The sequence below is a fragment of the Coenobita brevimanus genome, chromosome 23 (genome assembly GCF_032717465.1).
Source record: "Coenobita brevimanus isolate Jiangsu-jjx chromosome 23, ASM3271746v2, whole genome shotgun sequence".
Taxonomy (NCBI): domain Eukaryota; kingdom Metazoa; phylum Arthropoda; class Malacostraca; order Decapoda; family Coenobitidae; genus Coenobita; species Coenobita brevimanus.
Genome location: NC_136976.1, coordinates 64170891 through 64236011, shown reverse-complemented (window position 1 = coordinate 64236011; position 65121 = coordinate 64170891). Strand labels below are relative to the sequence as shown.

At 45.5% G+C, this 65121-nt stretch overlaps 3 protein-coding genes across 3 annotated transcripts; 2 read left to right on the top strand and 1 right to left on the bottom strand.

Annotated features, from left to right (window-relative positions):
- Nucleotides 1-13361: 13361 nt before the first annotated feature.
- Nucleotides 13362-17435, top strand: LOC145392726 (uncharacterized). Its single transcript, XM_080267025.1, has 3 exons — nt 13362-13552; nt 14985-16378; nt 16579-17435. The coding sequence occupies exons 1-3, from the start codon at nt 13362-13364 to the stop codon at nt 17433-17435; spliced, it is 2442 nt and encodes an 813-aa protein (XP_080123151.1).
- On the top strand, nt 17355-38027 carry LOC145392871 (uncharacterized). Its single transcript, XM_080267155.1, has 2 exons — nt 17355-17792; nt 37300-38027. The coding sequence occupies exons 1-2, from the start codon at nt 17528-17530 to the stop codon at nt 37548-37550; spliced, it is 516 nt and encodes a 171-aa protein (XP_080123281.1). The 5' UTR covers nt 17355-17527; the 3' UTR covers nt 37551-38027.
- Nucleotides 38028-57183: 19156 nt separating this feature from the next.
- On the bottom strand, nt 57184-62409 carry Coq4 (Coenzyme Q4). The gene is made up of 2 exons (XM_080267154.1): nt 62330-62409; nt 57184-58786 (listed from the first exon to the last, which is right to left on the bottom strand). The coding sequence occupies exons 1-2, from the start codon at nt 62403-62405 to the stop codon at nt 57804-57806; spliced, it is 1059 nt and encodes a 352-aa protein (XP_080123280.1). The 5' UTR covers nt 62406-62409; the 3' UTR covers nt 57184-57803.
- Between the last annotated feature and the right edge of the window lie 2712 nt (nt 62410-65121).

Here is a 65121-nt window from a genome sequence, read left to right as displayed (position 1 = left end):
GGGACTTTGGCAATGGCCTGTAGCTGTGCCCATTGGCAAGCGCCAGCCTGTAGCCGCGCTTCGTCTGTGGTCCCGTCAGGAAGTCGGGCCCCAGTGACAGCCGGTAGCCGCACCAACAGGGAAGGGACGGCCTATAGCCACCCTATGTCTGTTGCCCAAGGGACCTCGGCGACAGCCTGTAGCCACACCAAGGAGGGACACCACCAAAGTCCCTCACCCCCTGTGACTTCACAACATGAGGGTGACCTGCACTTAGCCCTGCCTACCGGCGGGGGTGCAGGTCACATCTCTGTCCACCAGGACCAAGGCAACCTCCAGGAGGAGGACTTCCAACCCGAGGACTGGTGGAGAGGCCTGGTGTTATCCCCAGGGTTGTCCTCCATCCAGTTGGCCCCCAAGGAGGACCCTCACCTGATGGACTCCTGCCGGGAGTGACGCCGCAGCCCCACCCTGACAGTGGCACAGCAGGAAGGAGACTGCAGCCAACGGACCCTCGAGGACGCCCCCAGGACCCCGGGACGAGACCTCTCCCCTCCCTGATGAAGATGACGCCCTTGCCCCACCAGGCACCTGCAGGAGCACCAACAGAACCTGTTTGGTCCCAGCCCTGAGGGCCAGACCCCAGTCCCCAGCCCCGACAATGAGGGGCCCTTCACCATGCCCAACTATAGCCCCCGACGAGAGACGATGCCCCTGAGAGTTGTCTCGTGGCCGCAGGATGAAGGGACTCCTGAAAGGACTCCACCTATGCCAGGCTGACAACTGTGAGTCCCCAGGCCCTCCTCCTCCTTGCCCCCTGCTGACTAATGATTGTGATACAGAGTCCCCACAGACAGAAAGTGAGAGGTAAGGACAGAGACTGTGCAGTGCAGATAAGCAGTGAAATCCAGTGCCATTGATAAGGACTCTTGTGACAGTGCATATCCACCTTGTGCAAAGCGAGAGGTAAAACTCAGTGCCATAATAATAACTCTTGTGACAGTGCATATCCACCTTGTGCAGACCAACAGGTAAAATCCAGTGACAATATATCAATCAATCAATCATTTCCTGTGGCACCCTCGGGGATGCATAGGGCCTCGATGAACTCACACCACCACATCCTATCTTGTGCTAACTCCTCAAGATCTCCCCAACACTCATCTCCAGCTTCCCGTCTCATTGTCCTCACCCACGTCTCTTTTGGCCTTCCTCTACCTCTCCTACCAAGTGCCACCCACCCTGGTGTACCTCGTACTATTCCCTGTCTCCTATACACATGTCCTAGCCACTTCCATCGTGAGAATCTAACATATTCATCGATCGGCTGCACTCCCGTTATTTCTCTAATTCTACTATTTGGTATCCTTTCCCACCATTTAACTCCTAATATTCTTCTAAGTGCCTTATTTTCAAACACCAAGAATTTATTTTCCATAGTCACTGTGCTGTACCAAGACTCGTGTCCATAAATTAAGATACTCCTAACCATTACCTTATAAAGTTTGATTTTTGTATGCACAGAGAAATTGTTATTATTCCAAATATTTTTAAGCATTCCCATTGCCTGATTAGCCTTCTTTAACCTTTCCTCGAATTCAAAGTTCAAAGAACCATCCTTGGCTAAATAAGTACCTAAATATTTAAACCTATCAACTTGCTTTACAACCATACCTCCAATTACACATTCCTGCGCATTTTCCATATTCATATTGATTATTTCAGTTTTTCCACAATTAATAACCAAACCCACCTTGCGACCTTCACTCACCAAACAGTCCAACACTCTCTGCATCTCTTCTGGGCCATCACAAATCAAAACTATATCATTTGCATAATCTAAATCCAAAAGTTTCCTGTTCTCTCCCCAAAGTATACCTGCACCGGTTTCTGTTCCAACACGTTTCATAATGTAATCAATGACCAATATAAATAGTAAAGGCGATAGAACACCACCTTGAATTACTCCGGACTTGACTTCAAACGAATCACTCAGACAACCATCAACCATCACTTTACAAAATGTGTCCTCATGCATGTTCATAATGACCCTCACAAACTCCTCTGGTATTCCATAATGTCTCATGATCTTCCCCATAGTCTCTCTCGAAACACTATCAAAAGCCTTTTCAAAATCAACAAAACAAAGACTTAACGGTACTCTCATTTCATTAACTTGCTGCATCAAATGCCTAACTATAAAGATCTGATCATTGCAACCACGTCCCTTTCTAAAACCAGCCTGTTCATCCCTCAGAATACCCTCAACCACCGGCTCCAACCTATTTAACAACACTCTACTGAAAACTTTCAAAGCTATCGGTGACAAAGAGATTCCCCTCCAATTACCACATTCACTCAGGTCTCCCTTCTTCGGAACTTTAACAATTACACCATTCTTCCAAACTGACGGTAGTAACCCCGTCACCCATATCTTATTGAATAGCTTGGTCAAGATCATTATTAATCTATCCCCCTCCACTTTAAACATTTCCGGAAATAAACCATCCTCCCCTGGTGCCTTATTATTCTTTAACTGTTTTACTGCTTTCTCCACTTCTGCAAGCCTCAACTCTCCTGTTTCTATATTTAAATCTTCCTGAGCAGACGGTATATCCTCTTCTGGTGGTATTGGTCTATTAAGAACTGTCTCAAAATGCTCTTTCCATCTGTTTTTAATATCTCCATCTTTGGTCAATAAATTTCCTTCCCTGTCTCTAACTGGTATTTCCTTGCGTTTACCTGCATTACCACTCAGTTCTCTAATCGATTCATATGCTATTCTTTGACTCTGTCCATCATTTTTGTTTATTAAGATTTCAGTCTCTGCAACCTTTTCATCCACACATCTTCTTTTATCTCTCTAGCTAACCTTCTTACTTCTGAATTCAAACTCCAGTACGCAGCTCTTGCTAATTCAATCTCTCGTTCATCAACGTACATTGCATCTCACTCCTCAATTTAGCCTCACTCTCTTTTTTATCATATCCCACGTTTCCTCCGATATCCATTTCTTTCTCCTGAATCTATGTCTCCTTCCAATCGTACATTCAGCAGTCTCATGCAAAACTTTGTTCACATCCTCCCACATCTCATCTACACTTCTCTCCCCCTCTTCCAACGTTTCCAACACCAAAAACCTATTTCTGCATTCTAATCTGAATTCCTCCTTTTCTTCTCCTTCCCTTCTAAGCTTAACAATATCGTATCTACCAACACCAGATTTTTCCTTCTTCTGATTTTTTAGTTTAAACCTTATTTTTGCAATGCTGAGTTGATGGTCACTACCAATATCCGCTCCCCGTTTAACATGAACATCTAGCAGAGAACTTCTATGCCTCCTACTGATAGCGATGTGATCAATCTGATTTTTATATTTTCCACACGGCGACACCCAAGTTGTCTTGTGTATATTGCAATGCTGAAAGAGTGTGCCCCCGATGACTAAGTCATTTGCTAGACAGAAGCTTCCAAACCTCACTCCGTTTTCACTCATCCTACTACCAACTCCCATCTTACCCATACATGCCTCAAATCCCTCATTTGAACAGCCCATTACTGCATTAAAGTCTCCAACGCAGATCAAAACATCATGTCTAGGTACCCATTCTATATTCATAGAAACGGAGTAAGTGCCAGAATAAGGACTCTTGAACTATCCCATGCACAGTGAAACCCATATCTCACCCTCTCACTGTGAAGCGAGCCACATATATAAGGACTGTGAAACTGTGTACTACCTATTTTCCCAAACTGAACCTATTGTCTATCTTGTATCCTGCGTGATATACGTAACCCACCTCCCAGCTTGTGTATTAACTTTGTATAGCATATCATGTGAATTGTCTTCCCGTTCTGTTGCAGAGAATTTGCTAATACTGTATACGTGAAAGGTTGTTGCCCTGTATTTTTATGCCCTGTTCCTCTCATACTGTGTCTAAGCTCCGGTCTAGAAAGGGAACCCAGCTTTACCCTAGGCATTATTAGGGCGGGAAGCTGACCTAAAAACGCCTAGCATAACACCAGTGGACAGCGGTGGTTCTTCACCCGGGCATACGCAGAGAGGAGCAAACAGAAAAATCGGCAAAATGGCAACGAAACCTCACGTACAATTACCCAAATTCGACCCAGAACAGAATGACATCCACACATATCTATCAATAGTTAAGCCGCTGCTGGATATTGGGTTCGAGGACGATAGGCAAAGAATAGCTGCCACCCTACCACTCCTCGGCAAAGCAGCGGTCAACATTGCACCCAAAGTTGTCCCCGAGTTAACATGGGCGAAATTCACAAAGCTAGTAATTCAAGCCATCACACCCTCGCTAGGAAGGGTAGTGCCGTAGTGGCATTGTCACAACTGGATGGTTTAATGTACGATGGCAACCTGGACGATACTCTGATCCAGGCCAGGCCACTCGTCACCATCGCTTACTCGGAGACAGATGATGAGACCCGGGAACAACACACATTCAACATCCCCCTCAGAGTCCTCCCCAGTATGGTCCATGAGCACTTCATTATACACGACTTGACGGGGGACCTGGACAGGGACATCCAGCTTATCCGGCGACTCTTAACCTCCCGCTCCACCCCTCAGCAAATCAACGTGGTTAGCAAATTCCCCACGATTAAGCCCACACCATGCAACAAGCCACGACCTCCTTCAGCCCACACCAGCCCTACACCAGCACCCAGCTTACCTAAGGCACACCCCACAAACAAACACCTCAGCCACAAGGAGAACCAAAACCTTATTTCAAGCAACCACTGGGAGTTCTCTGCGTGCAGCCACTGATGTCCACTTCTTGACATCCGTGAACAACTCAAAGCTGCCCGACGCTAGCTAACCACCCCAGGCTGACGCAAAGTTTCTTTCCTGGAGAACGAGGGCTTCGAGGATGACACGACACCTGCCGAAGATACTGACCCCGGGGAAACGGAACTGGAGAAAGAGGAGATCCAACAACAGCTGGATTTTTAGGACTGCCCCCACACCTCCCCACAGTGGCGGGGGCTACCTCCCACAAATATCGCCCCTAGTCTACAACAAGATGAGGCTGAACGGGGTAAAAGCGAGGCTTCTGGTCGATACGGGAGTGGCCAGGTCGTGCCTTTACAGCCATTCCTACTCCCGTCATAAGTCGGCTTTTGGCCCACTTTTCCCTACATCAACTCATCTCGTAGATGCAGGAGACAGCCGCCTACCCATCCGTGGGGAATCCCAGGCCCTACACACCAACACCCACCAGCAAATTTCCACACAACACAAGTTCATTGTTTTTGACTCCACATGTCGTTATTACAATGAATACCTGGGACTGGACCTGCTGCAGAAACTACAAACGACCATCAGCTGCCACAAGCAGTAGCTCCAATTCCGGAAGCCCTCAACCCCTCCCCCCGAACCCCCTATGTCAGTGTGCACTTGCACGCCCCATCTCACACCCTCCCCAGCATCACCCCTCTCCGCAACCCCCCCGCCTCCCACCTCGCCCAGCCCCTTCCCCCCACCTTCCCCGCCACCACCACCTCCACCATAACAATTCCCCCTCAGCACGAAGCATGGCTGCCATTGAACAGGCCCACGGGAACATTCGTCCTATTCTCCCCTGACTTGCTGCTCGGAACCCTCTCGGCCTGTCTCCTGTCCCCCATCTTCCTCCCCTCGCACATTGCGGCAGTCAGAATCTCAAACATCACCACGTCCCCTCTCACGCTACCCAAGGGGCTCGTGGTGGGAGAAATGGAAGAGGCAGAGCCATGCACCATCATCCCCCCTTCCTCCCCTGCCCCACTGCCCCCCATCCCTGACCATCTTTCCCCCCATCAATCGGACACCCTTCGCCATCTTCTCCTGGACTTTCAGGACCTCTTTGCATCAGGCCCCTCGTATATTGGCCATACCACCTACCTGACGCATGAAATACACACCACAGGACCACCGATCCGCCAACCATCCCGGCAGCAAAACCCGAAACAATGAGCAGAGGAAGACCGGCAGGTCCAGGAAATGCTTGATGCTGGCATTGTTTCCCTTGGTCCTCCCCAGTCACCCTCGTCAAGAAAAAGGACAGTACCATGAGATACTGCGTGGATTGCCGCCGCCTCAACGACGTAACAACCAAGGATGTCACCCCCCTCCCAAGGATCGATGACTCCCTCAACTCCCTGTCTGGTGCCTCTTGGTTCTCTACCCTAGATCTCTAATCGGGATATTAACCCAGAGGACAGAGGAAGAACCACGTTTTCCACCAGTAACGCGAAACATTACGTCCTGCCATTCAGTCTCTGCAATGCCCCCGCCACCTTCTCTCGACTAATGGAGTCTGTCCTTAATGGCCTCACCTGGGAAATCTGTCTGGCATACCTGGATGACATCATCGTTTTCAGCAAACATGGGTCAATCACCTCCAATGCCTCAGGAAAGTTTTCCAATGTATCCGCCAGGCAGGCCTCAAGCTCCTGCCTTCCAAGTGTGTTCTGGCCGCATGAACTGTCTCTTTCCTGGGGCATGTCATCTCCAAGGATGGAATAGCCCCCGACCCAGACAAACTGCGTGCCATCGCAGATATTCCCCTAGCTACCACGAGACGTCCATGAGGTCCGGCCTTCCTGGGCCTTACCTTGTACTATTGACGCTTTGTAAAGGGGTTCACTAACATCGCCAAGCCCCTCCACTACCTGACCCGGAAGGGAGAACCCTTTACCTGGACCAATGAGCCACGGGCTGCTTTCCAAAAGCTCAAGAACAAGTTCATCACCGCCCTGGTCATCACCTTCCCCGACTACACCGACGTTATATACCGACGTTTCCTTCATAACAATTGGTGCTGTCCTTGCCCAAGTCCAGGAGGGACAAGAACACATCATCGTCTGCACCAGCCGCACTCTTAACCAGGCCGAGTGGAACTATGCCACCACCAAGCAGGAGTGCCTGGGCATCGTCTGGGTCCTCGAGCACTTCCAGGCTTACTTATCCGGGATGAACATAACGATCATCACTGACCACCAGTCGCTCCAACGGCTCTGGCTATCAGACACCCACAATGGTCAGCTGATCAGATGACGAGAGACCTTAGAAGAGTTTAACTACGAAATATCTTACTGCCCCAGCAAGTTCCACACTAACACTTATGTACTCTCCCAGCTCCCCATCCACGCAGTTCAACACGAACCAGAGCTCCTCCAACGGTTGCGCAACAAGGACCGGCCCCCCTGGATCCCGCCCCACTTATTCACTAAACTCCACCCTCAGGGCTACCACCTGTTCACCCCATCGGGATACATCGTCCCCGACCCCGACACTGCCCTGGACATCATGAGGCACCTCCACTCTGATAACGGGATCCACCTGGGTATGAAGAAACTCCTCTAGGTGTTCAATGATACATATTGGACCCCCAGTCCCTCCAACCTGGCCACACAAATCACCCAGTCCTGCCGAGCCTGTGCATTAGGCAAAGTCACCACCCACACTGCCGGCCCTTCAGGACGCATAACTGCCCACAAACCTTGGCAGTTACTTTCCGTAGATGTTGTGGGGCCCCTGTCACCCAAGTCAGGCTACCGATGCATCATCACCTTTGTGGATAAATATTCCAAATTTATCATCGCGTGCCCGGCCAAAGAACACCACGCCGTCACCGTAGCCAATGCCCTAGTCCATCACGTTTTTCCCTACATTGGGATCCCCCAAGCCTTACACTCAGACAATGCCCCAGAATTCACCAGCACTATATGGCGAGAGCTAGCCAACCTATTTGGCTATCGCATCTCCCACTCCTCCCCATACTGGCCATAGGGAAACAGAGTCTGTGAAAGGAGCCACTGAACCTTCATGAACCAAATACGCATCCGGATCAAAGAAACTAAAAATGAGGACTGGCCGTCACATGTTAAAATTGTTCAGTGGGGAATGAACTCCTGCCCCCGGGAGAATGGCATATTACCCCACGAGCGTGTATTCAGCGAAGCACCTCTCCTCCTGACCCTACAGCAGCACCTACAGCCACCCTCCACACCCCCCACGTCTGACCCTCTCCACCATCTCAAGAGGTGATTCCACCACCTGCAAAACGGCCTCGACTTGCAACCAGATGCCATCCCCCCCAGCCCCTACAAACCAGGCGATTCTGTGATGATCGCAAAGCTGCCAATTCCCCACAAATTCTCCCCCTGCATTATGGGCCCGTGTACCATCACCCACGTCCCTAACCCTTATCCCGCCGCGTGCCGGTTATTTTTAGCCCTATGGGTCACCTCATTGCCGGCCATTTTTTGACCTTTTTTGGGGGGACTAAAATGATAGATTTTGAGGTGGAAACAACGAATTTCGCCATTAAAATGCTCAACGAGGCTCGGAAATGAGTTTTATTGAGTCCTGTATACTCGTGGACAGGAATAGCCACTCTCTCACGCTCACCACGTACGTGAGAGAAAGCCGTTTTCTATGTAAGGTATACTCAGGTATTTATGCTGAGAAGGTATAGCAATGTTCAGTACACTTTTCTGATTGCTTCTTACTTCAGCATCTATCACAATTTGCGTGTCTTTCTCACTGTGAATGTATTATCTTACACTTACTTGAAGATAGGTACAACTTGACTTCATTAAGTACAGTCCTGGCACTTACAAGAAGGTATTTACAACTTGACTTCAGTATATAGTCCTTACACTTACAAGAAAATATTTACAACTTACACTTACATGAAAATTGAAATACCAGCACGGCGGGATGAGCCCGACACCACCACCCCAGGAGGAGAGAGTGAAGGGGTGACACCCACCCCACAAGGAGACAACGGAGGGGCTGACTTACCTGGGTGGATGTCCAAGCAGCAACGACACATCTCCCTCGCGACCCGGCGCCCAGCTTTTGTGCAGCCAGACCACCCAGTAGTGTACGGAAAAAGTACACTACTCTCCAGCAGAGGAAGTGCTTGACAGAATCGGAGTGGGACTTGCAGTGGCAAGTTCCCAGGCACACCCTCGGACACTGAGTCTTCTGGATCAGCTCCTTATTTAAGTGAGGACTCAGGAGGAGCCTCTAGGGTTGCTGTTCCCTTGCTTAGACTGAAGGAGGGCACGCTCCATCAGAGCTGCGGCGAAAGCCGAGAGAGTACGTCCGGCCTCTTCCTCCCGACATTACAGGCATAGGACCAGATGGAAGGAGGGCATGCTCCATTGGGGCTGTGGCGTTAACTGAGGAGTGTATGTCCGGCCTCTTCCTCCTGACGTCCCCAGGACAGGTAACCCCAACCCAACGAAGGGAGGGCACGCTCCATCAGAGCTGCGGCACTAGCCGAGAGTGTATGTCCCACCTCTTCCTCCTGATGTCTCCAATGCAGGAGGCCCTAGCACTATGACAGGAGTGCCTGGAGTGCCCTCGTACCCCTGTTCCATGTAGGAGCACAGGCAGTGCTACCTGACGGAAGGAGTCACCTCCGGCTCGCCCTACCACCCTGGTGTTAGAGCGAGGTGCCACTCTTTCCAGCTATCTCCTTGGAGGGCTGGAGCTTCTTCCCCTACAGGTTCCCCTCCTGAGTCCAGACCAGACGAGACGCCCCTGAGGCCTGGAGTCCAGTCCCTGCAGCCGGGTCACCCCAGACGCTGACAGGCTCTGCCAGGACCAGAAGCTGCAGCTCTCCCCTGCCGGCCTCCTCCTGTAGCAGAGGCCGCAGTTCTCGGAATCAGCGGGTCTCCCCAGGTGCTCGCTGAGACCGAAGGGCCTCCCCCGATGCAGGCGACTGCAGTTCTCTCCTGACAGCCACCCCAGACTGGGGTATAGGCCGCCCTGCCTTGGCAGCAGCAGCATCCTGGCCGACACTTGGGCCGGGACTCCACCAGGCCTTCCCCAGACCCCGAGGACAACCAAGGGCCGACGGCACACTGTCCGACTTCTGGCCCTCTTCGGGCCCAGTCCTGAGAGCCCAGCCTCCTGCAGGGCCGACGCGGCGAGGAAGCTACCCCAGACACTTCCCCATTATTCCCAGACAAGTGGCAACTCCAAGGGCCCCACTGTCCTGTACAACTTCCCGGACGGCCCGCCTCCCACGCCCGGCCACCACTTAGAGCTCCCTGCATAGGCCCTCTCCCCTAGGGGCCGTGGCCTCCTCTCCGTCAGAACTGTGAGTGACAGATCTCGTGATCATATACCTCCCCAGTGTCGTGGACTCCCCCCCTTGCAGTGAACTATCAACAAATCGTTATCCTGTGTTCCCATCCCCATACATAGCACGTTCTTCCCCCTCCCGACTATAGTATCTCCCCTCCCCGTTGATGAATCGAGCCCCTGTGAATCACGCGTGGAGTGTATAGCCCCAGCCCCAGGTCGAGACTCCCCCCCTCTCGGACAGTGACAGACAAGCCCGCACCATTAACATAACACAGCAAGATCTCAGGCTATTTCCCCCCCCTTCTCCTCCCTACCCCCGGTCCGACTCCCCAGAGAGTAACCCTCTCTATCCTCATTAAGCCCCTCTCCCCTCCACGCCCCCAGTGTGACCTATGGTATATTCTCGGCCTGTGTGACACGTGTATAGAAGCTAAGTTAGCTAGGGACTTCTGTATATATCATGTGAAGATGATGTATTAGCTAGGACCCGTCTATGTCCCGCGAGCACCTAGGCTTAAGAACTGTCCCTGTGGGTATACTGGGTTGTGTTATATGTCCATCTGTCTGTGTTAATGTACTACCTATATTGGTGACCTATTGCTTGTGATACGGTGAGAGAAATAGCCCAGATGTTAGACAAAGGTGCTGAACTAGATGGACAAGTGATTGAGATCAATATCAGTGTAAAGTATTGTGTAACTTCGACTCTGATCATAGAATGCTGTGTGTGTAATTGTTCTGTATTAATATACTAGTGTATTTGTCTACCCATGGTGTTTGTGTTTTCCCTTCCTTGCTAGAGCTGACCCAGTCAGGAATTAAGGACCCAGAGTTGCACTGTAACTGGACCCGAGAAGTCGGGACACAGAATACGCTGCATAACAAAAATATTTACAAAATGCCTTCTCTATGTACAGTACAGAGTGAGGCACACAGGCAGAGAGGCAGAGCGAGTGTGAGGGGGAGAGCGAGTGAGTGTATGGCCTTGACAGCCTGAGGGATGGTAGAAGAACAGTTACCTTACATGCCTGCCAGTTTTTACCCGTGAATCTTGAAAAATGTAGTCACAGTGAAGTTTTTTATTTTAGACCGTTTTAAAGTGGCACTGGCACTGGCCGCGGAATTATGTCAGACCATTTTAAAATGGCACTGGCACGAAGCAGCTTAAAAATAGATTACAATAACACTCCCCGCACCAATAGAAATCACCACGTACGCCCGTTCCATGCCACCACCTCCCCTAGCCCTACCCCGCATTCCCCCCGCACCTCACCACCTCCAGCCACTGCCCCCAACCATCCTCCCGACTCTCCTTCTCCCTCCCTTCCTCCCCCTCTCCTTCACCCTCAACTCCTCCACCCATCGTGCTGCATATCACCTCACCTACAGCCTCACCATTGCCACAAATTCACGACCCACCCCTCACCCCCCCACTGCCACCCCCTTCACCTCCCACACCCCACACCACATCACCTGCTGTCCAGCTACTACCACCCACTCCAAGCACACCAAGACCACTTGAAACCAAGACGCCCTCACACGCCCGTACACTGACCTCTGCTACTCCTGCCTCCACTTCATCCCCCCCCATCACCACATCACACACACCCTCCAGGCCCCCACCGCAAACACCTTCATCCCATACCACCCCTCCCAACACCACACGACATGCAACTAGAGCACCACGAGGCTGCACGCCCACCTCACAACCCACGCCCACCCTGATAAACCACCATCACCCACTCTGGCTGCCTTTCACACTTTCCCGCAAGATACACCGTCACGCCCTCCCCCACCCCACCCACCTCACCACCACAGGAACCTGCAATCACCCCCACCCTTTGCACCCCTAACACGATTGCTGTCACCTTTATGCTACATCAGGCCCAAATTCCACCCACCCCTATCCCAAGGGAATATACCAGCACTTTGCCCAAGCATAAAAACCACTGCCACCTCCTCAGTCACTAGCATTCAACCTGATCCCCTGGCAGGAGAACCACCTCTTTGACCATGAGAATATGACACGCCACCTGGGCACCAACCCTGAGAAGGAAACACCGCATCCGTGGAGACCTTGCCATCTCCTCCAGCTCCTCCGCATGGCCTCCGAGCCCTCCACCCTCTTCCTCACCTGCACCCCTCGCTTCGACAAAAACCTGGCAACAACTCAATGGAATACCCTCCTGCACCACCTAATGCTGGCCCTCAACACCAGCACCACCAAGACCTGCTACCTCCAGCCATGGGGACGTGACTTTTTCCCCGAAGACAGCGGTGAAATACCGGCCATGGCAACAGAAGACACCACTACACCCCCAGGAAGAGATATGGAGGGGCATTTGGCACGTGCACAATGTCCATACAATACGGACATAAGTCCCACTGGGCCGTGCACCCCTATTCCTCAGAGTGCACCTGGCGTGACCACCCCAGTCCGAGTGCACTACCTTTCGGCCAAGCTAGCCCTCACCAGGATCGGGGTGGAGCTGAAAACACAGCTCCAAGCAGCACCCCAGTGACGGCCTGTAGCTGCGCAAAACCAGAGACAGCCTGTAGCCGCTCTAATAAGGCGACGGCCTGTAGCCGTACCCAAAAGGAGATGGCCTGTAGCCGCTCTAATAAGGCGATGGCCTGTAGCCGTGCCCAAAAGGAGATGGCCTGTAGCCGCTCCAGGTGCTGTTGAACCCCCCTGCAGAACCCGTGATGGCCTGAAGCCGCACGTGGGGAGAGAACGGTACGCCCCCTCTCCTTCTGCAGTTGCCTTGGAGGGCACGACACTGGCTATGGCCTGTAGCCATGCCAGTAGGCAAGAGACAGCCTGTAGCTGCTCCTCGCCCACACGTTGCCCTCCATACGGGACTTCAGTGACGGCCCATAGCCATGCCCATAGGCAAGCGCTGGCCTGTAGCTGCGCTTCATCTGCAGTCCCGTCCGGAAGTTGGGCCCCAGTGATGGCCGGTAGCCTCACCGACAGGGAAGGGATGGCCTGTTGCCGCCCTCTGTCTGTTGCCCAAGGGACCTTGGTGACAGCCTGTAGCCGCGCCAGGGAGGGATGCCACCAAAGTCCCTCACCCCCTATAACTTCACAATTTGAGGGCAATCTGCATTCAGCCCTGCCTACCGGCAGGGGTGCAGGTTGCATCTCTGTCCGCCAGGACTGAGGCACTCTCCAGGGGGAGGACTTCCAACCCGAGGACTGGTGGAGAGGCCCGGTGTTATCCCTGGGGTTGTTCTCCATCCAGTCGGCCCCTGAGGAGGATCCATGCCTGACGGACTCCTGCCAGGAACAACGCTGCAGCCCCACCCTGATGGCGGTGCAGCAGGAAGGAGACTGCAGTCAATGGACCCTCGAGGATGCCCCCAGGACCCCATGGCGAAACCTCTCCCCTCCCCAATGAAGGCGATGCCCTTCCCCCACCATGCACCTGCGGGAGCACCCACAGAACCTGTTTGGTCCCAGCCCTGAGGGCCAGACCCCAGTCCCCAGCCCCGACAGTGAGGGGCCCTTCACCACGCCCAACTATAGCCCTTGATGAGAGACAACGCCCCTGCGAGTTGTCCTGTGGCCGCAGGATGAAGGGACTCCTGATCAAAAGGACTCCACCTTCTCCAGGCCGACTGATGAAGGCAGGAACGGCCACAGGCCATCTCCTTCTGCCGGACAGGGGAGCAGCTACAGGCCGACTCGGGGGCAGCACCTTCGGAGCAGTTACCGGCTGTGTGACGAAGGTGGGAGCGGCCACAGGCTGTCTCCTTCTGCCGGAGGGAGGAGCGGCTACAGGCTGACTCCTGCAGGATGGGGTGTAGGGCAGCTACAGGCTGTCCCTGGAAGAACACCTGACGAAGGCGGGAGCAGCTACCGGCAATCTCCTGATTACCCTCAGGTCAGTGAGACACCGATTCCCTTACAAGGGGCAGGCGGCTACCGGCCGTCCCAAAGAGGAAGACACCTTTGGAGAGGCTACAGGCACACTCCTGTTGAAGGTGGGAGTGGCTACAGGCCAACTCCTGAGGGGTGCTGTTCGGAGCTGGATAGGCAGCTCCACCCCAATTTGATCCGGTGGTACTTCTCCCCGAAGGTAGTGTTGAATTCCTGCTAGGGCGAGGGTGAGGAGGCTGAGTGTCATAGGGGCGCACGGCCCGGGCTGACTTGTGCCATTGTCACACTGCATCCTGCGGTTCAGCTGCGGCTCCTCCGTGGGGTTCGAGTGGGGGTGTCGGTGAGTTTCCGGGGGCACTATGCTGTAGCTCACGCATGTTACCTGTCAGGGAGTTTCTGGGGGCACTATGCTGTAGCTCACGCATTTTAAATGTGTAGTTTCGGCTGCCCAAAATACACACACACACACAGCTACTGCTATAGTATATTAGATGGCCCTTTCGAGGTTGCATGTTACAGAATAGACTACGATATCTAATTCTATATGCTGAAGGATAAGGATAGTAAAGCAAGAAGGCACCCCCCCCGCCTCCAAACCCTCCAGTTAAAACTAGCAGAAAATAGGGTATTATTTTACAAGTTCGCACTTGTAAAATATTACCAATCGTTTTTGGACCAGACCACACACTCAAGCCTAATGCAGGACCTTTCAGGATGACTCAGTCTTGATCGCGATCAGCGAATTTTTCGGTTTTATGTGTAACCAGACCGTGTTTGCGGTCCCAAATGGGCCGCATCAAAAACTGAATGTTGATGACCTGTCCAAGGCCGACTATCTGGCGTCATTCCTCGACACCCAGTTCGGCCATCCATCTGCTTTGCCCTCTTCCATGGTGTACGAGGAGGCAATACACGAAGCGTCTCTTCCCCTGCAACTGCTGATCTAGACAATCTTTTCACTGCCTCAGAACTTGTCTCCGCCTTGTCTGCCCTTCGGACCGGCAGGGCGGCGGGCCTAGACTCGGTGACCAATGAATTCCTCCAGCGATTGACACCCAACCTGCAGGATTGCCTCCTTCACATTTATAATCGCAGCTGGAGCCAGGGGATATTCCCGGTGGAATGGAAGACCTCAATGCTGCTGCCTTTCCTCAAGCCAGGCAAGGATCTGACCAAGCCATCTTCGTACAGGCCCATCGCCCTTCTCTCGTGTGTAGGGAAACTGCTGGAGAGGAAGGTGGCTCGTCGCCTGTCATGGTGGCTAGAATCTAGATCCCTTCTTAAAGAGGAACAATGTGGTTTTCGCCCATGCCGGGGCACCTTGGACATACTCTGCCAGCTGGAATACCTGATTCACGACACGTACCGCAAGGGGCTATATATGCTGGCCCTTTTCGTGGACATCAAGGGGGCTTTTGACTCATCGCCACATACTGGCATCCTGTATAAGCTCTCCCGCCTTGGGGTCTCTGGTTCAGTGTTGGCGTGGTTTGTCAACTATCTTGATGGCAGGAGTTATGTCGTATCTGTTGGTGGGGCCATTTCCTCTCCTCGTCCCATCCGTAGAGGGGTGCCCCAAGGCTCAGTTCTCAGACCCTTGCTTTTCAATGTTTTGATGTCAGACCTGCCCAACCATCCGGACGTCTCCACATTGGTTTATGCAGATGACGTGACTATCATTAGCAGGGACACCACCATGGAAGGTGCACAGAGGAGACTTCAGGCGGCTGTCTCAACTCTAGAGGACTGGGTTCACCAATGGGATCTGGAGATCGGGGTGTCAAAGTGTGCCGTGATGGCCTTCACCTTGCGTCGCATGCCATCTCAGCCGGTGGTCAGGATAGGCACTGAATCTCCTCCTGTAGTCTGTACTCACACCTTCTTGGGACTTCGTCTGGATGGGCCAGTCCTTACGTGGCGTCACCACATAGAATACCTCCGAACATCCTGCGCCAAGAGGCTAGACGTCATGAAGAGTGTAGCAGGGTCTAAATGGGGTGCCAACCGTGACCTTCTTTTAGGCTACTACTGTGCTGCCATCTTGGGAAAGATCAACTACGGGTGCTCAGTTTATGGTTCAGCATCCTCCACTCAGTTGCGAAAACTTGACCCGATACAAAACGCCACCCTACGCATTGCCCTGGGCGCATTTTGTTCTTCCCCTGTGCTGTCCTTGCAGGCGGAGAGTGGTGTCCCTCCTCTACATGTCACCAGGTCTAAGCTCGTTTGCCGCCGTTACCAGGCCATACAACACTCCTCCCGCCACCACTCTCTACCAGTGCTCTTCGAGGAGGCGGGTGTCATTTTGTCACATCCTGCATGGCCTGTGAGGTCCCGCCAGCCACTCTTGATCAGGGCTCTCTGGGCGTACAGGTCCCTCTCGCTGCCACCACCACTCCGTCAGCCCCTCCCCTCAGTGCCCCCAACACCGCCTTGGAGGGACCTCTCATCTCTAGTATCATTCTGCCTGTCGGAGTCTTTTGACAAATCTCGAGATGGACTCATCTAGCACCAGCATTGTACAGAGAGCTGTCGGACACGGTGTATGCGGGATACTTCGAAGTATTTACTGACGGTTCACACACCACAACACCCGCAGCATCTGCTGCGGCAATATACTTAGTGGACCTTTCTCTCTGCCAAACATGGCGCTTGGCTGCACTTCATGATAGTGTCACGTCGGAACTTTTTGCCCTCTTCAAGGCCTTGGCCTTCATCAAGGCACATCTCCAACCCCAGAAGGTGGTCATTTATACAGACTGTCTGGCAGCATTGCACCTTATTGTGTCCCCCAAGGCACAGTCAGCGAGACATCTCTATGAGATCCAGACCCTGCTGAGTCAACTTCTCCAGGAGAATTGGGTACTTCGCCTACAGTGGATACCATCTCATGTGGGCATCAGGGGCAATGAGATTGTTGACAGGGCTGCAAGGCTGGCTTTGACCTCAGCAGCAGTGGAGACTCTTCCACTTCAAGAGGCAACTTGTAGCAGGCTTCTGACGGTTGCTAGTGGAAAGGCCTGGGACTCAGAATTGGCAGCAGAGCTCCCCTCCTCCACCTTAGGGGCTTACCGCACGGACTCCTCTTGTCACCCTTGGGCCCGTTCCACTGCTCGTGCCTTGGACGTGGCACTCACCAGACTGCGCATTGGACACGTTGGTCTGGCGTCCCATCTCCACCGCCTACGCCTGGTGCCGGACCCTTACTGCCAGTGGTGCAGAGATCAAGAGGAAACAATTGCCCACTTTCTTTTGCACTGTCCAAGATTTCACTCCATGCGCACAGAATTGAGGGATCGTCTGTCTATCTTAGGTGTACGAGACTTCACTCTGCCAGTACTCCTTGGAGGTGTGGGTCTGAACAGTCCCCTAAGGTATACTGTCATTCGCTTGGTGTGTCTTCTTAAGGAAGTCCAGGCAACTGCATCGCATCTAGGCAAGACATCTGCTCCATAAGCCACCGGAAGGGCTCCTCCGACCCCCTCGGAAATGAAAGCCCTAACTCAACACCAAGACCAAGACCAAGACCAAAAATCGAATGGAGAGGTATGTGCGGAAACCGAAAACCTGAAGGTAGAAGTGTGTTCGCGAGACACGATCACACGACTCAACAAGTAAGAAGAATAAGCGTGTACAGCAGTGGAAGTTCAAGAGCAAGCCATCAACAGGAATATTGCTATTTATTGATGTTTAAATCCAAGAAAGCAGATTTCCCTCCGAGGCCAGATCCACCTTCTTGGGAACAAATGGAAGAGGACCTAGCCAGCGCAGCAAACACAGATGTTATTTTCGCATACGGATCACAGACCTCAGGTAATCTTTCATGGTACGGTACCTGTAGTGGGTACATATAACTTTACTCTTTTCAGCTTCTGGAAAACTTTTTCTCTCGGATAATTTTGTTCATCATTAGAGACCTCAGGCAAAAGAAGTTAAAAACAGTAATAAGTAACTGTCAGCCGTTGTATGCTATTGTTTTGGAGGTGAGTATGAGAACTCCCTCTTTTTTTTTTTTTTTTTCAAACGTTCGACTGTTTTTCTATTGCAGTCATGGCATTTTCTCATCAAAATAGGGTAATCTTTAAGTTGTGAAAAGTGTTTAAAAAGTGGTTATGTTTACAGTCCCTAGGGATGCCAAAGACAGACTGTCTTGCAGTGGGCAAAGACTGACGGGTGCTATCTTAAAACGCCATTTTTGGACAAAATTATCGTTATCAATGCCTGTTTAACCGAACTAAACTTGAATTTTTTTGACAACCCAACCTTATAACTTAACATATTTTATACTAAATGGAGAGGTGAGAGTGTGTGAGAATGGGAGTATGGATGGGGTATATGTGCAGGAGTAGGTGAGAATGAGAGGGCAAAAGATGGAGTGTGTACTGTATAGTTGTGAGTAAAAGATGGAAGAAGAACATAAGAGAGTATGGATCAGTTGGGTCAAGGATTGTGTGGGCAAGATTGAAAGTTGGAATACAAATGTGTGTGATTGTGTGCGTGTATGCGCCAATGCAAGATCGTGCAAGCAGAGTGAGAGAAGAGTTCTGGACAAATGTGGAAGTGTGCATAGAAAAGTTTGGAAGGAATGAGAGAGTGTTTTTGATCGGTGATATGAATGGTAAAATAGGGAATGTGAAGATGGATGGAATAGTTGGTGAGTGGGGTGTGCCTACTGAGATAGATGAGAATGGCAGTGCTTTAGTGGACATTTGTGCTAGGAGGGGGTTGGTGATAGCCAATACCCTCTACAGGCATAAAATGATCCACAGGTATACATGGCGAGTGATGAGAAGGGTGGGTGGTGAACTGAATGAAAGGAAGGCAATGAATGATTATGTGTGTATGGGTGAAAGGATGCGAAGATGTGTAATGGATGCAAGAGCTTATAGAGGTTGGGGGAGAGGACTTTCTGACCACTACTTGGTGGTGGCCAGAATCAAGATCCAAATAAGATGGAGTAATAGAAGAAGGGAAGGACGAGAAGAAGGAGTATTTGGAAGGAGAGTGGAAAGGTTACAAGAGGATGAGAAAAAGGCAGAATATAAGAGAGAAGCGCAGGAACGATTGGGCAAATATGAATTGAAGTAGATGTGGGACGTGAAAGGTGTGTGCAGGATATTCACAGAAGAAATATGTGCAGCATGTGATGTGGTGTGTGGGATGAAGAGAAGACGGAGGGGGGTGCAAGGAACAGCGTGGTGGAATGAAGAGGTGAGACTGGTTTTTTGTGGTTTTACGTCTGGTATCCCCGAAGGACTAAGGCGTTGCCCCTGAGTAGAGGACTTTGGATAGGGGCTTGTAGCATTTTATGTCTGGATGCCCTTCCTGATGTCTACCAATGACCCTTGGGTGGATTCAATCCTCCGACCCTTCGGTCAGAGCAGAGCGCTCTAACCCACTGAGCCATGGCTGTAGCACAAAAGAAAAAAGCATACAATGAATGGATGAGAAATAGGGGCGTGGAAGAAGTTGAGAGGCGGAAGAGAGAGTTATATGTAGAAAAAGAGAGAGAGGTAAAAAGATTAGTAAGAGAGAGTAAGAAGAGAGTGGATGAGAAATTTGGAGGGAATTGGAGTGTAAAGTGGAGGGACTGTAAGAAAATGTCCTGGAAAGAGGTGAAGAGAGTAAGACAGGGTGGAACTGAAGTTAGCAAGGGAGTAAAAGATAAAAATGGTAGATTACTAGTGGAGAAGGGAGAAAAAGTGATCAGATGGAGAGAACACTTTAAGGAATTGTTGAACATAGAGGATGGAAGTGATTCGAGTATAAGTGGCTGGGGAAGGGCTGGGAGAAGGAGGGAGGTGAGAAGACAGGAAGAAATCAGTAGGATAGAAGTTGTGGAAGCAATGAAGAAAGTTAAATTGGGGAAAGCCCCAGGAATTGATGGAGTGTGTGGTGAAATGCTGAAGCATGGGAGAGAGATAGTAGTAGAATGGATATGGACGATGTGCAGATTGGCCTGTGAGGAAGGTAGAGTTCCGGAGGATTGGAAGTCAGGTGTAATTATTCCCTTGTATAAAGGAAAAGGGGAAAAAGAAGTGTGTGGTAATCATAGGGGCATTTGTCTTCTTAGTGTAATAGGAAAGGTGTATGGTAGGATACTTATTGACAGAGTTAGGGAAATAATAGAGGAATTAGTTGGAGAAGAACAGGGAGGCTTTAGGAAGGGAAGAGGTTGTGTAGATCAGATATTCATTCTTAGATCTTTAGTGGAAAAGTTTCTAGAGAAGGGAAAAGAAGTTGTATTCAGCTTTCATGGATTTGGAGAAAGCATATGACAGGGTAGGTAGACAAGGATTGTGGAAAGTATTAAGAATATATGGAGTAGATGGGAAGTTGTTGAAAGCTGTGAAGAGTATGTATGATGGTGCTAAGGCTGCAGTGCATGTGGATGGTGAACTGAATGAATTTTTCTCCTTGAAGGTTGGGTTGAAACAGGGATGTGTCATGTCTCCATGGTTGTTCAATCTGTACATGGATGGGGTAATAAAGAGGTACAAAGTAGGGTAGGGGATGTTGGAGTGGCCCTGCTGAGAGAGGGAAGTGTTTGGAAACTCCCTGTACTGTTGTGTGCAGATGATACGGTACTGTGTTGTTCAGTGAAGACGAAGGGGAGCTGCAAGGCTTGGTGGATGAGTTTAGGAGAGTGTGTAAGAAACGGAATCTAAAGGTGAATGTAGGGAAGAGTAAAGTGATGGTCTTTGAAAGAGGTGAAGTCAGTGAATGTACAGCTAGGTTAGATGGTGAGGAATTGGAAAATGTGAGTACGTTTAAGTACTTGGGTAGTGTGATGAGTAAGGATGGAGGTTTGGAGGGTGAAGTGCTTGAAAGGGTACAGCAGGGAAGAAAGGTTGCTGGTTCCTTGAAAGCAGTGATAAGAAACAGGGAAGTGAGCATGGAAGTGAAAAAGTTACTACATGACAGTACTGTATTGTGATACCAACTCTAACGTATGGAAGTGAAGCTTGGACTTTGCTGGAAGGACACAAGTCAAGAGTGAGAGCAGTGGAAATGAGTTAATTAAGAGGAGCCTGTGGAGTCATATGGACAGACAGGCTGACAAATGAGGATAAAAAGGAGCATTGTGGTTTGGATGTGGATTTGATAGGAAGCGTTAGGAGGAATACACTGAGGTGGTTTGGCCATGTGGAGAGGATGGAGAGTGAAAGACTGACAAAGAGAGTGTATGTGAATGAGGTGGAGGGGGGAAGAGGGAGGGGGAGGCCGAGGATGAGATGGAGGCATGGAGTAGAGAGGTATATGAGAGAGAGGGGTGTGAGTTGGAGCAGGGCAGTGAAATAGCGAGGGACAGGGCGACGTGGAGGCAGTTTGTTTGTGGCCACCCCAAACGAGATTGAGGCATCTGGCAATAGATAGATAGATAGATTATTTTACAAGTTGCCAATATGCAGTTCAGGGATGTTACCTACGAATGCTAATGAACCCCCATAAACCCACTCAGAAATCTATGTTTACAGAGGTAATGTTTTTAATTAAAATTCCCCTCAAAACCATACCCTAGATCTTGACTCGGTCAGTCTGTATAAAAAATGCGTGCGTTCATTCGTGTGTTTCTCCTTCCGTCGACTGCGCATACGTCTTCTAGGTCTGTTTCACCCAATCATAGGCATATTTCATGTCAAGTGATGGTATTCTACCAATCAGTTTGAAGTGTGGTCTTTGATTCCTTCTGGGTGGAAAATTCAAATCCTTCTTGCTCTGGCTTCTGACGAAGAAGGATGTAATCTGTGTACTGGGTTTAATATTGATTATTTACGCTCTATTAAATGTTTCCATTCGGAACCAGAGGAAGCCGTTGAGTTATTGAGAAAGCACTGTATTTTTTCTGCTAGTTTTTATTGAGATTTGAGTGATTTTGACCATTTTTTTCAGAAATGCTTCATCTTGTCCCTTTTCCAGTCATAAACTTTGACTGGATGAGGAGGTGAAATGAAGCATTTTTGACTGAAAACGAAGGCAAAAATCATTCAAATCACATAAAAAAACAGCAGAAAAATATACTGCACAACCTGGACCATTGTCTCTCTAAGGTAAGCATTCTACTGCAGCATGTTAGGTTAGGTTTGGTTAGTTTTGGTCTGTTTGGTTTGGTTAACCAGTTGTGCAGTATATTTTCTTGGTGGTTTTTTATGCCATTTGGGTTTTTTTTACTTCGTTTTATGTCGGTTAGGTTAGGTCTGTTTGGTTAGGTTAACCGGTTGTGCAATAAATTTTTCTGGTGGTTTTCCATGTGATTTAAATGATTTTTACCTTCGTTTTCTGTCAGGTTAGGTCTGTTTGGTTAGGTTAACCGGTTGTGTAGTACAGTATATTTTCCTGGTGGTTTTTGATGCAATTTCAGTTATTTTTTACTTCATTTTATGTCGAAAATGCTTCACTTCGCCTCCTCATTCAGTTAAAGCTAATGATTGGAATAGAGGCAAATTGAAGCATTTCTGACAAAAATGAAGGTCAAAATCACTCAAATCTCATCAGAAACTACCAGAATAATATACTGCACAACCTGGGGGGTGTATTGGCGACTTGTAAAAATTTACCTGCTATCCTAACCTGACCTATCATACCTCTTATATAAACATATTTCCTGTTTATTGATGGATTTCCTGTTTATTAATGGATCTCATACATGAAAATTGATGGATCTCCTCATACATGAAAATGCAGTTCTGTACACCTTTACAAAGTGATATAATTAATTCTAAGTATTATTTTTTTATTTTCAGGAGGTGGTTCAGTGTCTCCTTAAAGAATACCTAAAATAAGAAGGGTATGGCATGTCTGTTGCAAATGCATGTGTGTGTATACATCTAGCTATCTGTCTTGCCACATGCCTTAACCCCTTCTTTACCGAATTTCCGAAATGTGTACCCCTGTACTCAAAATGAAATGTCGGCAGCGGAACCGAATACGATCGTTAGTACCCTAGTATTCACAATCATTATAGGGGCCTATTGGGCTTCCACTTCCTCGGTTTGGCTGCTTTGTGATCCCATGTGTGATGACAGATGGCAATTTTGTCACTGATGCCGCACTCCCCTGCCATGGGGCATAGATTTATGAAAATGACTCAGATATGTTGTGTAGGTCATTGTACCCTATATATTTTGAATTTGGTACATATAATGCCCTATAACACGTGATATAATATAGCCAGATAATGCTTCTTGGTAAGGGGACTGTCGCTAGCTTAGCAACAGTGGTGGTACCGCGGGAAAGTGTGTGAGAGCACGCCGTAGTGTTTTTCAAGCAGCCGCACGTGTCATTGCTTTTAGATTTACAGTACTTCTGTGCCATGGCGTCCTATGGCAATGAATCTGACTTGGATAGTGACTTAAAAGTGTCTGACGATAACGAAACACAATCTGACATAACTATGAGTGACTCTGATGAGGAGTACATGCCCGAGAATGACGGTGAAGTGAGCGATAGTAGTGGGGAAAGTGATACTGATTCTGGTAACAGTTTGGCCTTGAAGTGCATCATCCCACCTCCACTTACTTTTGACCTGCCTGCCTCTTACCTCATTCTTCATGGATCTTCTTCATACTTACAAGGTAAATAATACAATCATTATTCTCCTCCCTATTCATTGATATATATCTCTATCTACTATACTGTATTTTTTCTGTATATTGTATGTTTACTAAATCAGTTGGTTAGAAATGTAATATTGTCCTGTACATCATTTTAACATATCATAAACACATCTCGTGGTCTATATCTACTTACCACTACAAAAATAAATAATATAAAGCAAATAGAAACGATTTAATGATAAAATAAATACTACCCCACGAAAGAGCCACGCCTGGGAGAAATTTGGTTTGGCAGGGTGGGTAGCTGAGCGGGGGAGGGGGGGGATGCAGTAACGAAGGGGTTAATCCCATGAGGGGTGGCCATAAACAAATCTCAATGTTGCCCTGTCCCCTGCTATTTCATTGCCCTCCCCCCCAGCACACACACCCTTCTCTCATATACCTCTCCACTCCATCCCTCCATTTCATCCTTGGCCTCCACCTCCCTCTCCCCCCCACCTCGTCACTCACATAAACTTTCCTTGTCAGTCTCTCACTCTCCATCCTCTCCACATGGCCAAACCATCTCAGTGTATTTCTCCTAATGCTTTCTATCACATCCATATCCACACCACAATACAATACTCCTTCACTTCCTCATTTGCCAGTCTGTCTCTCCATCAAACACCACATGCTTCTCTCAGATAACTCATTTCCACTGCACTCACTCGACATGTGTCCTTCCAAGAAGGTCCAACCTCCACATCCATACGTTAAGGTTGGTGTCACAGTAACATCATGCAGCGCCATTTTCACTTCTTTGCTCATTCCCCTATTGCTTATAACTGCTTTCAGTAAACCAGCAACCTTTCTTCTCTGTTTTACCTTTTCAAGCACATCATTCTCTAAACTCCATTCTTACTCATCACACTACCCAAGGAGCTACTTAAATGCACTCACATTTTCCATTTCCTCCTCATCCAGCGTCACTGTACTTTCAGTGACATCATTTCTCTGGAAGACCATAACTTTACACTTCTCTACATTCACCTTTAGATTCCGTTTCTTATACCTCCAAACTAATTCACCAAGTCTTGCGGTTCCCTTTCGTCTTCACTTAGTAGTACAGTATTATCTGCAAACAATAGTACAGGAAGTTCCCAAATGCTGCCCTCAGTCATTAGGGCCACTTCAATATCCACTGCTCTTCCTTGTTTCTCTTTTACAACTCCCATCCATATACAGATTGAACAGCATGGCAACAACACACATCCCTTTTTCAATCCAACATTCAGACAGAAAAATTCACTCAGTTCACCATCCACACACACTGCAGCCTTTGCATCCTTATACATTCTCTTCACGACATTCAGGTACTTCCCAGTTTCACCATATATTCTTAATATTTTCCACATTCCTTGTCTCTCTACCCTGTCATATGCTTTCTTCAAATCCATGAAGGCTGCTTGCAACTTCTGTCCCTTCTCTTGAAACTTTTCCACTAAAGACCTAAGAATGAAAATCTGATCTACACAACTTCTTCCCTTCCTAAAACCTCCTTGTTCTTCTCCAACTAATTCCTCTTATTTCCTTAACTCTGTCAGTAAGTATCGTACCATATACTTTTCCTATTACACTCAGAAGACAAATGTCCCTATGAATACCACATTTGTTTTGCCCTTTTCCTTTGTACAGGGAAATAATTATACAGTACCTGACTTCCAGTCCTCCAGGACTCTACCTTCCTTCCAGGCCAGTCTGCACATCTTCCATATCCATTCTGCTACTATCCATCGTCCCTGTTCCAGCATTTCACCACACACTCCATCAGTTCCTGGGCTTTCCCCTTATTGACTTTCTTCATTACTTCCACAGCTTCCATCCTACTGATCTCTTCCTCCCTTATCACCTCCCTCCTTCTCCCAGCCATTCCCCAGCTACTTATACTCGCATTACTTTCATTCTCTATGTTTAACACTTCCTTAAAGTGTTCTTTCCATGTGCTCACTTTTTCTCCCTTTTCCACCATCAATCTACCATTTTTATCTTTCACTTCCCAACTAACTGCTTTATCACCCTGCCTAACTTTCATTACCTCTTTCCAGAACATTTTGATACATTCCCTCCACTTGACACTCAAATTCCATCCAAAGTCCTTGTCCACTTTCTTCTTAATCTCTCCTATTAATCTTTTCATCTCTCTTTTCCTCTCAACATATAACTCCTTCTGTCTCTCATCTTCCTCCATGCCTCTGCTTCCCATCCACTTGCTACATGTTTTCTTCTTTTGTGCCACAGCCTGTCTCACCTCATCATTCCATCATTCTGTTCCTTGCACCCCCATTCATCTTCTCTCCACCCCACACATCACCTCACATGCTGTATGGATTTCATCTGTGAATATCTCACACACATCTTTCACCTCCCCCGTCTGCTGCAGATCATATTTACCCAATTGCGCCGCCACTTTTCCATCCTTTTCCAACCTTTCTACCCTCCTTTTATGGACTACTTCCTCCTATCCATCTCATCTTCTCCATTGCATTTGAACCTTGACTTTCACCATCACCAAATGGTGTTCAGAAAGTCCACTTCCCCAACTTTTGTATGCCCTTGCAGCCATTACATACCTCATTCCGTCATCCTCAGTCATTGCCTTCTGTTCATTCAGTTCGCCGCCCACCCTTCTCATCGCTCGTCATATATACCCGTGTATCATTTTCTGTCTAAAGAGGATATTGGCTATCACCAACCCTCGCCCCACAAATGTCCACTAGAGCACTACCATTCTCATCCCACTCTGCTGGCACACCCCACTCACCAACTGCTTCATGCACCTTCATATTCCCTACTTTTCCATTCATATCTTCAATCAAAAACACCCTCATTCCTTTCAGACTTTTCCATGCATGCTTCCACTTTTGCCCCAAACCCTTCTTTCATTCACTCTGTCTGCGTGATCTTGCACTGATGCACACACACAGTCGCCCACATTTGTAATCCTACTTTCAATCTTACCCACACAATCCTTGAACCAACTGATTCTTTCTTATATTCTCCTTCCATCTCTTTGTGCAGAGCAGTCCATTCTCCCCTTTTTGCCCTCTCATTCTTACCTATACCTGCACATACTGTATACCCCATCCATACTCCCACTTCCTCACACTCTGATCCCTCCATTTAGTCTCAGTTAAACCACATATGTCCACTTTTGCACCCTCAAGCACCTGGACTGTCTCTCTCCTTCACCTCATCATTCGCACCCTTGCATTCACTGCCACAGTCTGTAGCATGTCCTTTGTTTGGTCCATAGTCGTCACCTGTTGGTCAGTCCTGGTCTGAGGCATCTTGTTTGAACTTTTAGTTGTTTTCTGGGGGAGGGGCACTAACTCTCTGACAACCCACCTACTGACATGTAGGGAACACGTGTTGGTTGGTTATAGGGTCGCCACCCAGTGTATTAAATGATTGCCTGGTTTACAGGAAATATTTTGGCTTACCACTCAATGTAGAGCCACCCTTAAATAAAGTACCGCTACATTACGTGGGTTGATAATGGGCGGTCCCACCGACCACAGATATACTATCTATCTGTCTATCTATTGCCAGACACCATAATCCCGTAAGGGGTGGCCATCTGACTTTGAGTTATATGTTTTACAGGAAGGGACACTAACCCTCCACCAACCCACTTGTTGACACGTAGGGAACACGTATAGTTTGGTTATATGGTTACCACCCAGCGTTGTAAATGGTATCTTGGCTTACAGGAAACCATTTGGTTTGTCACTCAATGTAAAGCCACCTGTAAAGGAAAGAAAAGCAATAAGAAGTGACAGGAAAGATGGGAAAAATAGGAAGAGAGGAGGGCAGACACAGAAAAAGAATGATAAAGGCTAAGGAAGAAGTAGGCAGCACTACATCAAGTGAGTGGATGATGGTCACCACCACCTACCACAAATATACAAAAATCAAAATCAAATACTGTATACATGAAAAACAATGAAAATTCACTAGTACATAAAGCTGTTTCAAGTTATTTCCCACAGTTTAGTATTGTGTAAATGTCAGATATGGACAGACAAATAAAAAATATTGAATTTACTTCAATAAGAAGAAAAATAAAATCACTGCAGTTTGACAGGAAGAGATTAAGTACGGTATATACTACGTTATGAAATATGCAATATGCTGCTACAGAGATAAAATATTATTCTTGGTATGATGGACCTTAATCATGTAAATTAATATATTTTTTATGCAGGGAAGAAGGAACCAAAGGCTAGAAGATTATTCCCTCTTAGGGGAAAAAAAAAGAAACCAAATTCAAGGTCCATTCATTTCGAGATGCTGGGATACATTATGTTTAAAAGACTGGAATTAGGCAGAGGGAAATACAGACAGAGGAAGATAGTTCTACAGGTGGCCTGTTGCATACAAGAAGGACTTGGAGTATCAGGTAACTCTTGCGTGTAATACTGCCAAATATGTCTTTATTTAGGAAAACTTCCCATTCACTTTTTAAAGCTAAAATTTTATAAAATATTAATAATTTCTGATAATCCTGATTATCTTATGAACAAGAAATAATTATGAAATCTGTGGTACTGCATTTTTTTTTTTAATCAGTACATTTCCTGATTATTCAGTTAAAGAAAAACATTTTCATCCAGTGTCAGTAAAATCATAATTCGTAATTGTGTACTGTTTTTTTGCAAAATAAGTTAGGAAGGAAATAAAAATGCATGTGAAATTATGCATTTTTGACTTTATGACACATTTAATGTGTCAAAAACTGCGGATTAAATTTTAAATCACTTGATTTCAATTGTGCCAACCCTGCCTTTGGTATCTTGCTACTGAGTAATAGGAGAATCAAGGCTCAACAGATGAAAATACTAGGGTTTGCTGATTTGTATTCATGGCCTTATGGTTTCTGGGTCCTCCAAACTGTCTGACCAGCTCAAATTAACACTTTGGTGTTTATGGGTGTGGTGCAAATTTCAATTGCTCATTACTATTTGACACAGGTTGCGTCTGCTCACATTTCAACTGCTCGTTATCATTCAGTGCCGGTTGCATCGAACAAAATTGCCCTTGTTATTTTGGTAATAGAATGATTTTGTGTCCATTTGTGGGCGAGAACAAAGCGCTACTTGCATCCCTGTGTATTTCTCTGCCGCACTCAATCCACGCTGCACCGAGCATTGCCCCACCGTCCCATCAGTGTGCTACGAGCCTTGCGCTCAACCACGTCCAGAGGTGTTTTGCTCTGCATTGTTGCGATTGCCGTGTCCATTGTTTTTCTGTAGTACAGTGAGTCCTCGATAAACGAAAGGGATAGGGACCAAAAAAAACTTTTGTAATTCGAAATTTCGTATACCGGAACAATTTTCCCCATTGAAATATACATAGAAATGGGAGGATGCATCCCAGGACCCTCTTGGACCCCCACCTAAACTTTACCCCTCCTATTTTGAAGTAAGTAATACCTGTAAAAGTAAGTAATACCTGTAAAAGTAAGTAATACCTGTAGATGAAGAGAACGAGGTGACCATTTTCTTGTACATCTCCTTTTTCTTAGTCACAATCCCAACGGTGGAAGCTGCAAGGCCTAAAGCACGCCGAATCTCCGAGACTCCCTACCCCTCCTCATGGCGTCTTATAAATTCCAATTTCCTCTCCAGAGTTTGAGTACGGTGCTGCTACTTCTTTACAGTGGGCTCCCCGATGCTGGAGATGATGCATGGCGCATGGGAGGCATGTCTAAACAGTATGAAAAGGTGTAGAACTGTGAAAACATCCTCATGTGCAGCAAAGCTGCGAGGAGGGACGTGGACTCGGTCCCGGGACAATTTGTCATGAAGTCAATTCACCATCAAAACATGGACGATTCCTCGTCAGGACAATTCGTACCCAAGACGGTTCCCCGTCATTCCATAAATATGCTTAATATTAATTGATTAATACTATAATAACCAGCTGATTAGCTGAGAATGTAGATGTAATATGAAGATTATTCGTATAATTTTTGAGTATGTTGATCGTTCACTTGAGGTTATTAGGCATTTATATAAATGCCAATGTCTCATATGTAGCCATATGTTAAACGATTTAGTGAAACATTGTACGTCACCTGATTCACATTTCAATATATTTATATTTTTTTCTGTTAATACCAACTATCTGATGCCATGTTTTACATTTATTATAAAAATAATAAACCATCATCACCTTTATAACTCATATAGCTCAAAAACTAATATACTGTACTTGCTAAATAAACTGATATGTAAATAAATGACTGGGAATCGTCCTGACGGCGAAAAGTCCTGATGACTAATTGTCTAGTTTTTGTTGTGACGGCAAATTGTCCCGAAACCGTGGACTCAACTGAGAAGCACGCGAAGAATTGTTTGCCAGAAAGGGGTTAGTCCGTTTCCTCACTGCAAGCGAGCGCCCATTTTGAATTTTTTGTATTTCCTTTCGTATCGCTTTTCGTATCATCAGGATAGATACTTTCATATTGTTGAATTTGTCCTATATTCATCACTTTCATAACATTGAAAATTCCTACTTTGGGTTTTCGATTATCAAGGACTCACTGTATTTTGGAACTCTGGTTCACTGTAATCGTTAGTCTGGTTCACCGTAATCATTAATCATTGTTCAGCTGACGTGCTGGAAGCATAAATGACATAAAAAATTGACAAGCAAGGTGACAAGGAAAAGAAAAGTTCAGTTATGGAGAAGGTGGCCAGCATGAGTATTAGGTCTAAGATCACAAGTGGCAGAAAGAGAGCTCAGCCTATGTATTTAACACTGTCTAAGTATGAGGCCATGCTGCATAAGGACAGTAACAGTGAAATGACCAGCTCAGAAGAGAGTAATGGTGAGAAAGTGGCGAGAGCTGGTAAAGTGAGGATAGGGGCACAGAAGGGGTATATGATGAAGGGCAAGTCCGTCATGCTTGGCCGCAAGTGTGTGGTAAGTTCTGAGGTTACCCCAACTAAAATGCATTAAATTGTGAAAAGCAGTGATAGTGAATCTGATTCAAATGAAATATTGCTTGGGGTGGATAAGGAAAGTGAGGAAAGTGATGCTTCAAGTGAAACAGGTGAAATTTCATATGTGAGGATTGAGTCACCCAGTGTTCTCCATGGTTTCAGGCAGCATTCCCAGCCTCACTTGCACCAGATCCCATCCCACTCCACCCCATCCCCCAGGGACTCCTCTCTCCCGCCGCAAAGGCAGCACCAGGAACCCTCATTCTCTCCCTCTCACCATCTCCACCTCGTTTACTTACACCCCGCATGCCTTGTCCACGCATAGTGTCTACACCACAATCTCCAGTTTCTCCAACATCATGGACAGAGGACAGCAGGCCACCATGTCTCCATCGTTTCACTGGAAATCCTGGGTTGAAGGTCTCCCTTTCTTAGTCCCCCTTAGAGTTCAAGTAGAGGGAATGTAAGAAAATGTTCTGGAAAGAGGTAAAGTCAGACAGGGTAGTAATGAAGTTAGTAGGGGAGTGAAATATAAAAATGGTAGATTACTTGTTGATAAGGGGAAAAAAGTGAGCAGACGGAGAGAACACTTAAAGGAATTGTTGAGCATAGAGAATGAAAGTAATGCGAGTATAAGTGGCTGGGGAATGACTGGGGGAAGGAGGAAGGTGAGAAGACAGGAAGGAATCAGTAGGATGGAAGTTGTGGAAGCAATGAAGAAAGTCAAAATGGGGAAAGCCCAAGGAATTGATGGAGTGTATGGTGAAAATGCTGAAGCGTGGGGGTGAGATAGTAGCAGAATAGATGTGGAAGATGTGCAGATTGCCTGGGAGGAAGGTAGAGTCCCGGAGGATTGGAAGTCAGGTATAATTATTCCCTTGTATAAAGGGAAAGGGGAAAAAGTAGTGTGTGGTAATCATAGGGGCATTTGTCATCTTAGTGTAATAGGAAAAGTATCCATCCATCATCCAATCCTACATTGCCCCATGAGGAGCATAGGAGCCCGGGGCTAAGCAGTTGGTCCTGACATTTCAGATGAGAGTGACCAGCCTCACTCATCTCTGAGTGGCATTACATGAGCAACCAACCCCAACCACCCCTTGGATATAAACCTTCACCGGCTCAATCCGATTGGAGCGCAATAATAACTCACTAAACCACCAGGCGCCAAAATTTGGTTATATGGTTACCACCCAGCATAGTAAATGGTTTCCCGGTGTACAGGAAACCATTTGGCTTGTCACTCAGTGTAGAGTCACCCACAGGCAGAAGGAAGAGGAAAGAATGAAGGAAATAAAGACAGAAGAGGGAGTGTAAAGTCACACGTAGGCAGAAAGACAAGGAAAGAATGAAGTAAAGGAAGACAGAAGAGGATGGAAGGAAAGAAGGATGGAGGAGAGGAAATGGCAGACACCCGACAGCAGCACTACATCGAGTGAGTGGATGGTGAGCGCCCCCACCTACGGTAGGATATTTATTGACAGAGTTAGGGAAATAACAGAGGAATTAGTTGGAGAAGAACAGGGAGACTTTAGGAAGGGAAGAGGTTGTGTAGATCAGATATTCATTCTTAGATCTTTAGTGGAAAAGTTTCTAGAGAAGGGAAAGAAGTTGATGTGGCCTTCATGGATTTGGAGAAAGCATATGACAGGGTGGATAGACAAGGATTGTGGAAAGATTTAAGAATATATGGAGTAGATGGGAAGTTGTTGAATGCTGTGAAGAGTATGTATGAGGGTGCTAATGCTGCAGTGTGTGTGAATAGTGAACTGAGAGAGTTTTTCTATTTGAAGGTTGGGTTGAAACAGGGATGTGTCATGTCTCCATGGTTGTTCAATCTGTATATAGATGGGGTTATTAAAGAGATACAAGGTAGGGCAGTGGATGTTGGAGTTGCCCTAATGAGGGAGGGAAGTGTTTGGAAACTCCCTGTACTGTTGTTTTGCAGATGACACTGTGTTGTTAAGTGAAGACAAAGGGAAGCTACAAGGCTTGGTGGATGAGTTTAGGAGAGTGTGTAAGAAATGGATCCTAAAGGTGAATGTAGGGAAGAGTTAAGTTATGGTCTTTGAGAGAGGTGAAGTCAGTGAATGTAAAGTGAGGCTGGATGATGAGGAAGTGGAAAATGTGAGTATGTTTAAGTACTTGGGTAGTGTGATGAGTAAGGATGCGAGTTTAGAGGGTGAAGTGCTTGAAAGGGTATAACAAGGAAGAAAGGTTGCTGGTTCTTTGAAGGCAGTGATAAGAAACAGGGAAGTGAGCATGGAAGTGAAAAAGTTATTGCATGACAGTATTGTGATACCAACTCTAATGTATGGAAGTGAAGCTTGGACATGGTTAGAGGGATGCAAGTCAAGAGTGAGAGCAGTGGAAATGAGTTATTTGAGAGGAGCCTGTGCAGTCATATGGAGAGACAGACTGACAAATGAGGATGTGATGGAGCATTGCATTGTGGATGTGTATGTGATAGGAAGTGTTAGGAGAAACACTTTGAGGTGGTATGGCCATGTGGAGAGGATGGAGAGTGAGAGACTGATGAGGAGAGTGTTTGCATAGCGACATTCACTGTTTTTTATCTAGTTGAACAGAATTACTCATGTACTACCTTTGAAAGATTTTTATTGCTCTTGCTATTGCCTTTTGAATTGCCACTGATGGAAAATCTCATGTGATCATAGTTTTACTGCCTTTGGTATGATTTTACCATTTTCTTCACATTCTTTTCCCTACCATTATATAATTCCTACCAATTTTATTTTTCTTGCTTATTTGCTGGAACATAACACAGTGACAGCCAGTCATTTTTGCACTAAATTCAATGTTCACAATGACAGCCAATCATTTTTGCACCAGATTTATTGTTTAAAAAATTACTAGTGTTTAGGGGGAAGTATTCTGTAACTGCATTTGAATGCATGTGCATTGGAGCAGGTTTGTTTGTACTGAGTGAAGTAGGAGGGAGGTGGAGGGAGAGAGCAAAAATGAAGCAGAAGAACAGAGGGAAGAGGCTTATGAATGAGTGGTGTGATATGGAATTAGGACAGCCTGATGGTGGAAGACACTGTGATGTGGAGATGATTTATTTGTGGACACGATTTATTTGTGGACACGATTTATTTGTGGACACCCCCTCTGAGATTAAGAAGTATGGCAAGCTGTTGATGGAAAACCATGCTACTGTCAGCTTGTTTTCCTCTGGCAAAGATTCCTAACCCCTTACAGCTTAATGGGTGCGTGTACTGAAGGTCCTGCCATCTGGGGACATTCTTCTGAATCTCCTGGAGAAAAATGTTTTCGGAGTTAAACTGTAATTTTTTTCTCCTTATATGAACAACATTTTTAAAGCTTATATGGTTAATGCCATGTATATGTATCTGTTATTTTTTAAAAATGAAAACAATATCTGTTTCCATTTTCTGAATACCATGAAATGCAGTCTAATGTTTAATAATAGTTTATAATAAATTAATGTAAGGCAATAACTGATTAACAATTATAAAAAAGTGTTTCAGGTAAATATTGAACTGGTTGTTAAAACTTTTATTCATGCTGCCAAAGGTCCATACAATATTTTTTCCCGAGTCAAATGTCCACTCATCACCCCTTCAGCATCGTATCTCCGACGTTTAACGTCTTTCTTTCCTGGAAATCTGGCCCATCTTTTCACGAGTCACATCGTGTTTGGAAGATGAACCTGATTTACAGTCCGCCACAACACAAACAAAATATGTCATTGTCACCGATTCAGCAGCGACTCAGTTCGCTCCAATCGTCTGTTTATTCTGCGTCGTACATCCGGCAAGACAGCATGGCTGCTGGGATGTCATTTGTTGAAATTATTGGTATTGTTTTCACTGTTCAAAAAAAAAAAAAAAAATGAAATACTGTCATGGGTATTTGAACAAAGAACTTTCTTTTAAACATGCAAGTCATGACTATTTTATATTCCTCCGCATTAAGATCCCCTTATCAGTCACTGGACTGCATTGTGGAGGACAAATTGGTTGGTCATATTATTCTACCAAAGCAACCTTATTATAATGGTATGAATTGCACATAATATTTACTGATATATACAACATTATAATAATTGACAAGAGAATATTCAGTTTATCCTGGTTATGGACAGTATAATACCAAAATATTGGTAACTATCACCCCCTGACTTGCATTTTGTTCCTCTCAGTGAGATTCATAAGAATGTCACCTGATGGCAGGACCTTCAGTACACACACCTATTAATACCCAGGTGTAGTAAGATGTGAAGGTTAATTTGCCTTGTATGTGTAATGAAGGAGACTTATTCCTGGCTTATAATGAAGACTCATAAAATTTCATATAATCACAACTTAGTATTGAACCTGAGAGTTGCCCAGTTCTATCAGAAGAAAATAAACTGTGTAGTGAGAAAAAGTGCTGAGGCTTCCTGTATATTTTATAAGAACAGTGCTCATCTTATGTCTTATCATGAATGCCAAAATATTTGTAAAGTGGAAAAGTCAGAGGTACAGTACTAGAGACAATGAATATTTCATTCACATACCTTTACCTGAACTGTTGTTGCAAAACAGTTGCTGGTATTTACTGTATGTGGTAGCAACAAGTTGGAGGGGGGGGAATACCAGTACTCATCATACATACCAATACAAGACTGTATTAGCAGTTCGAATACTCCACAATATATATATGGCTAATGTACAAGTACAGTAGTGCACCAACTTTCACTACAGCAGGATTCGCGGAATCCACTTTCGCGGCATGCACCAAATATTCCCTAACTTCCACTTTCGCTTGAAAAAAATCGATTTTCGCGCACAAATTTTGGGTTTGGGACAATACAGTAATCCCTCTAATATCCGAACGCCCAATATCCGAACATCCCCACTAACCGGACATAATCCTCCTGGGATCCAATATTCCCAAAATGGGCCAAAAACTGCAAAAAATTCAAAAAAAATCTGACTTTTTTTCCCTCCCATAATTTGAAATTCCCACCTGGGCCAAACAGCTGTTACACCATGGTCCCTTCACCCCTTCCTTCCTCCCCCTCCCCCCTCCCCTGTCAGGTTGCCATTTGGTATTTTTTATTACCAAGTGTGGGCCAATTTGGTAATGAAAAATTCGTTTGGTAATGCATTAGAATAATGCATTACCAAATGGATTTTTCACATGTATGAGGATACACAGGATAGAGATGGTGGATTGTTTGCTCTCTCTGATTAATCTGCTACCCTACATAGTGTGAAAATAATCAACATGGTGTTAGTTATAAGGAGAGTGATTACATGTATTTCCACTTGTATATATAATTAGTGAAGAATATATGCTAGCTTTACGAATTTGGTAATGAAAAGTTATATTTGACAATGAAAGTTGAGGAGATTGGTAATGTGGCTGTTGCGATCTGGCAACTCTGTTACCCCACCAACATCAACAGTCACAGCTTAACTCCGATGGGGAGCAGATACTCATAACAGTGCAAGCCACAGGTGCTTGTTTTTTGTGAATAAACAGTGAATAAACTGCAATACCTTGCCACTAGAACACACAGGAATTTACAGTGTTGTGCAGTGTTAAGAAATTAGAATTTAGAGTGCAGAGGATTAACTGTGGACTGCAAACTGGCGGTTCAAACCAGTCCAAGACCAAGGGACTTGTAAGTACCCAGAATGTTTAATATTGTATAAACTCACCTCTAAAACCTCATTTTATGGTTCTTTTGCATTTATTTCAGTCTTTTATGTCCCTTATTGGTGTGATTTAGGTCTTAAATAGGTGCTATGCATGTCCAGAGGGAGTTGTATAGGTGTTTTTCAGAGTTAGGGTCCGTAAGTACTAGTCCATAAGCTGGGGCCCAATATCCGGACAGGACCACTATCCGGACCTGCCTATGGCTCTATTGATCCGGATATTGGAGGGGTTACTGTATTTTGAACTTTGAATTTCCTGCACCGCCCGCCCGCAACCCACCGCCATCTTGAATGACGTCATGTCAACACTCTGTCCACCCATTCCCGCCATTGTGTACGAGCGTGCTAGCTCCATTGTGTTGGATTCTCACGGTTCAATGGCCTCTACTATACCTGGTAGTGTGGGGAAAGGGCCTGGTGGTGTGGGGGGAGAGCCTGGTGGTGTGGGGGGAGGGCCGGGAGGCAGTGGTGGTGATAAAAAGTGGCCGGGACAGCCGTCCATGGTGCTATCCCTACTGACAGTGCCATAGAGGAGCTTAACCTGGATGAAGATATCGATGGATTTGTTCAAGAGAACCTAGCACAAAGGGAAATTCAGCACAGAGTGGAAGTGTTGCATCAAGTTGCATCTGAGGAGGCAAAGAGAGAGAGTGGTAGCGAGGCAGCAAGAGGTGGCGCCAATACGTCTGGCGTGGCTAAATAAGCCCGCCACGCTTCTCGGATACTTACCCCCAACATCCATTAAACACCTCAACCTGGTCTCTGTGGTATGTTTCTCCTCATATAATGTGTACTGTACAGTTTTTATTGTTTGTATCTCACAATGCAATGTACAATAGTGATTTGATGTACTGTATTGCAAGTGAAAATGAAAATCTGATGTTACTTTAGGATAACCGGGAACCAATTAGCCTTTTTGCCATAAAGACAATGCCCCAACTTTCACTAATTCCACTTTCGCGCATTATTTTTGGACCCAATTAGGCGCGAAAATTGGTGCCCCACTGTACCTTGTGCTTATAATTATTCTTAGGAACTTGTATTCCCATGTGCATTGAATAATTAGCTAATGTATTTTTATTGTCAGATATGAAGGAAGACCAGAAGCAGCCAAAGCAGTCAGGCAGCAGTGCAGAGTTGGAGACGATGAGGGACACCCTGGATGATGACCAAATTTTTAGTCAGGCTGTGGACTTTGTTGAAAAAAATGATGAACTGTTGACTAATATTGCTTTATTAAATGAGGAGAAAGAACAGTTGCAAGAAATAAGCACAAAACTGAAGATGACAGTGCAAGAAGTAAGAAAACAGGCTTTAATTGCAATAGATGGATACTAACCATGATCAGCCACTTTTTTGTATATAAAATGAATAAAAGTTATTTTCAATACAGAAGAGACCATTCATGTATGTTGTTTTTATACATGGTCATCCCAACTATGGTAATTAGCTTACGAATATGATACCGTACATAGTGTGTAAACTCTCAAATCCGAAAGTCCAGTTTTCTGAAACCTCCCCTTTCATTATTATTTTTAATGTAATATGAGATGTTGATGTCTTCACACGGTCAAAACATATTTGAAGACAAATTTCCTGTTGAGAGTACTGAAGATAATAAATTACTATTACTGGTACAAGGTACTTCACACACACACCATCACCAGTGGCGTACCTGAGGGGGGGTTGGGGGGGGCTGTTTGAAACTGCCCCCCGGGCCCCCAATTGAGGGGGGGCCCCCAAAAGTCCTAAAAATTTATAAGCTAATTTATTAATATACATACATACATATATATATCTGTCTATTGCCAGACGCCATAATCCCGTGTGGGGTGGTCATTTGACTCTGAGTTATTTGTTTTACAGGGAGGGGCACTAACCCTCCACCAACCCACTTGACACACAGGGAGCACGTATGGTTTGGTTATATGGTTACCACCCAGCGTTGTAAATGGTTTCTTGGCTTACAGGAAACCATTTGGCTTGTCACTCAATGTAAAGCCACCTGTAATGGAAAGAAAAGCATTAAGTAGTGACAGGAAAGATGGGGGAAATAGGAAGAGAGGAAGGCAGGACGAATGATAAAGGCTAAGGAAGAAGTAGGCAGCATTACATGAAGTGAGTGGATGATGGTCACCACCACCTACCACTACTTTTTTTTTTTTTTTTTTTTTTTTTTTTTTTTTATACTCTGGGCATAGGCTTCACAGCCTGCTATCAAGGCCCAGCAATCCTCCTACATACCATACACCTCTATATATATATATATATATATATATATACATATTTATCATCCCGACAATCCCGGCTGAGATATTAGAGAAGTTTTGAGAATGAGGGGGGGCTAGGTTCTTTGCAGGGACCCGCTTCCTCCAGGAGGGGGGGCCCCCACAAAGAACCTAGCCCCCCAGGGCCCTCAAATCTCTAGGTACGCCCCTGACCATCAATATCCAATCCAGTGTTGTCCCATGAGGGTCATTGGAGCCTGGGGTTAGGCAAGTTGGTCCTGACATTTAAGATGAAAGTGACCAGCCTCACTCATCCCTGAGTGGCACTGTGTGAGCAATAAACCCCTAAATTACCCACGAAATCACCAGGCACCATAATTTGGTTACCCTATGTGGTTACCACCCAGCATAGTAAATGGTTTCCCAGTGTACAAGAAACAGTTTGGCCTGTCACTCTGTAAAGTCACCCATAAACAGAAGGAAGAGGAAAGAAAGAAGAGAAAAGAAGGAAGGGAGGAAAGGGCAGTCACCCAAGAGCAGCACTACACCAAATGAGTGGATGGTGAATGCCTCCACCTACCAACATTATTTACTGTTAACGGTTCTGTATACTATTTATTACATGATTTTCTCATTAGATATCATTATAATTCTACATTCCGTGTTTTTCAGTTCTTGGTAAAGCCTTTGGACCCATGCATTTCAGATTTGAGAATGCTCTCTACTTGAAAATGGTTTACAGAAGTGCACTGCATTATAGAAATCCATCCAACAAAAAAAAGTGCTTCAGTAGCAACACGGAGATGTTCTGATTAATGAAAAATTGTTTCTTTCCCATCTTACTCTCAGATGTTTCCTTTGTGGGCTTCAAAGGCTTGGATCAGCAGCAGTGCAGTAAATGAAGCATACTATTATTTCTAGTATCCTAGTACTGGTATGTGCATCCCTACTTTCAAATTTGGTTGGGTTAATTACTGCATTTAATATGTACAGTATCTTTTAATATATTAACCTTCATCATCATCATCCCACCTAAGTTTGGTAAATATTTTGCTGGAATACTGGCAATATTCTATATGTACATCTTTTTGTGTTGATGTAAATTTTATGGGAAGCGTAAGTTTGGTGGTGGTGATCATCATCCATCCACTTGATGTAGAGCTGCGTACTTCTTTCTTCACCCTTATCATTCTTTTTCTGTGTCTGCCTTCCTCTCTTCGTATTTCTCCCATCTTTTCCATTGCTTTTTATTACTCTTCTTCCTTTTCAGGTGGCTTAATATAGAGTGATAAGCCTAATGGTTTCCTGTAATCCAGGAAGCCATTTACAACGCTAGGTGGTAACCATATAACCACCCCATATGTGTTCCCTATGTCAGCACGTGGGTTGGCAGAGGGTAAATGCCCCTTCCTGTAAAACAACTACCGTAACTCAAAATCAAACAGCCACCCCTCACAGGATTGTGGCATCTGGCTACAGACAGAACTTTGGTGTTTCTTAGAGATGAAGTGGCTGATAAAGAGAAGGCCATGTCTGCCATATTTTGTCCCATTTTATTTCTTCATTCATTTTTGAAGGCTCCAACATGCTTGCATACATCAGCCTTGTTCACCTAATGGTGGCTGTCCATGCTGCCCAATTTCTGGCAGCTTCCCTATTTAGTCTCTTAACCCTGAGGTCACACTGAATGACCTCGTCCCAGGTCTTTTTTAGTCTGCCTCTCATTACCCTACCCCCAGCATTAACACTTCTCACTTTTTGCACCCAATTATAGTCCCCCATCTTCACATGTCCAACTATCTCAATCTACCTCTTCTCATCACAACACCAATACACTCCAGTCCTATCCTACCTCTCAATTCTTCCATTGTAAACCTAGCCCCCCCACACTTTCCATTCAAGGACACACTGCACATCCACCTAATCATTGCCATTTCTGTACATTTGAGCCTGTGAATATCCTCTACCTTCATTGCTTAGAACTCACTACCATACAGTGCTCGTCAGAAGTATTCAGCGTTGTCCGCCGGGCGCGCAATACTTATGGCCAAAAAAGAATCACCCATTTTTGGGGGTAAGAATTGAGCCACAAGTTTGAGCTCCGAGCATGACGTCACGGTAGCCTGGGGCCTTCTGACGCGCTGGTTGGTTCCCGCCTCAGTCGCCCACGGGCTGCCTGAGAGAGAGGAACTCCGCCGAGTGTCCCTCTCAAATTGCGCCATTTTTTACCGAGTGTCCCGCAGTGTTTTGGCCTTCAAAACTTTGTTATGGCACCTACCCGTGAACTATCGAGTGAAATCATATCCCAGATCATTGCTCTAAAGGAGGCAGGCCACCAGACAAAGGAAATTAGTGAATTGGTTGGTGTGGCACGATCGACAGTGCGTCGTTGGTGTGCGCGGTTTCGGGAGGAAAACAGTGGTGAAGTTCCCACAAAGAAACCGAGGTCTGGTAGGCCTAGGAAAACTTCCCCAAGGTCTGTTAATGTTTTAAAACGTGCAGTGGAGTTTAATCCTCGTGTGAGTGCAAGGAAAATTAAGGAGAGCAACCCAGAAGTGTTTGGTGAGGTGTCAGTGAGAACAGTGTCTCGTAGGGTGCATGAGCTTGGTTACACAAGTCACAGGCCTGTGAAAAAGCCTCTTCTCTCTAGCAGCCAGAGAATTCGTAGGCTTGCCTTTGCTAATAAATATCTAAATTGGGGTGAGGAGCAACGGTTGTCAGTGTTGTGGTCTGATGAGGCAACGTTTAGTGTTACCTGTAACAGAGGAGCATGCAAAGGTAGTGACCCACTTGACCCACGGTATGTAGAAAGCACAGTTAAACATCGTGATTCACTCATAGTATGGGGTTGTTTTTCAGGGAAGGGTTTGGGGAAGCTTGTTGTACTTCCCAAGAACCTCAGAGTGAATCAGGATGTTTACCTGGAGCTTCTGTGTGATCATTTACCAGACTTCTTCGAGCTAACAGGTGCACGAGTGTTTCAGCAGGACGGTGCACCTGCTCACAAGGCCAAATCGGTCACCAATTGGCTTCGTGACTGCGAGGTATCATTCATGACAGACTGGCCAGGAAATAGCCCAGACCTCAACCCGATTGAAAACCTCTGGTACCTCGTAAAGAAGAGTCTCCAAGGGAAGGACGTGAGCTCTCTGCCTAAGCTGGAAGCCGCCATTCGTGACTCCTGGGACAAAATACCGCTCCAGCACCTCAGGAGCCTCGCCCTTTCACTTCCAAGACGTCTCAGGTCCGTGAAGAAACGTAAAGGCTACCCTACGAAGCACTAAAGGTAAATAAAATGCATTATTTATATGTTTTTTCAATGTTGAAAGGTTTGTTTCTCAGGAGGGACGCAGGGCGCTCCATACTTCTGACGAGCACTGTACAGTATTACACTCCTAACACATGCCGCATACAAAGATCCCTTAGCATGGAAGGAGAACCCTCTCATTGTCAGGAGAGGCTGTATGGCTCCCTGGACTTCTTCTAACCTCTCCTCACTTTAGCCACAGAGCTAGCTCCTGGCTCACCTCCAACATGTAACATGTCTCCCAAATAACAAAACTCATCCACATACTCAAGAGACTCGCCAGCAAGTTCAATCCTTTCATGCCTGGCAATATCCACATGCTCTCCCCAACACTCTGCACACATGAAGTCAGCATTATCTTGCAGTCTGCCTCTAATACCACTACATCTCTTATGCACCCACTTATCAAAAACACTACACAAAATGGAATTACATCCCACACCCTTGTGGCAATCGCACATGGCCATTCTCCTTCGTCTTTGACAGTACCACCCCTAGCCCTAAATACTATTGCTTTTGTTTTATCTGCATTTACTGTTAAGACCTTGTGCTCCATACCATCTCTCCATTTCCTAAATATTTCCTCCACTTCCCTTTCATTTTCTGCAGTCAACACCAAATCATGAGCATACAACATCTTCCACGGGAGTCCTTTTCTGAAGTCACTTGAGAGGGCTTCAGGTATCATGATAAACAACAAGGGTCTCAAGACTGACCTCTGATGCACACCAACATTCACGGAAAACTCATAACTCAAATCTCCATTCACCCATAGCTGGGTGTGAGCACCCACATACTGTACTTGGCCATAACAACCCTAACCTCGATCCCAAGCTTTCTCATTGCCCACTTCACCACCTCTCGAGAGACTCCGTCAAAGGCCTTCTCCAAGTCTGCAAAAACAAAGTACAGTTCCCTTTTCTTTCCTATATATTTTTCCTGAAGCTGTTGAACAATGAATGTGGCATCAGTGGTCCCTTTGCCTGGCATAAACCGAAGCTGCATCTCATCATTATTCACTCTTTCTCTAATCATACCTTCTAAAACTCCCTCCATTACCTTCATTATCTGGTCAAAAGATTTATGCCTTTATAACTTCCTCATTGGTGTTAATTATTATGCAAGGATGCTTGAAATGGTCTTTGTATGAGGTAATGTTTATAGGATGGCAGTTGAAAAGTCACTGAAGAGTACAGGGCCCCATGATGCCTAGTCCCAAATGAGTTTTTTCAACACTTGTGCAGTTTTACTTGATTTTTGATTATCCCTAATCTCAGAAACCAAGGAAGAGAGAACAGAATGTATTTTTACTGTTCTTTGTGGATATTCCATTTATATTTGGATGTTGTTTGGTGGCCCCGTATTTTCCTTGGCATTAGGTTATAAGGAATACTGCCCAGCTATTCCCTGCATTTTGCTGGGAGGGGGGGGAGGCTGGGGACTGAAACACCTCCATCTGTGAATTGGTGGAAGAAATGACAACTCCTCTACCCTCCACATGGGAAGAGAGGAGGACAGACATAGAAAAAGAATGATAGACATGAAGAAAGAAGTAGGCAGCACTACATCAAGTGAATGGATGATAGACACCACATCTACCACTTTAAGAGTCATTTGGGAGACGTCTGTCTTTCTGGATAATGTAAACAGAAGTGCACATTTGGTTATTTCATTTTCATTCACAAGGTGTACATACCATAGTGTGGAGACTACTGTATTGTATTCACCAAGTTTCTTGTGCTTTATTCCACTTTTTCAGCATGGAGTAATTCTTTCATTTCTTCACCAGTTCTCTGCAGGCTTGGCATAATTGTTCCCCATACAAATACCCCAAATGCCTTTTTTATTTATTTTTTAGGCCTTTTAAAGAATTTTATGGGGTCAGAGGTCAAACCATACAAAAATTTTAGGATGTTAAGTTCTCAAATGTTCATTAATTATCGGGGCACTTTGCGCAGAAGAATGTCAATGTACCACACCTGTGTGAAGAACATCCTGGGTGTGCTGGCAAGCATTGATTTCTGGTAGTTTTTCCATTACAAGTGACAGAAGGAAGAGAAAAGAGGTAGGAGTGAGGGAGAGAGTTATCAAGAGAGGAATGGAGAAAAGAGATAAGAGATACATTCATTCATTCATCATCTAATGATAAAGGATACAAGAAAGAAAAAGAGGGAGAAGGGACACCAGAACGTGCTGCTGCCAGCTATGTTCAGGAAACAAAAGTTAACCCTCATGACAGAAGTATTACAGCATCATACTTTGATGGGAGCGAATCAGTATGGTGGAGGGGATAGGGAGGCCAAGTGAGTCGTGAGAGACTGATGCCTTGTGTTAAGCAAACAATTGATTTTATGATTCTGATCATCAGCTCATCATGTTACAGGAGAACCAGACATCGGAAATGCATGTAATAACTGAGCAAACTGTACACGCATTAAACAAATTATTCAGTAGGCTACCCACATGATGTGATACAACGATACACAGACCAAGTATTCTGAATTACCAACACTACCGAATAAACAGTTTCACTTCTGAAATTCAAAACTCATCACACCCATGGTTGCTCAGTTATTCTTTAGTGCAGTGGTTCTCAACCTTTTTAGGGTCACGCCCCTAGCACCAGTTGGTGTTCATAACCATGCCCCCCCTCACTCCATTTTATATATGATTCTGCTCCAACCTCTTTAGTTGCCTCATCATTATATACTGTACTTACTTCATATCAATCAATCCATCTATCTATAGATAAAAGGATATCTATATTTTCATCCCACGTGGTTATAACACTACATCACATGGTTATAAACATTCCTCCACGGCCATAAACACCACCACATCACACACAGAAAGACCACCATTACCAAATGGTCACACATACTGCCACATAACATCTCCACATTTCATGACTGTTATGACCACCACACCAGATGGTTATTAACACCATCACACCATGTGGTCAACCTGGTCATACACAAGCACACCACATGGTTATAAACATCACCTACCACATCATCATAAACACCACTACATCACATGGTCATAATCCCCATCATGCAAAACTGTCAAAAACATCATCACACCACATGGTTGTAAACACAAAATGCACATGCTCATGAATGCCACACTCTTATATGGCTATAATGATTATCACCAAGGTCATAAACATCACCACAATTCATGCTTATGAACACCACCACATTTTATTCATCAGCACCACCATATCACATGGTCATATATACTACCACACTGCATGTTCATAAGCATCATTAACAACACAATCTGATAAACACCAGTAAATGCCCATATATTATATTCCATAATCATAAACATCAGTCACAGGCAGGACATGTGTGTTCAAAATCCCCTTTAATTTGACAGACTTCTTCAGTATTATAAAAAACAACCAGATTGTAAACATACCCAAAGTATCATTATTGTTTGGTTAAATCAGCCATATCGCAGCTGAAAAAAGAAAAGCACGAACCTGAGAAAACAGGGATGCTGTCACAAGTAGACATAGTAGCTGCCTGGCACATGAAAGCTGTTGCAGCTTTAGAAAGTTAGTAAATGGAAAAACTGAGGGCTAGACTTGTACACTGACCAGGATATGGAAACCAGTCCCGGGGACTGTACAGTTGTTAAATTTTCAAGTCCTGAAAAACTGGTGCATGATCCATTATTTGGCATGAGACTTTTGGGGATCTTTCTTTTTCGAGATTGGCAGAACGAGAGAGGAGAGAGATGGTAAGGTGACAGACAAAGAACAGATCTAATTCATATGAATACGGTATAATGACACGTTTCAAAGGTTGGTAGAAGGACAATGTAAAAAATAAATATAGAGTAAAATCTCAAATTTCAACAGTTTAGAATTCGATGATTCGAATTTAGATGCATTTTGGAGTGGTCTGCCTACCTCACTTTTTGATGCAAACTCGCAAATTTCAATGCTGCCACAGGCCTCATGAGCAGAAAGAAAGATCATCACCTTCTTCAGGCCAGTTACTAGGGTGTTGCAAGATACAGTCATCCAAGAGGGTGAGGAGGAAGATGTTGACACTGCAGATGTCCAGATACTCAAGGATGATTTTCATTTTGAGGAATTTGTGTTGGATACCTCCACAGAGGAGGCTACTTCAACTAAGTGGTCCACCCCTGCCACACACCACCAACACCAGCCAGCCAAGTGATAATATTCCATAACCTAAGGTTAGTACTGTACTGTACAGTGTGCTGTAACTACTGTAATAAAAACTGTGACAGGATACTGACAAACTGTAAAAATTTTTGCTGTATTCTACACTACTGTACAGTACAGTATGGCAATGCAGTGCAGAACTACGGTTACTTAACCCCATTTATAGTTCGTAAAGTTTACAAGGAGTGTGGGCAAAAAATCATGATTTTACGTAGTGAAGTTGGGAGGCCCTGGACCCAAATTGATTTTTCTCGTAAGAAGTTCAGTTTAAATTTTGATGTTTTGAATTTAGATGCGTTTTTTTGGTACATATGTCCATCAAAATTTGAGATTTTACTGTATATCATAATTACACTCATCATCACAGAAAGACTTACTCAGGCCAACCATTACTTCTTGGTGTCCTTGTACCCTCCCAGGAAACTGCTCCCCCACCCATTGGGATGCATGTCCCGCAGATTGAGAACCACTGCATTATTGGGTGTACATCATACCCTAGGTTACTGCAACATGCAGATGGAAAGTTTATTCTTTCAGATGCACGAAATACTGAACTGGGATCATTATGTAACATAATTATACAGTATATCAAGCACTGGTACTAAAGTATTTACTGTTAATTTTGTACTCTTACTATGATGTGTATGTCAACAATTCTAAGCAAAAGCCAGTGCAAGTGACCTCTCATGTCACTTAATTCCCCTGTTTCAGTAATCAATTCACCAATAACAGATTGGTTTCTACTGGCCAGCAAATTAGTTGTGGGCAAAGGTACCTAGGATATGCAGAAGCAGGTTTTTCCTTACATAATACAGTACTGGGTACAGACAGAAACCAGCATTATGTAGGTACAGTACATGACAGTGTTATAACTTTGCATCTACACAAAGCCACTTTATTTGTGTGAGTTCTGGCAGAGTACGAAACAAACAAAAAGGCCAGAAATCATCATCATCATCATCCTAATTCAGAAGCACACCCAAGAGACAGAGAGGCAGAATCAAGAAACAGATGCAGAGAAAACACAAAAGTAGATCAAACACCATCCTCCGTGAAATGTGCCATTTAATCATTGCTGAATCATCCATGCATTTGAAACCCCAGTAACACCTCAGAGACAAAACCATCTACAGTACACACTTTTTAAATTAGGAAAATTAAGTTTTATACCTTTTTTATTTTTCTCTCATATCCTTTTGATACAGCTGAGTGACCAGAGCCTATAATAAGATTTCTACAAACTCTGATTTAATTTGCACCTATGTGATGCCCAGTAATATCAAGATGCATTTTCATTTGCTAAGGAAGGCTTGCAGAAGCAGAGACATGCTACCACTGGCCCACTATGCACGTGCATACCCACACACACAGTATTCCCATGAGAAATTTGTATCTCTGTTGCACTAGGTTTTCTTGATGTCTGTCCTAATGAGTTACTGAAGATAGTTTCTAACTCCTCCCATCAGTTTAAGAAATTCAGCTACTATGCATTTTTTTCTTTTAACTAAACAAACTAATAAGTTATTGAGTGGATGAGGAGTTTGGAAGGAATTTGAGTGTGAAGTGGAGGGAATGTAGGAAAATGTTCTGGAAGGAGGCTAGGAAAGAAAGAGAGGGTGGTAAAGAAGGTAGTAGGGAAGTGAAAGATAAAAATGGCAGAGTGCTAGTGGAGAAGGAAGAAAAAGTGAACAGATGGAATTAACCCCTAAAGACCGCAAATTGCAGACCCTGCCTACCCCTGGAACTGCGAAAAGCGTCTGATTTTTCAACTTTCACCAAGGAAATTTTGGTCTTATAGATTTCCAGAACTTGAATTTACACACCTGAAAATGTATATTTCACTCTAATATATCTAATGATTACTGCACTATTGACCGTCAAAGATAAAAAAAAAAGTCACCCCTCGCAGTAAAAACGAAAACAGGAAAATTTCGGAAAACACATTATTTTTGCCAAAAAATAACATAAACAAGAATTAAGTGCCCAGGCATGAAACAAGTCGAAGGAATGAGCAAAAAAAAAAAAAGTATATTCAGCCTGCCTACGATCATCAGTATTAGGACTTTACCATACCCGCTGAACAACGGCAGGACAGGGAGGTGAAGGGGGTGTGGGGGGTCTCAGGCAGGAAAGCAGGTGGCTGACACATACACACATAATATGGTCTAATGATGGTATAGGGGGTAGTTGGGTGAGAGAGGACACAGGATCCAATGGGGCAGAGGGAGAAGGCGTGGGGGGGTTCCCTCACCACACCCAGGTCGGGGGCTGGATCATGCCTCCCACCATCTGATCACTTAGTTTCCACTGGCTAGGTACCATTTACATTATAAAAGGGGCAGGATTACAGCTCTCCAGTTTTTTTTATCTTTTCTATGATTGTAGTACACAGGACTTCACGTACAAAGTTCGGAAAACCATAATCATGGTACATAGGGCTTTAGTGGGTAAGACAGGGTGATAAAGAAGGCAGTAGGGGAGTGAAAGATAAAAATGGTAGATTGCTGGTGGAGAAGGTAGAAAAGTGAGCAGATGGAAAGAATATTTTGAGGAACTGTTAAGTTTGGAATGAAAGTAATATGAGTCTAAGTGGCTGGGAGAAGGGAGGAAGAGATCACTTGGATGGAAGTAACAGAAGCAATGAAGAAAGTGAAAATGGGAAAGGCCCTAGGAATTGATAGATGTGTAATGTGTCAAAAAGTGATGACTTAAACAGTGCTTTAAATCAGTTTTACAAGCACTAGATTAAGATCATGTCAACCCTTCCTACGCTATGGCCTTGGGTTTAAATTTGGAGTTTTCCCTCTAAGTCACCCACAATCCAAGGCTAATGAGTCCAGTTTATCTTGGGGAACTGATTTGTGTAGTAAAGCCCTGACTTTGACTATCTAACGGTGGTAAAATCCTCTGCATGGAAATGTTGTGTATAGCCAGTTACTGGATGTCATCTCCATCCTGTACTTCATCTCTTGCTATTATAGTACCTGTATGGAAGGTAATATATGTTGTGGTGGGATGGAACCGAGTTAACACTACTGTAAACAGTGTGAAGAAGGAAGAGAATTTCATCCTGCACTGAAATGTCTTACACATATGGTCCAGTATAAAGTACAGTATTGAACAATGACTGTTATGCCGGTACTGCAAAGTATCATTTTTTTTTTTTAATAACAGTGCCTTTTTTTTGTATTGCCTTCCAGTTTTACTCAACTACAGAAGAATCTCTTGCAGTGAACGGGTTATGAACCCCTCCATGGCTGACTATGTGTAATTTGTTGGGAACCACTAACTGACCCTGGGGCTGAGTTTCGAAGTTTCAAAAATTGATTTTTTTTTCTTGCCAAATTGAAGAGGAACACTAGATGCACCCTGCAGTGCAATTTTGAGCTTCCTAGACCCATCCTGAGCTGTGCAATCGAATGCAAAAGTTCCATAAATTTAGGCAGCTGGTACCGGTCATACGTAGGTATTGCAGTGACAAAAAAAATCGCACAGTTTTTTTTTCTTCACAAAAAAAACATTGTCAGTGGTGCTAAAATGGCGTGAAATTATTAGATTTGTGTATTTTGAATTTTTTCAATACAGTACATAATATACGAGGTTTGAATTAAAGAAAAAAAAAAATTAATATGAATTTATTTGCATTTTTTGGTATTTATTGTGTTTATGGTAGTATCAACTTATTTTTGTAGTCTGGGTGGTGGAGTTTGTTGGAAAAGGGAGGCGAGAGTTTCTATTTTCAGACCTAAACGAGATAAACGCCATCCCATGAGTGTATAAGCTGAACAGCGAGGGTTGAAATGCAAGACGACGTGCGATTCGCACGAGCTGATTAGTGGGAAAGGAAGGGAGACCTTTCCACCCATGAAAACATCACATGAACATGGAAAACTTTCCTGTTATTCTTGTGAAAGGCAAAGATTATGTAAAATGATCCAAAACAGTACAACAAACCTGAGCAAATAGGTAAAGGTACCAAACAAAAATGTATTTTTCTCTTATTTTCATGTCTTCTTTCTTTATGCTTGTATTTATTTATAATCATAAACAGGGTAGTTGTGTGAGTTTCGCATGAGAGGAGAAAGATGATATTTTTTGTCTGGGTCAAATAATGGGTGTGTGTGTTCAGGCACGGCCATGAACGAAAAAATCGAACATCCACTCGTCATGGTAACGTGGTGAACTGACCAATGAGGTGTGAGAACTTGAAGTGAAGGTCAGTCTCATGTCTGAGATGTTCGTTCATTTCCCAAAAGCTTTCAGTTTGCTACAAGTTGCTCTGCATCGACTGATCCAAACCAGTACAACAAACCTGAGCAAACAGGTAAAGATACCAAAACAAAAATTTATATTTCTCTTATTTTCATGTCTTTTTTGTTTATGACTATATTTTCTTCATAATCATAAACAGGGTGGTTGTGTGTGTTTCAACAGGGGGATGATGATATTTTCATCTAGGTTGAGATAATGGGTGCAGCTGTGCGTGTTCAGGCTTGGTCACGAGCGAAAAAATAGAAAATCCACTCATCACAGCACCAGGCTCTGAAATGATTGATGGGGTGTGTTGAAGTGTAGTGTAGGTCAGTCTCAACACGTCCCAGACATTCCTTCATTTCTCCCAAATTTTCACAGTTTTCTCCAAGTCGCGCTGCATTGACGCCAGCAGCCACGCTACGGTAAAACGTCATTTGACGCCGGCGGCCACGGAGGGTAGGATATGTCTTAACCATTCCACTTTTTAAAAATTTTATTTTGAGCTCAATAAAGTTGTCTGGAAGTAGTTTTTCGTTTTCGTTTTCGTTTTTAAAGGCTCCAACATGCTTGCATGTGTCGGCCTTGGTCACCTAATGGCGGCTCTCCACGCTGCACGATCCATTGCAGCCTCCCTGTTCAGTCCCTTAACCCTAAGGCCACACTTAATGACCTCGTCCCATGTCTTTCTCGGTCTACCCCTAATAACCCCACCCCCAATATTAACACTTCTCACCTTCCTCACCCAATTATCATCTCCCATCCTCTCCACATGTCCAAACCACCTCAATCTACCTCTCCTCATCACAACACCAATACACTCCAGTCCCATCCTACCTCTCAACTCTTCCATAGTAAACCCAGCCCCTCCAGGCCTTGGACGCAGGGACGCACTGCACATCCACCTAATCATTGTCATTTCTGTACGTCTGAGCCGGCGAATGTCTTCCTCCTTCACTGCCCAGGTCTCACTGCCATACAGCATTACACTCCTAACACACGCTGCATACAAAAACCCCTTAGCACGTAGGGAGAGCCCCCTCAATGTCAGGAGAGGCAAGAGCTCCCTGAACTTCTTCCAACCACTTCTCACCCTAGCCACAGAGCTAGCTCCAGCCCCACCTCCAGCACACATGTCTCCTAAATAACAAAACTCTTCCACACACTCAAGAGGTTCACCAGCAAGTTCAATCCTTTCACGTCTGACGATCTCCACCTTCTCACCCTGGCACGCCGTACACATAAAATCAGCATTATCTCGCAGTCTACCTCTGATACCACTACATCTCTTATGCACCCATTTATCACACACACCGCACAAGATGGAATTACTTCCCACGCCCTTGTGGCAAACTGCACATGGCCACTCTCCCTCGTCTTTGACAGTACCGCCACCAACCCTAGATATCATCACTTTTGTTTTATCTGCATTTACCCTTAAACCCTTTTGCCCCATACCATCTCTCCACTTCCTAAACCTTTCCTCCGCCTCCCTTTCATTCTCTGCAATCAACACCAAATCATCAGCATACAACAACTCCCACGGGAGTCCGTTTCTAAAGTCACATGAAAGGGCTTCAAGTACCATGATAAACAACATGGGACTCAAGACTGACCCCTGATGCACACCAACATTCACGGAAAACTCATCACTCAAATCTCCATTCACTCTCACCTGGGTGTGAGCACCCACATACATGGCCATAACCACCCTAACCAGCCACTCCTCCAAGCCAAGCTTTCTCATTGCCCACTTCACCACCTCTCTAGGGACTCTGTCAAAGGCCTTTTCCAAATCAACAAAAACAAAATAAAGATCCCTTCTCCTACCAATATATTTTTCCTGAAGCTGTCGAACAATGAATATGGCATCAGTGGTCCCCCTACCTGGCATAAACCCAAACTGCATCTCATCAATATTCACTCTTTCTCTAATCATACCTTCTAAAACTCTCTCCATTACCTTCATTATCTGATCTAAAAGCTTTATACCTCTATAATTCCCTCTTTCCAGGGCATCACCCTTCCCTTTATACACATTTACAATTACACTCTTCAGCCAATCATCTGGGACAACACACTCATAAATAATCCTATTTATCAGGTCAGTGACTAAACTCACCCCTATATCGCCTGAGGCCTTCAACATTTCGGCAGTCAACCCAGACACACCTACTGCCTTCCCCACCCTCATCCTGCCTATTGCCTCACTCACAGTAGCAGTATCAATCAAAGGCCAAGGGCCAGACACTGGATCTGCTGGCTCCAAACCTTCCCTGTCCCAGTCAAACTCCTCATTCAACAACCGGTTATAATGCTCTCTCCATGCATCTTTAATATCCTCACTGTTCACCACTACCCTTCCTTCATCATTCTTCACACACTGCTCACCTATGATATCCCGATTATCCCTCTTCACCTGACCTGCCACCCTAAATATATTTTTCCTTTCCCCATGATTTAGGTTATCAAGTAATTGTCTCCGTGACTCAGACTTTGCCCTGTATACCTCTCTCCTAGCCCTACGCTTGGCAGCCAAATATTCCTCTTTGCTACCACCCTTCTTCCATTCCCGGAAAAGCCTTCTTTTCTCCTTAATTGCAGCTTCTACACCCTCATCCCACCACCAAGTTACTTTATGTCTTGGTGGTCCTCTTGTCCAGCCGCATGTTACATCAGTAACTCTCAAGAAATTGTTCTTGAGGGCTCTGTACTGTTCATTAACGCCTCTGTCTACAGCTCCCTGTTCAACCACCACTCTCCTCAACTCACTATAGAAGGCATCCCTTACTACTTGGTTTTTCAGCTTCCATATTTTCCTCCTAGGTACATAAGTCCTCTTTTTCATCACTTGTTCTTTAAGCACCATATCACAAATCAATAGTTTGTGCTGCTGCACACACTCCTCACTTCCTATAACTTTAACATCCCTCACTAACCTCCTATCGGCCCTCCTAACCAGAAAATAATCTATCTGACTGCTATTTCCCCCAGACTCATACGTAATTAACCTACTGTCTCTTTTCCTAAAATATGTGTTGCACACAATCATGTCCGTTGCCTCCCCAAACTCGAGTATCCTTTCCCCTTCTGCATTCCTTAGACCATATGCAAATCCCCCATGCACTCCTTCATAACCTTGTGCTGCTTCACCTACATGACCATTTAAGTCCCCTCCCAAAATCGCTATCTCATCATCCCGCATACCACCCACTACACGTATTAAATCATCCCAAAATCTATCTTTCTCTGAATCATCCAATCCTGCCTGTGGAGCATATGCCGATATAATCACAGCTATCTTTCTTCCCAACAGAATTTTCACAACCAATATCCTATCGCTTACTCTCAAAACATTCATAACACATTCCACCCATTTCTCCGCAACCATCACACCAACACCTCCATATCCGTCTGTCCTCCCCTGCCAAAACAACTTATAGCAACAGTCCTTCCCAACAATCTTTCTGGCTGATCCACCCCTGTACCGGACTTCCTGCAAACATGCCACGTCCACCCACCTCCTACTGAATGCCTCAACGACTTCCCCTGCTCTTCCCCTCAAACTTCCCACATTCCATGAACCCACCCTCATCCCCGTGGGTGATTTACTGTCCTCAGGCTTGCTTTGAAACCTTTTTTGTTTTGTCATCTTCAGTATTAATAAATGGGGACAGACACTGCACAGGTCCCACTCACCGCACAATCCCAGGTCCAGGCAATGGATCTGGGACCCCTAGCCCACCAGCTTACCAGTGGCTGTGGTAGTGGCCTCGGGGCACCCTGCCAGGACAGCTGCAGGGACACCCTCCAAGCGCGTCTTGGCACTGCAACTATCCCGCCATTATACACCCACTGATAGGGCAGCCTCCTGGGACGCTACTCCTAGGTTCGGGCCCCTCTCTATTGGGCGGAAGCGGCAGCCTGGGAACCGCAATGCCCTGTACCCTCTAGCACAGGCCCGAGCCCCATCTCGCCCTGGACCCATGATCTATGCCGGCGGAACCCCCGCCACGCCTCCCCCCAGAAGTCCGCCACTAGGTAGCGGGGGCAAAGTTTTCTGGCCGCATGCCCTTGCTGGCGCCAACCCCTGTAACGTAGTGGGATACGTTGTGTGAAATGTAAAGTGCATGTGGTGTAGTGCATAGATAGTTAGAGGAAATGTTTGGGAGAGTATGCTGGTCTACTCTCCATGTTACTGTCACACTGAAAAGGTCAGCAAAGGGGGATGGTTAGATAGCTAGTGAAACAGGAGCTCCAGCTCTCCCTATCACCAGCATTCCCATTCCCCTCGGGAGTACTACCCTGTTCGGCCCGTGCTACGGCATTAACTGTACTGTATATACTGTATCTATGTATACCCAGATGCCCTAATCCCATAAAGAGTGGCCACAAACAAATCGCCTCTATATCGCCCTGACCCCTGCCATTTTGTTACTCTCCTCCTTAACTTATACCCCCTTTGCTCATATACGTCTCCACTCCATCTCCATCTCATCTTTGATCTCCCCTCCTTCCGTCTCACTCACATATTCTCTCCTCACTAGTCTCTCATTCTCCATCCTCTACACGTGGGCAAACCACCTCAATGTATTTCTCCTAATGTTTTCCGTCACATCCACACCACAATAATCCTTCTCTTCCTCATTTGTTAGTCTGTCTCTCCTTGTAACTCCACATGCTCCTTTCAAATGACTCATTTCCTCTGCTCTCACTCTTGACTTGCGTCCTTCCAATAAAGTCCAAGTTTCACTTCCATAAATTGGAGCGGTATCATAGAACAATCATGCGGCAACATTTTTACTTCCATGCTCACTTCCCTGTCCCTTATCACTGCTTTCAATGAAACAGCAAATTTCTTCCCTGATTGTACCGGTACTCTTTCACGCACTTCATCCTCTAAGTTTCCATCCTTATTCATCACGCTACCCAAGTGCTTAAATGCACTCACATTTTCCATTTCCTTACCATCCAGCCTAACTGTGCATTCAGTGACTTCATTTCTCTCGAAGATTACAACTTTACTTTTTCCTACATTCACTTGTAGATTTTCTTTTTTCACACACTCCCAAACTCATTCATCAAGCCTTGCAGTTCCCCTCTGTCTTCACTTAACAATACTGTACTGTATCATCTGCAAACAACAGAACACGAAGTTTCCACATTCTGACCTCTCTCATTAAGGTCACAACAGCATCTTCTGTCCTACTTTGTATCTCTCTCTCTCTCTCTTTTCACCATTACAAATTGAACAACCAAGGAGGCATAACACATCCCTGTTTCAGTCCAACATTCAGAGAGAAAAATTCACAGTTACCATCCACACTGCAGCCCTAGCATCCTCTTATATACTCTTCATAGCATTCGACAGCTTCCCATTTACTCCATATATTCTTAATATTTTCCACATTCCTTGCCTATCCACTCTTACATATGCTTTCTCAAAATCCATGAAGGCTGCATACAACTTCTTTCCTTTCTCTAGAAACTCTTCCACTTAACACCTTAATATGAATATCTGATCTACACAACCTCTTTCTTTCCTAGAACCTCCCAGTTCTTCTCCACCTAATTCCTGTTATTTCCCAAACTCTGTCAATACATATCCTAACAAACACTTTTCATATTAGAAGACAAATGCCGATATGATTACCATACACTTGTCCCCTTTCCTTTGTACAGAGTAACTATACGTGACTTCCAATCCTCCGGAACTCTACCTTCCTCCCAAGCCAACCTGCATATCATCAATATCCATTCTACTACAATCTCTCCCCTGTGCTTCAACATTTCACCACATATTCATTCAATACCTAGGGCTTTCCCAATTTTTTACTTTCTTCATTGCTTTTGTTACTTCCATCTTATTGATCTCTTCCTCCCTTCTCATCTCCTTCCTCCCAGCCATTAAGAACTGCCTTATTTAATTTGATATTTTTAAAAATCTACCTTCACCCCAAGGGGACAGTCAGAAGACTGATATTAGGTGTTATGTACATGGCATGTTGTTCCCAAAAGCTGCATTTGCATGAAAGAATGGTGGCCTAGGGACAATTCACATTTGTATCTCTTCAAGTTGAAGCTTCAGTAGACTTTTGTGGTAACATGTCACAAAGAAAAAGGTTTTAATTGTATTCAAGTTTTACTTTAATATCTATTTCATGGAACCGTCCTAGACCTGTAAAGACCCGCCAAGTCGACTTCCATATCAGCACCTGGTGGTGTATGTGATCAACTATCATTCTTCTGTGATGTATGCTAAGTAACCTACACTGCAACAGATGGTTCGTGATGTTTTGCCTTACCCTCCCACAGCTGATCCTAAGTTCATCCAGTCACATTATCCATTAGGCAGGAAGTTACCTTGATGTTCTCAAGACTAAAAATAGTCTTTTCTTTGCTAATAGTGAAAAGACTGGAATATATATTTTCCCTTTCCATGGTATTTTATCCAGATGTTATGCCTTCTTACAGGAATTTCACCAGAGATGACAAGGTCCAGACAAACAAGAATACGAGGAATATTATTCTTTGTCTTTTGGGGGGTATTTTCATCTTGATGTTTTGGGTAGCCATGTTTTTAGTTTACTGTATGTTTAATCATACATTTTGTAGCTCTGCATAGTATACTGGTTTTCATATCAGTGTGAGTTATTTTCAGACGTTTTCTCCTTTATCTTTTTGAATTATTTTTATTGATGTTTTGACTAAACAGGTTAGTTTATTGTACAGTATTTTTAATCATTCATTTTGTGGTACGCCATTGTGCATTTGTTTACTCATCACCATGAGTTAGTTTCAGTTTCCCAAATTAATTATTACTGTAATGAATTTTCTTTTTCACTCTCATCTTAAATGTCAGGACCAACTTGCCTAGCCCCAGGCTCCTAAACTCCTCGTCGGGCAACATAAGTTTGGATGATGGATGGATGTTTTATGTACTTGTTTAATGCTGCTACTTTTACACTACACTTCTGATACTAGTTGTCTCTGGTCCCCATTTGTTTAACATGGTGTGTTAAAGAGCCATGATTTATCAGCATTGTTCCAATATCTGTACTTTTATTCTTCCACAATGGCAGCTTGAACCTTAATATATAATAACGCAGTCACTTATGAGACAGAGACTTTACTGCAACAGGGAGATTAATATCACCACATTTCATAAGAATATTGTATTCATCATTCTGTACAAGTGTGGCAGGTGGTGGCGACCATCATCCACTCCCTTGATGTAGTGCTACCTACTTTATCCTTCACCTCTATCATTCTTTTTCTGTGTCTGCCCTCCTCTCTTTCTATTTCTCCCATCTTTCCTGTCACTTTTTAGTACTCTTCATTTCAGGTGGCATTACACTGAGTGACAAGCCAGATGGTTTCCCTGTAAGTTAGGAAACCACTTACAAAGCTGGGGGGTTACCATATAACCAATCCATACATGTTCCCTATGTGTCAACATGTGGACTGGAGGAAAGTTAGTGCTCCTCCCTGTAAAACAACTAACTCATAAGACAAATGGCCACTCTTTATGGGGTTATGGTGTCTGGCAATAGATAGATAGAGATAGAAATTTGTACAATTATCAATAACACTTCAACACTATATTATACAGGTTTAGGAAAGGGGTCAATAAGAAATTCTTTCCTAATTTCATCTATAGGCTGCTCCCACCTTTTTTCAAAATACATATTCATTAATAGTTTAGAGGATCTACCAACTCGCAGGGCCCATGGAAGATAGACTGACAAATATTTCTGTCTTTGTTTGGGCTTAAAACGCAAAGGACCAAAAATTGCTGCTCCATAGCACATTGGTAAACCTGTCTGGATTGCTTCCACCCATTTCACAGCAACTTCTCCTAGCATATTTGTTGGCATTCCCAAGATAGTATGAAAGAGGTCATGGCCCTCACGATAACGCTGCATAACATACGCCAGCTCAGGATCATCTACAAATTGTACAGGTAAACGAGAGTCAGGAGTTACGTTATTATCATTAAGAAATTTTATGTAAAAGTATCCAAGGGAATCTTCAGGGAGTGTTGACAAATAAGACAAATCAGTTGTTGAACTGTTAATTCTAGGCTTTTCCATTAAAACTTGTTGTCCTTCACTGTCCTGTACCATCATTGTGTACACTCTAGACAGTGCCTGGTAACCAGTGGTCTCTCCCAGGACTGCCACCATGTCATGGCGTCGAGGATCCAGCAGAGCTGCAGCTGCTGCACCAACACTTAAAATGCCCCTCTGAACCAGATTTGTTGAAATGTGAGTTCCATATGCTCGTTCATGAGTAAACTCCTGATCATTTTCTCCTGACTTTTCTTTTTCTTTGGAAATTTTTTCATCTGTATCAGACACCTGTCTTGGGTTTTTCATAACCTTTATAGGTATCTCTCTTATCAGTGACTCATAAGGTCTGTTATCCAAATTACCAAAACTAATGTGAATAAGCCTGCGATCAGATGATCTGCTTTCCTGTAAACTTCCCACTCCCACACCTTGACCTTGAAGCTGGGATGGCTTGTGTTCCTCTTCACTATATTGGTATACAGTTGACCCAGCAGCAGGTCTGAGGTACCACAGTTCTGAAAGGAAGAGAATTTATAATCAATTTCATAATCTGCCCTCTAAGAATATCCAGTGTACTACTCAAAATTATACAGTAATCCCTCATTTATACGGACTTGCAGTATCCGGACCTGTTCATAATCCGGATACTGGATCTTGGCTGTATTAAACCATTGCCCAAATTTACTTGCTATTATCTGGACGTAAAAGTCCTCGAGAGCTTTGGCCAGCCAGGCGACACGTTCAAACATTCAGAATCGTGTCTGCTGGGCTCTAGCTGTGACCAGGAAATAGGCCGTAACCCACAACCTGAGCTAAAATGTCCATCTGCTCCTGTACTGGATGGTCAAAGTCACGTGCTGGTCCGATCACTCCCAACGAACCTCCAGCACGAGTAATAGTGACCATAGCCCACAAGTGGTGTCAAAACGTCCGTAAGCATTCCCACTGAATGTCCAAAGTCGCACCACCACCAGGATAAGTCTTATCCCAATTGCCACCACACGTCGAACACAGACCGCAAGCCACAAGTACATGTTCAGTGACAGCGGCCATCTGCCTCTCTACTGAATGTCTAATGTCGCCCAGTCACTGAGAGTTGTGTTTACAAATGGCCACCACGTGTCAAACACAGGCCGCAAGTCATGAGTAAACGTACGGTAAAAGCACCCATCTGCCTCTACACTGAATGGTGGGAGTCCCCCAGCCACCGGGATTAGTGCGAAACCCCCCACCATGTGTACCTCTCCGCTTCCCTACCGAATGGTCAGAGACGCCTGGCAGGCCACATTTAGTCATACAGTACATGGCCTATGGAGGTGATGTACTGGTCATCCACTGTTGTCATCACATGATAACCCTTGCCTGGGCAAACAGGAGTGATCCTTGTATGCAGACATCAGTTTGCCGCATTTTGCTTCCTCTGTGCTCGGAGGCAAGTGTGGGGTGCGATACGGCAGTGCTGTACTGCTTGCCAGACTACAAGCCCGCACCCCAGTTCTCACTTTTGTCGCTCTCATGAGTGGTAACACTTGCGAGTATGGCTGTGAATGAGGTTGTGGCCCTCCTCTGCTGCATTTTCGTGTGTGTGATAATGGCCCAACCACCACCTGAGAAGTGGAAGAGAAAGGTTTTGACTTTGGAGAAGAACAGTGAGATACTGAGCAAGGTTGACGCAGGCTAGACCACAGGACACGTGCTGCGGGAATATGATCTAGCCCAGTCAACCTTGTTTGATATCAAGAAGTCACACACCAAACTTATGCACTTCGGAAGGACTTCGGCAAAAGCACACGTAGGGACGACAGGAAGGTCATGACCCATGCCCGGCACGCCAGTAGTGACTGTTCGACTTTGTGGTTTCGCCAGCAATGTGCTGCCGGTATGCTTGTGCATGGGATCGAGGTGAAGGCTGCAGCTGAGAAGTTTGCACACCTGCGCAACGTACATGACTTCAAGGCTTCCGAAGGATGGCTCTTTCACTTCAAGCTTCGCCATTGACTTACAGGCTGTGTGGTACATGGCGAGGCCTTGGATGCGGCAGTGGTGGTATGTTGATCTATTTCACCAGAAAGTTCAGCACCTCATCAAGGATGAGGGCCTTGCCCTTGGTCAAATCTATAATGCTAATGAAACTGGTCTTTTCTTCCCAAAATATCTGGGGCCTCAACATGACAGATTAAAAGATCTACCGCAATTCCAGCTAAAAAGGAGGCAGGAGAAAATGTGTGCAGCCACAACTGAGTCACGGGGATACGAGTGTCAGCCCAAGGACACAGGAAGCCAGTGCACCCCGCGGCCAGAAGTACCTCTAGCCTGGAACTACCACGTCACCCATATCGCCAATCGAGCCACTAGTACCAGCAGTGGCGAGGGCTCATCAACTTAGTGCTTGCTAAAGGCGACTTGACCACCCAGAAGGAGTTCCAGTATGCTTGCCAGATGCAGCACCCCTGAGCCTGGTAGAGGCGGCTTGGCCATGCAGAAGGAGTTCCAGTGTTCTTGCTACAGTAGATGTGGCACCCCCTGAGCTTGCTAAAGGCAGCTTGGCAACGCAGAAGGAGTTCCCATGTTCCAGAGTGCTTGTTAGACGCGGCACCCCCAAGCTTGCTAGAGGCAACTTGGCAACGCAGGAGTTCCTGTGTTCCAGTGTGCTTGCTAGATGCAGCACCCCCGAGCTTGCTAGAGGCAGCTTGGCAACGCAGAAAGGGTTCCAGACCACACACTCCCCAGAGTCCGGCAGGCTTCCCCAACGTGACGCTGGAGGTGGAGCCAGTCCCTCCCCCCCACAAACACACACATCCCCTCCTATAGGTAGAGAGTGCCCTCCTACATGAACTTCTTGTCCCGACTGTCTTGGGTCCCTTCTAACTCCATCGCTCGACCCACTCTAGGCACAAATCACACAACCCTAATGCCAGACTATGAGGGAGAAAGAGCCAGACATCAGGCCTCCACTTTTCCAGAGCCAAGGTCATGGCCTGTCTCAGCCTTATCATAAGGTGACCAGATTTATTGGAGCTAAAAGTGGGACGCACGCATGTGCGTGTTTATATATGTATATATATATATATGTATGTATGTATGCATGTATATACTGACTTATGTGAGTGACGGCGACAGCTGCTGCGCTACACCTAACCCTGAGGCTGCTAATCAAACACAACGTCTCACACGAACTCCGAGTCCAAATATACTGTACGTTACAGTGAATGGGCCGATCAAAGTTACCAGCTAGTGAGTATTACAGATTTTATATTAATAATTTGATACTGTATTTCATTTGGTTAGGATTATGCATAATTTTTCTAATTCATCCTAATTCCATAAAAGATGGTCATGTTATATCTAATGTAATAGTAATTTTCTAAAACCAGGAGATTTAAGATAATTTGCTCAAAAAGCGGGACATTCTAGTCACTATGTAAAAAGCGGGACAGACGTCCAAAAAGCGGGACTGTCCCGCCTATATGCGGGACTCTGGTCACCTTACCTTATCACCACTAATTCACCACACTACAACACCCGTACAGATGTAGAGTTAAACCCCGGCCCCCTTCCTTTTCCAGATAATACACTGGCAGCAAGTGTGTCATATCCAGGACATCTTCCAGATTTCCCCCTCCCCAATTCCACTTCACTCCAACAGGCCATTTCCTCCAGATAGATCTCACGATCTCGGATATAAAACTGTGTAAAACCTACAGTCATAAATCTTTCATCTTGCCATCTGGAGTTTCTGTGTTTACCCTGTACTCTTAAGGTGTATCGAGTCCTGCTTTGGTGTTCCTCCCTGTTTAGAAGAACCCCACTGGACTAGGTAAATCCTAGTATAACACTACTGCTCACTGCCCGCCAACACCCTTAGGCCCTGTTCACACGTGGGGTTTTTAAACGCGGCGTCTACCGCCACATTTCCCTGGTGGTAAAGGCTGTGTTTTCCTGGCGGAAATACAATCAACCATATGAGAACCTTGAACCGCTGAACAAATGCAGTTGTGCCTTGTGACTTGTATCCCAATAACCACCCATTGTTTCGTTCTTATACTAGAGTTTCTTACCGCGTTTTAACTGTGCAGATCTTATACGGTCCAGTAGTGGGATGTGGTACTTGCCGAATTTATGACACAATATCATTTTACTTATTATTTCTTGTGGATACAGTGGAAATGGAAACTGTCGATTATATATTCTGGGTGTCAGGAGACAAAGGCCGTCCTTGGGATTTTCTTCTTTTTTAGTTTTACTCAGGTTTTATAGCGCCTGGCCTTCTGAGAAGAAGAGAACGACTAGAGTCTAGACGAAACGACTGGCATTAGAATTAAAGATTGTCCTAAAACCCGCCCGGGCCCCGCTGGCGTATGCACGGAGTGACTTATGCTGGAAGTTACCGTTCCAGTTTCCACTCAGTGCGCATGCCCCGACTCCCCGAGTACCCTTTTAGGTACTCTGTGGTGGCCTCTGAGTTGTATGCTAGGGAGCCACTCTATGGTGGCCTCTAAGTTGTATGCTAGGGAGCCACTCTGTGGTGGCCTCTGAGTTGTATGCTAGGGAGCCACTCTGTGGTGGCCTCTAAGTTGTATGCTAGGGAGCCACTCTGTGGTGGCCTCTGAGTTGTATGCTAGGGAGCCACTCTGTGGTGGCCTCTGAGTTGTATGCTATTTTAGAGTCCTTACAGTTTATTAGAGATATGATACCTCCCCAGTCAATAGTTGTTTTCTCTGACTCCCAGTCATCTCTCTCGCTCTTAAGTTCCCTATCCCCCTCAACACATGGCAGTTAGTGTTTGAGATCCAGTCCATCCTTTTGTCCATGGACTCTGTTATGCTGAGTGTTTTTAGGCCGACTCCTCGTACTAAAGACACTAGCTACTGAACGGGGTCCTTTTTCCGGACCGGAAGTAATGCACTAACAAGGGAACAGGACATAAAAACTAGGCAGTCCACCTTTAACACATCTATTACCTTAATTACAACACCTTAACAATATCACATAGGATGGTATTATAAACAGAGGATACAGACATACAGAGTTACGTTAATGTAATATGGGATATTCACACACTCCTTAATTATGCTTTATAATAGGTTAAGAGTCCGTAAGTGGATGGGATTCACTTGTATCAAAGTCCAAAAGGTCTTAGCGTGTCGGGGCAATGGAGATGTCTGGGCTTGATGAGCCGAGGAGGGATTATTACTATAAGTTAGCAAGGGAGGTAGAGCACTAGAGTTCACTGTTTAGGCTCGGCGCGGCAACTCTCGCCCGTGCGTACACTGACAATGGGGGGGGGACTACTCTAGATTGGACTTTGGGATAGCACTGTTCGGATGAACCCAGAACTTAAAGTCTTTGTTAGGGGAAGGTATTTACGGACACTTTTTGGTGTATTCCCGCTGGTTCACTCTGTCACTGGATCAGTACAGGGAAGGGGAAGTCACTATCCTTGCCCGAGTTTCTGGGGCGATATCACTTTGTCACTGTAAGGTGTAGGTCCCCACTCTGGTCACGGTGCAGGGAGACCCTCTTGCCTGGGGTCTCGACCTGTTGTAGGTCCTCCTCTGGTCACGGTGCAGGGAGACCCTCTTGCCTGGGGTCTCGACCTGTTGTAGGCCCTCCTCTGGTCACTGTGAAGGGAGGCCTGTCTGTGTTGGCCCTAGGGACTGGGGCCAAACAGGTGTAGCAGACGGGCCTGACGTCGTAGGGTCTGCGGCAGGGGGAGGTCGGCGTTGACGGGTTGCCGGGCTCGCCTAGGGGTCCGAGGACTGCGGAAGTCTACCGGGGAACGCGCCGTCAGGTGTGGGCTGCGGCCTCGTCTCCCGCTGGTACCTGGGGAAGACAAGAATTTCCCGGGGGTAGGAGGTAGGTCCCGACTGGGACCAGGCCTCTGTTCAGGTGACACTTTAGGGGTAACTCCCCGGGTGGTGTCCGGCTACTCCTGCAGGAGTTAGCTGGCTCTAGAGGACACACGGAGGCCGTGGTCTGTCTTACACTTATGGAGGGTAGCACAGAGGCGACTCTCTCTCTTGTCTTTATAATTGCCGTGGCACCAGGTTGATCGGTACTGGGACCCACTTGTGGCGGTGTGTGAGGGTCTCTTACCCTTAGAGTGGCTAGGGGCGTGAGCCCCGTACAATCCACTATTGGGCCTCCTGCCCTATTTGTTATAGAGGGCTCTCTTCCCTCGTCAAAGGACCTCCTGTCCTGATAGTGGCAGAGGGTATTACGCCCTCGTGGCTCACTGTGGCAGAGGAGACAAGCCCCTCGTGGCTCACGTGGGCTACTGCGGCAGAGGAAGGGACTTCCTCGTGGCTCGCGGTGGCAGTAGGTGGAAACACCCCGTGGCTCACCTAGGGACCTCCTGTCCCGTTGGGGTGAAGTTGTGGTCGTCACCACACGACTACGAGGGACTGACGTATCAGTCCCACCCCACTGCTGTCGAGGGTTAACCCGCCGTATAACTTGTTGCGGGTCTGGGCTCACCTGGTGTTGAGGTAGTTGCGGGGAGAAGGGGCCCAGGTCAGAGGTGGTCGGATGACCCTCTTGTCCCGGGTCACTAATCTGACCGTTATCTCCTCCTCGGGTGGTGGGGTGGTGGTGGCCCGGTGGTGGTGTGGAGGGTGGCGGGGCGGAAGGTCCGGTCGCGGGCATTTTAGACTCCAATGCGTATTCCATGCATTTCCAGTGGATACCTTCCCATGAAGGTATACGAGCCAATGAGGTTGTTGATAGAGTAGCTACTATGGCGCATTCTTCCCTCTCTGTGAAACATTTCCCATTCGATTTTGGCAGCTTCTCGCATCTTGTCCTACAGGACCTACAGTCTTGTTACTTCCATTGGAACTCCAACTCTGCA

Coding starts and splice junctions, on each gene's coding strand:
- LOC145392871 (XM_080267155.1), top strand. CDS start 17,528: ATGTGCGGAAACCGAAAACCTGAAGGTAGAAGTGTGTTCGCGAGACAC. Junction 17,793..37,299: donor ATACGGATCACAGACCTCAG/GTAATCTTTCAT, acceptor TTTTATTGTCAG/ATATGAAGGAAGACCAGAAG.
- Coq4 (XM_080267154.1), bottom strand. CDS start 62,405: ATGATATTGTGTCATAAATTCGGCAAGTACCACATCCCACTACTGGAC. Junction 58,787..62,329: donor ATCTGCACAGTTAAAACGCG/GTAAGAAACTCT, acceptor TCTTCCTTTCAG/AACTGTGGTACCTCAGACCT.
- LOC145392726 (XM_080267025.1), top strand. CDS start 13,362: ATGCCTGACGGACTCCTGCCAGGAACAACGCTGCAGCCCCACCCTGAT. Junction 13,553..14,984: donor GCACCCACAGAACCTGTTTG/GTCCCAGCCCTG, acceptor TCGGACCGGCAG/GGCGGCGGGCCTAGACTCGG. Junction 16,379..16,578: donor CTCGCTGCCACCACCACTCC/GTCAGCCCCTCC, acceptor CAACACCCGCAG/CATCTGCTGCGGCAATATAC.